Below are 72,089 nucleotides of genomic sequence, written 5' to 3' on the forward strand. Positions count from 1 at the left end.
GTCGCTGGGAAGCAGCAGAAGTTTGAGTAGGCGGAGTCCTTCCTACTGGATGCTCGAAGGAAGGTTGACATTCTCGAGTTGGCAAACAAGACTCTCCATTCTGAACGAAATAACATTCAATCAGCAGTGGAAGCTAAGGAGGCCATTCTCGAGGAGAGGATTGGGGAGTTAGGTAAGGAGAACTTCGAGCTGCTCGAGGAAGATGATGAAGAAGTTGTAGATCATCTTGCGGATACTGCTTGGTATGACTCCGCTTATGGTCGAGGCGAGGATGGAGAAGGTGTCAGAGACTAGGGTGGCGATGGCAACTAGATATTCTTCCTTTTTTTGTTTAACTTCTTGTACTTTTTGTTGATGTCTTCAAGTGCCCTTGTAAACACTTTTTATCTAAATATCAAAGTTGGTTTTTGTTTTATATGCACCTTTTATCTTTGTGTGTTTTGCTTTTGTACTTCCTTTCTTCATTTTTATCCTCTAGATTGCGATAGCCGTGGGCTCGAGTAGTCGTGGGCCGTATTGGCCTTTGTTCGAATTGATTGAATGTGCCTCTTAGTTGAGATGCGGCCAAGGGTCGATAGGTGTTTTTTTTATCCGATCGAACATACCTTTAAGTTAAGTCATGGACGAGGGATGATAGGTGTTGTTTGAGTTAGTCGAATGTACCTTTAAGTTAGGTCAAGGCCAGGGGATGATAGGTGTTGTTCAAGCTGGTCGAACGTACCTTTGGTTAAGTCGTGGCCGAGGGCCAATAGGTGTTGTTCAAACTGGTCAAATGTACCTTTGGTTAAGTCATGACCAAGGGCCGATGGTGTTGTTTGAGTTGGTCAAACGTACCTTTGATTAAGTTGTGGCTGAGGGCTGATAGGTGTTGTTTGAGCTGGTCAAACATACCTTTGATTTAGTCGTGGCTGAGGGCCGATAGGTGTTGTTCAAGCTGGTCAAACGTACCTTTGATTTTGTCCTGGTCGAGGGCTGATAGGTGTTGTTCGATCTGGTCGAACGTACCTTTGATTTAAGTCAAGGTCGAGGGTCAATAGGTAATGTTCGAACTTGTCGAATGTACCTTTGATTTAAGTCGAGGCCGAGGGCCGATAGGTAATGTTCAAATTGGTCAAAGATATATTTTGGAGAGCAATTTTGAATAGACGTGCATATTACTTATTTTAACATCGTTGTTTTGATTACATCATTTCGCCCTTAGGCAACTTTTGGAGAAAATTACAAGTTTCGGGTATCGGCTGGTGTTCCAGTCCCGGTATATCTAATCTCTTCATTGTTCGACTTAGAGATTCTTGAGGATCAAACAATGAAAAACATGTCTGCTCTCATGTACTCCAGCTTAAAGTGTCCCACTCGTCGCCTCGTTAAAAACCTCCTTGAGAAAACCCTATTGGGACAAAACTCAAGTGAGGGGGAAAAAAGCACGACTTACGGGGCATTTCCTATTTTTCAGAAGTTAAAGTACTTGAGATGGCTGATATCCAATTGTTTTGTAGGAGCTTCCTTTCCATAGTTTCCAATTAGAACGAACCCTTGTATTCTTTGCCTATAATTTTATATAGTCTGTCCCAGTTGGTTCTCAACTTGCCTTCTCGTGGGTACCTATTTTCTAGGGTTTTGACTTTGAGCACGTAGTCCCCGATCTTAAGTAGTCAAACCTTTGCCTTTTTGTTGTAGTAGCATTTTGCTTGTTGTTTCTGTGCGACCATCCTTATGTATACCATTGTCTCGCCGCTCTTTGACCTCATCGAGTCTTGTCTCCTATTTTCATCATTGTCGGTACTACTTTTATGGGAGTCTCATGTTGGGTTCTCTAACTTCTACTGATATAACCGCTTCTGTTCTAAAGACTAGAGAATAAGGCGTTTCTCCTGTACTCACCTTCGGGGTTGTTCTGTGTGCCCACAATACTTATGGGAGTACTTCTAGCCATAGTCCATTAGCCTTCTCGAGCTTTTTCTTCATGGTGTATAAGATAGAGTTGTTGGAGGCTTCTGCCTATTCAGAACCAGTCGGGTGGTAAGGAGTTGAAAGTATCCTTTTAATATTCCATATCTCGAAGAACTCAGTGGTTTTCCTCCTCGTGAACTGGGGCCATTGTCACAACTCATCTCTTTAGGCAAGCCGAATCGGCAAATGAAATTTTTCCATATGAAGATGATTACCTCTTGCTCACAAACTTGGGAGAATGCCCCTGCTTCTACCCACTTACAAAAATAGTCAGTTAAAACTAAAAGGGATTTTATGTTACCTCATCCTAGCGGAAGAGGTCCTACGATATTCATTCCCTACTTAATAAATGTCCATGGAGAGGTAACAGAGTGGAGGTGTTCGCCTGCTTGGTGGACTATTGGGGCGTATCTTTGACGTTGCTCCCATTCTTCATAATATTTGAGGCGTCTTTCTTCATGGTGAGCCAATAATACCCAGCCCATATGAGGCACCTGACGAGTGCTCGGTCACTGGAATGAGCTACGTAATGACCTTCGTGGACTTCCTCGAGAAAGCATTGGGTTTGGTTTGGGCCTAAGAATTTTTCCAAGGGGCCGTCGTACGTTCTTTTATACAAGTCATTGTGAAGGAGGATATATCTAGCAGCTTGAATTATTAGCTTTTTAGATTCCTTTTTATCGCTTGGGAGGGCGCCGTCCTGCAAATAATTAATAATATAATTGCGCGAGTCCTAAATTAAGTTTACAGATCTTACCTCGATGTGGTCTAATGCCGAGCTGAGAAGATGAACTACACTCTTGTCCCCGTCGTTATGCTTTTGGTGGCATCAACCAATTTGGCGAGACCCTTTGATTTGATGTTCTGAGTTCGTGGGATTTGGCGAGTTGTCATACGTCGAAATTGGGAAGTAACCTGTAGATCTCAATCTGATACTTCTCCAACCTCGGCTCTTTGATTTGGAAATGTCCTAGTAACTTGGTTGACTACAAGCTAAGAATCACAATGGAGCTTCAATCGCTTCGCCCTATACTTGAGCACTAGTCTCAATCATGCAATTACGACCTCATACTTGGCCTCGTTGTTAGTCATATCTGGGAACCTTATGGATTGAAGAATTATTTTTCCGGTGGGAACCTCGAGCATGAGTCCCAGTTTGGACCCGCACGCATTGGATGCGCCAACGATGTATAGGACCCAAAGGTCATGTGTTTGTAGAAAGCTTTAGTGGCTTCTTTTTTAGCCTCAGGCATTACATTTGCACTAAAGTCTGCAGCAAAGTCGGCGAGCGCTTGCGACTTTATTGTTGTGCCAGGATGATTAGTGATGTCGACTCTCTTAATTCAATGGCCCACTTGGCCAACCACCCTGATAGCTCGGGTTTGTGTTATATGCTTTTTCAAGGGGAAGTGGTGACGATCGAGATCGGGTGGCACTGAAAATAGGGTCTAAGCTTTCGTGAAGCTATGACCAATTTCTTCGGTGTATACAAGTGTTTTACTGATATAATAAATTGGAGATTGCGTACCTTTGTCTTCTCGAACCAAGTCCACATTTACCACTACTTTCAAGACAACAAGGTACACGTGGAGGCGCTCCCTAGGCTTGGGCTTTGAGAGAGGAAGGGTAGTGATGACAGGTACTCCTTCATTTCTTGCAATGCTTGTACACACTCGGCGTTTATTTGAGGTCGTTATCCTTTTTAGCACACTAAAAAACCTATGACACCTATCAGACGACCGCGAGATAAATCTAGACATAGCGGCAGTTCGACCGATCAATCTTTGGACTTGCTTCTTAGTGGTCAATTGTTCTGGTATCCCGTCGATAGACCTCATTTGATCTGGGCTAACCTCAATCCCTTGCTGTGATACCAAGAAGCCCAAACATTTCCCCGAGGCTATGCCAAACGTGCATTTTTCATATAGAGAATTATTTGCAAATGAAGAGATGTCAAAGGGGCTTCTTACTTCCCAAAAACTCGGGGTTTAATTTCATTTCGTACTTTCTTTGTCTGTCGAAGGCTTCTTTCAGGTGGTCGATGTGATCTTCCGCCCTTACGGACTTGACCAATATGTCATCAATATATACCTCCATGGTTTTGCCGAGTTGATCTTTGAACATTTTCTGACCAACCTTTGATAGGTAGCCCCTGCATTCATCAACCAGAAAGACATAACCCTATAGCAATACGTTCCCTGTGGGTGATGAACGTAGTCTTCTCCTGGTCTTCTTCCTCCATGAGTATTTGGTTGTAACTTGAGTAGGCATCCAGAAAACTTAACAGCTCGTGTCCTACTATTGCATCGATGAGTTAGTCGATGTGTGGCAACGGAAATGAATCCTTCGGGCATGCTTTGGTCAGGTTTCTGAAGTCCACACACATCCTCAATTTCCCATTTTTCTCATCACCACATTAGCAATCTATTTGGGGTACTTCGACTCCCTGATAGAGCCGTTGGCCAATAACTTTTCTACTTCTTCATGGACAGAATCATTGATTGTGGGGTTGAACTTTAGTCGGACATATCTTACTGGGGGTAAAAGGGGTTGACGTTCATCATGTGTATTGAAATTTCATAGGGATGCCTGGCATATCTGCATGGATAAAGGCAAATAAATCTGTGTCAGCTATTAATAATTGATTAAATGTACCTGGGCCTTAGAGTTTGCAGCTGATATAAGCCTTTTGTTGAGGTTACTATGATCTAGCTGGACGGGTTTGATATCTTCTATGGTTGATCCTGCGGCTTCGACCATCTTTGGATCCATAATGACTTCTTTGGCTTCGAACTATGACGACCTCGACCATGCTGATTACTATGCTTCTTTTTCCTTATCTTTCTTTTGTTGAGTTGTCGTGTCGTCCATGGCGATTCGGTAGCATTAATGGGACGTACATTGTTCCCCTCATATTCTAAATATTCCCTAAGGTGTCGGGAACTTGATCACTTGGTATAAGTTGGAGGGGGTGGCTCTCATAGGGTGCACCCATGATCATCCCATGATGGCATTGTATGCAGTTTCCTGGTCCATGATATGGAACGTTGTCTCTAGAGTCACCCTACCGATGAGAACTAGGAGTGTAATCTCTCCCTAAGTCCGCTCAACTGCATTATTAAAATCAGTTAGTGTAATGCAGCGCAACACTATCTTAACCTCAAGTCTCATCTATGCGAGGGCTCGGGGGTGGATGATGCACGCCTTACTTCTATCATCTACCATAATTCTCTTAACATCAATATCTAAAATTCATAAAGTAATGAAAACTGCATCATTGTGGGGGAAAGTCAAACTGTCGGCATCTAACTCATCGAAGATGATACTTTCTTCGAGTCTGTCATACCAATTGTGGGTGATCAATCTTTTGAGCTTGTGGGTGGTAGTGAATTTGATGTTGTTCAATTGAAGTGTCGTCACTGCTACTAATAATCATATTGATGGTGTGAGATGGTGAATGCTGTTTTGGTGTGCTTGAACGTTCTCGACCCATCACCAAAGTGTTCAGCCTTTGTCACTGAGTAGTTCCTTGAAATGCCCTTGCTACATCAAATTTGCTACCTCTAGTCTTAGAGCGATGCAATCTTCTGTTTTGTGTCTACGTTCTTAGTGGAACTCGCAGAGGGCGTCAGATTTTCTAGTGCTTGGGTCGGACCTCATCTTTGGTGGCCATTTTACCTTTGTTCTGAGCTTCTCAAGAGAGTAAACCACCTCCGTAGGTGACACACAAAAGCTGTGAGCAGATAGTAAGGGGGCATACCTCTCCCATTCTTGTGAGTGCCTTATCTTGGCCTAGATGGGTTGTCTTCGTAATGGAAGGAGGGGACAGGCGTTCTAACATAGGTTGGTGTAATTCCATGCCTGGCCACAATAATGGATGGTCTCTCCTTAGATTACCCCTGAATTCTTTCCTGGGCTCGAATTGTACCGAGGTGAGTTGTCGAGTTGGTCCATTAAGGTCGTCGTCATCTTCTTGGACCTCGACACAGTAGGCATTATGAATTTCGTCCCAAGTGGCCGTTGGGTATTTCATTAACCGACTCAGTAATTTTCTAGTCACCCTCGAACCCTCTCTGCTCCATTCAAAAAAGCTGCCACATCCATCCCTTTATAGACATTTGGCAAGGTCATCATTACCTTGTTGAATCTGGTAGGAAGCCTCTCAATCCCTCTCTTGGGATTGTTTGATGGCGAAGATATCGTTCACCCTTGTTTCATCTTTATTGTCCCCGGCATGCATCGTTATGAACTTATCGTCCATCTCTTCAAATGTTTCTATGGAATAAGCTGGCAGTTGTGAGTACCACGTCAAAGCCCCTCTAGTGAGAGTTTCACCAAACCTTTTCAGCAAGATGAAGGATACCTGCTCTTTGGTAAGGTTGTTGCCTTTCACGGCGGTGACATAGTGGGTTATATGATCTTCAAGATCAGTCATCCCATCGTAAATTTTGAGATATGGGGGCATCTTAAAGGTCTTTGGTATGGTGTGTGGAGCCGCTTCTTCCCCATACTGTTGTTCCACAAATATGTCGGTGTCTCATTTTGGTAACAATTTGGGAGCACCTGGTATTTTGTCTACCCATTCCTGGTGCTCGTTCATTTGGCCCCTAAGCACCCTATCTCGTTTATTATTTCTTCCACTCTTTTCAGTACGATGGCGAGGACATGCCTCCTGCACTATCAATAATAGTGTGAGTTTTACCTGAAGTCGGAGGGTTTGGTTAGTCGTCTTGTTCGTTCCTCTATTGTGCTGCATGAACTCTTGTAGTTCCTGTGGTCGTGCATGGGGCTTGCTTACTATTGGGTAGCCATGCTTCAAGAAGCTTTTTCATAGAGGGTGGCGCCCACTCTCCTGTGAATGTGGAGGCCCTTTCCCGTTTGATTTTATTGTATTGTAGAAAGGTGCATGCAACCTCTCTCGTCTGGGAGAGGCCGTGGGTGTTACCTCCTCATCATTGGTGCCATAGCCTTCGTTGATGGCACTCATGAGGTTGAGGGGAATATTGTTTTCTGCCTTCGTGTTGCTTCCTTGGTTACCTGCCATGGATATTTTTGTTCGCGCAGAGAAAAATGATAAGCTTTGTGGTTCGTTAAATTAACAAGTCACGCAAGTTATGGATCTAATGGAAACTAAAAAGTTGGCTGAGAATATCCCCACATACGGCACCAAACTGTATGATCCAAAATTTAGACCTAGGCTTATACAATCGAATTTTATAATAAAATTGGGTTAATCTTAGCCAATATTAATATCCAAAAGATAGACCAAATATTTTTGTAGTAAGATCTCACGTGTGCTTTTGAGCAACAACATATAACGACAATCATGGTGTAATCAATGATCCAAGAATATGGAAGAAAGAAAGAAATAGTAATAAATAATAATAAATGACATGTAAGTAAATAAATAGATGTAGGTCACCCGAAAAGGGTAAGATTCCCTAATATTTCTTCTGACAAGGATTGATAATGATAACTCTTTGAATATTTGGGTCCTCCTTGGATCATGTGAGAAAGGATAGATAAAAATATAGGGAAAAGTTGGACTTTATATGTGTATGATAAAGTAATAATCTTCAGAGAATGTCAATGTATTGTATTTTACAATGAATATCTAATCCCCTCTATAACTATATATCTTTCTATTTATAAAGGTATATGAGCCACAAAACCCTAAATAGTACAAGTGGGAGGAATATTCACTGCAGTATTCTCTAAGGGGCCATATTCCTAAAACTAGTTGTTACTGTTTTAATAAAATGAGTACTCGTTCTCATCTCCGTCCTCAGTTGAGCCACCTCGACCTCGTCGACGACATGTTCTTTTCTCATAATATCGACCTTTTGAAATTAAATTATTACATCTTGTTAACGACACGTGGTAGCCTTCGAAGGCTTTCTTAATATTGACTAGGTCCACATATAATTATGGTAATTTTAGCCCATACACATGTATTGTCATGGGTTTTAATATATTTATTTATTTAAGGTGTAAATTGTGAGAATAAAATGATAAAAAAATTACTATCGGGTAGCCATGCTTTAAGAAGCTTTTTCATAGCGGGTGGCGCCCACTCTCCTGTGGACGTGGAGGCCCCTTTCCCATTTGGTTTTATTGTGCTGCAGAAAGGTGCAAGCGACCTCTCTCGTCTGGGAGAGGTCATGGGTGTTACCTCCTCATCATGGGTGTCATAGCCTTCGTTGATGGCACTCATGAGGTTGAGGGAAATATTGTTTTTTGCCTTCGCGTTGTTTCCTTGGTTACCTGCCATGGATATTTTTGTTTCACAGAGAAAAAAGATAAGTTTTGTGGTTCGTTAGATTAACAAGGATCGATTTCCCTCACCAGTGGCATCCTCAGTTAGAGCTCATAGCGCTGGACTTGCCTAGTGCGATTTACAGCTCATGTGTGATTTGCAAGCTATTGCACAGTGAGTAGGATACTCAGGGCGCACCCGAGAGATAGCGGATGTGGATTTTCCTGAAAATTTTTCAAAATAAAATAAAATTAATAAAGATAGAAATTTCAAGAGTAGCAATACTTAGGACCCGTTTAGCCATAGATTTTGCCAAAATAAACTTGGATTTTATTTGGCAAACACATGTTTGGCCATAGATTTTACCTATATTTTGGCAAAATCCCAAATCTCAAATTCCAAAACCAGCTCATTAGTTGGTTTTGGGCCAAAATCTTTACAAACACTAATAATATACATGTTTTTCCAAAATAAATTTGAAAAATACATTTTGAAAACGTATGTCCAAACACATTTTTCATTTTCAAACCAAACTTCATTCAAATCAGATTTTTCAAAATAAATTTGAGAATCTATAACCAAACGCTAGCTTATTTTTATTCGGTAATAATTAAACATGGTTTATCTATGAACTAAAAATTTGAAAATTGAGCCGAATTAAATGAATTGAACTCAATTCACTAGCGGTAAATTTACACTAAAAGTAGTGGCACCTATAATTTTCAAATCCCGGTTCTAAGAGTCCCGGAGATAATTAATGGTTAATGACCGAATTTGAACTTTTAACCACTAGATTCACTAAACACCTACTTTCTTACACCTATTTTCTTACAATGTAGGGTGGCGATTATGCATTAAAAAAAGGAGGATAGGTTGGCTAGAAAATTTTTATTTCGTATCTATAATTGATATTAGTTGTATGAGGCAATTTTTTTGTCTCATAATTTTATGGGTCCAGATTTTTGTGGACCCAGAAGTGTAAGATTGGGTTCCACAAATTTGTAAGACAAAAGACACAAAATAAAATTTCTCCGTTGGCTACGATGATATGAAATATGAAGGAGAGGGGCGGCTGGTTTATTATTGTTTCTGATTTTGCAGGAAGGAGAAGTGATAGGTGAGCTGCAGTTGAAGATTTTGTTTCACTTAAGAGTGATGTAATATTTGTGTCCGTTGATCTTGGCTTGATGGACGGTGGAAATTTAGTCAAAAGGTTCATGTGAAATAAAATAACTCCTTGATGTATTTGTTGACAGCTTAGGATATTTGAATATTGCTTAGGATAATTTCTTAAAAAATAAAAAATTCATAATTATAATTAACCAAATTAAAAATACAAAAGGGAAAATATATCTGTGAATATTTTTAAGAAAATTAGCCAAAATATGGAAATGAATTAGCTTAACTTTTCGTTAGGGCTTGTTTGGAAAGCCATCTTGTAATTTCATTTGAGTGTAATTGGGTATAATTGTATAATTTAGCATGCTTGTTTGGAAGATGTGGAGGTCGAGTATTAGGGTTGTAGGTTAGGAGGTAGTCGAGTCTTGCCCTTACTTCGTACCTTTGTGAGACTAGTCTGATAGGGTTTTTGTCTAAGATAGATAGTGGCAATGTTGTGTCTTACTATTTCAGTTTTCAGTGCAGGACCTATTTTACTAGCTATCGCTTTTGCTTTGCATCTTTCTTCTGGATTTCATGTTCCTATTTTTCCTAAGATTTCCGTGGTGATACTGATATTGTCTCCTTTTGTCTTTTTGTTTCCTTGAGCCAAGGGTCTTTCGGAAACAGCCTCTCTACTCCTTTGGGGTAGGGGTGAGGTCTGCGTATACACTACTCTCCCCAGACCCCACTAGTGGAATTTTACTGGGTTGTTATTGTTGTTGTTGTTGCTTGTTTGGCAAAGTAATTACTTAATCGGTATGAAATTAGATGTAATTATGGGGGAATATTCAATTCTCGAAATTCATACTTGCACTAATGCACTAGATCTTATCAAAACTCCAAAGCAAAGTATGATTTAGTTAGAGTGGTACTGGGATAAGTGATCCTCTGAAAAGTCCTCGTGTTGTATCCCATATTTTATGGAAACTCTTTTTATTTTTGTTTATTTGAATTTCATATTTATTGATTAATGGTAAATTATTTTGTTTTAATCGTTTGATTCGTAGTTCTCCCGAAAAGAGATAAGCGTATAATCTACAGTGGTAGGAATGACGGATACGGTCATACCAGAGAGCTAACACACCGAATCCATCAGAACGTCAAAGTCAACCATGCTTGAGCAAGAATAGTACTTGGAAGGGTGACCTTTTGGGAGTCTTCGTGTTGCATCCTCCATTTACCGAAATTCTATTTGTTTTTTTAATTTAAATTTCTTATTTATTTACTAATGGTAGAATATATTATTTTGATAGTTTTCGAAGTTATACTAAAAAAAGATAAGTTAATAGAATTTTAATTTTAAGAATGACGGATGCGATCATACCAGCATTAATGCATCGGATCCCGTCAGAACTCCAAAGTAAAGTGTGCTTTGATTAGAACGGTACTAGGATGGGTGACCCCCTCCCTCCCCCACCCCCCACCCCTCGAAAAGTACTCATGTTATATCCCTCATTTTGCTGACTCTTCTTATTTTTGTTTATTAAGTTTCATATTTATTTATTAACAGTAAATTATTTTATTTTGGTCGTTTTGATTTGTGGTTATACTGAAAAGAGATAAGTATTAGAACACTAGGATGATTAATGTGATCATATGAGCACTAATACACCGGATCTTGTCAGAAATCCAAAGTAAAGCGTGCTTTGACTAGAGTCGTACTAGGATGCTTTACTCTCAAGAAAGTCCTCGTGTTGTATTCCTCCTTTTACCGTAACTCTTTTTATTTTTATTTATTTAAATTTTTTATTTATTTATTAACAGTAGATTATTTTGTTTTGATTATTCAAATTTATAGTTCTGCCAAAAAGAGATAAATTTAAAGAATTTAGAACGCTAGAAATCACTGATGCAATCATACCAGCACTAACGCACTAGATCGCGTCAGAATTCCAAAGTAAAGCGTGTTTCAGTTAGAGTGGTACTAGGATCAAGGATGGATGACCCCCTGAAAAGTCCTCGTGTAACATCTCTTTTTGCCAAAACTTTGTTTGCTTTTGTTATTTGAATTTCTTAATTTTTTTTATTAACAGTAGCTTATTTTCTTTTGATTGTTTCGATTCGTAGTTTTGCCGCAAAGAGATAAGCTTAAAGAAATTAGAATGCTAGGAATCACGAGTTTGACCATACTAGTACTAACACACTAGATAAATCAAAACTCCATAGTAAAACGTGCTTCGGTTAGTGTGGTACTAGGATGGGTTATCCCTGGTAAGTCCTGGTGTTGCATCGTTCCTTTTGCCGAAACTATTGTTGTTTTTATTTATTTAAATTTTATATTTATTTATTAACGATAAATTAATTTTGTTTTGATTGTTGTGATTCGTATTTCTGCCAAAAAGAGACAAAGTTTAAAGACTTTAGAATGCAACGAATGATGATGCCACCGTACCAGCACTAACACAATAGATCCTGTCAGAACTCAAAAGTAAAGCGTGCTTCGGTTATTGTGGTACTAGGAAAACTTCTCATGTTGCATCTCAACTTTTGTTGAAACTCTCTTTTGTTGTTTACTGAAATTTCTTATTTATTTATAATGGTAGATTATTTATTTTGATCGTTTTGATTCGTAGTTCTACCGAAAAAGAGATAAGTTAACAGAATTTCGAATTCTAGACGGCGGTGACACCGGCAGAGGTGGCTGAGCAGCTGATGAAGGAAGAATGGAAGATGAAGTTGATGTTTCACTTAATGGCTTGATTGAATTTCTTAACAGCAAGATTAAAGATCAAGAAAAGGTTGAAAGGTTATGGATCCACCTTTTTTTTCCTTCTATTTTCTATGATAATTTCATAGAAGTCTAGCATGCTTGTTAAAGAAAGTATATATTTCTGTCCTGGATAAGATTTAATCAAAGTCAATCACATATTCTTTTCATCTCAGATTAACTAGTTTTGATTTGATTGCTAGTTTATCTCTTCTTGAGGTGAGGAAACAAAAGATGAATAACTAGGTAGAACAACAGCTTACTCCAATAAACCAAAGAGGCAACTAATATATATGGCATTGAGAAATCAAAGTTCTACAGCCTGTTTATTCCACTCTAAACATTGCCCACCAACAAAGTCCTTGGTGATCTCTCTCACACTGATTACAAAAGCAGAATATATACATGGGATTATGAGAAGATACACAAGAAGCAGCTTTTTACGCACTGAAAGCATCGATTAAGTTTTGGCGACAGAGCAATCTACCCTGTCAGACCTCGACACCTATTCTTTGAGCAACCTGCACAGGGCCAAATGTTAGGTTCACGCAACATTTTCAGGCGAAAGATTAAAGTTAGTCGAAACTAAGAAGTTACTGTAGCTAGCAATGATAAGTATTATAGTGATTCGGGACTGATCCATTACATTGTACCAGCTAGGATGAGTCAAATTGGCACCGCTGAGTTATGAAAAGAATTCTACTTCTAGTGAATAGGGACCAATGCATTGGGTGGTATCAAGATGACTTGGAAAACATGAGAAACATCACAATGCATGCCAACTTCCAGTCTACCTCATATTTACAGATGGTCTTGGAAACTTCTTGCCATCAGAAACGGAGGCGGAGGTAGCAACCCGATAAGAGTTCGGCCGAACCCAATAACTTTCGTTCAAACAAAGTATTTGTGTTAAGGAATTCATTATATATGTACACATAAAACTTAAAACCCAATTATTAGAACTTGAAGTTGTCGTTCTAAAATTCAGAACCCATAAAGTTGAAATTCTGGCTAAGATTACAAAAGTGTTTGCCAACCATTGTATGCAGGAAATTTAAATCAAATTCATGCAAGCAGATCTTTGTTTTTTCTTCTTTTGTTAGGTAACTTAACCCAAATAAAGCAAGTTATGGCAAAAATAGCAAAAAAGAGAGGCAAATAGATAAGTTACCTCTTTAAAGGAGTTAACATCACTTCCCCACAGCCAGGCATCACAACCTGCATCTCTGGCACCCCAAATGTCATTCCTACGATCGTCGCCTACATGAACAGCATCTTCTGGATTTACTCCTAGCAACTCACAAGCTTTTAAAAATATTGTTGGATTAGGCTTCTCTGCTTCTACCTTTTAAAAGCCAAAAGAAAAATCAGCTGTTGGATCATAAAGGAAGAAAAGGAAGCAAAAGGAAAGACAACAACATATTACCTCAGCTGACACGGCTACCGCATCAAACCAGTGATCACAGTTCAGAGCCCTTAACACTGGTCTCAATCGGGTGTCAAAATTTGACACTACAGCCAACTTTACTCCTGCCGTTCTAAGAGCATTGAATACCCTCTCAGCATTTGGATCACAAAGATGCCAAGCCTATTGAAGAATGACGAATGAAAGTAAATTTATTTAAGTGTCTTCTTATAAACCAAATTGCAGTCAAGAGAAATAGCACAGTATCTCAAACTGAGCCAACCTTTTCAGTAGTATAGTAGTTATACAGCTCCTCAAAGTACTGAGAATCAGAACAGCCAGTCGAAGAACTAACTATATGTTGCCAAAATGGTCGTCCATCGTTAACATATCTGCAACATGCAACTCATATCAATAATAATTCCTGTTTTTTCTGTTGCGTACAAGAAATTCACTCAAATATCAAAGATGATTCAAAGATCATCATCAAATTATAACAATACCATGTATGATCTCAAACTAATTAGATATCAACATCTTGTCATGAAGCGTATAAAAGTTATGGTCCATGATGTGCATAGAAGAATTATTTGGTTACCACTGTGATGTCAAATAAATAAATTTAATTGTTGAACAACAACAACAAAATTTTTGAAGGGCATAGTTCTCCAGAAGTTCTAGATTATACAAGTTTAACCAGATACTTGTAATTAGCCAAGATATGCTTTTAAACTTTTTAGAATTACCAAAACTTGCATTTTTATAAAGTAATACTGTACTACATAACTAGACAAACACACAAGGGGACAGATCACAATATAAATTCGTTGAATAATCTGGACAATGAGGATTAGCACGATTCAGGATGCACAAAGGTTAAAGAGCAAGCAATTCAAACTAACTCTGAAACTAGAATCTTATCAACAAGAGAAAGACAGCGATCAAAACAAAAGATATGGATTTCTTTAGTAGGCAAGCTAAGTCAACTTCTCTCAACAATCAAAAAACCCTAATGCTGACTAAAGGAAAAATTCAGTTTAGGGTTTTAAAACCCTAATGCTGATTGCATGAAAAAGCTCAGTTTAGGGTTTAAAACCCTAATGCTGGCTGAAAGGAAAAGAAAAATTTATACCCTTTTCTCCAAACAAGCCAATATTAGACCAAGGAGAGTATCTCTTATTCTCAAGCCAGACGAAACTTCTTTTATTCTTTTTGTCCGTAAGTTTTTGTTCCAATCTCCTATGTCGCTATACCTATCCATTTTAACTTAGTTTTTAACGATTATCCATTTCAAAGCAGACAAAATGCAACAGTGAAAGAGAGAACAGCATTCCCTTTGTATCAATAAACTTTAACTTACTATGGCTTAAAACCACTAGGATTATATGGTAAACAGTAAATCCAAATAGCATTTCTCCATCCAGGAGAAAAATTATCTTTCAGCAAAAGAATTCAAGAAAAAACATATTGCATATAAACGAATAGTACTAAACAACAATGAATCTAAGCAGAGCATAATTAGCAGCAATTAATAGTGTTCTTTTCAAAGTTTTAAGAAACAAATTATTTTCAACATGGAAGCAAGTTACTGTAGATATAAATTACAACCAAAACCAGATACCTGAGCCTAGATCTAACCCAAGGCTGTTCATAAGCCCATCTGTATCTTTTCAATATCTCAGCTTCAGAATACTCCACCCCATACTTCTCACCAATTTGCCTATAAATCTGCAATATCCAAGAGGGTTAAAATATTGTGAATAAGTGCAAACTGAACATACTGAGACAAGCAGAATATACAGAGAGAAGTCCATAAAATCAACTTCAATAATAATAAAAAGACAACATGTAAGGGGGGAAAATTAGGAACTGAGGCAGAAAGACAATGAGATAATAATATCTCCGCCTGCCCATAATGAAAGAGTCAAGATAATGTAATATATATATATATATATATATATATATATATATATGTGTGTGTGTGTGTGTACACACTCATACACATACAAAGGAGCACCAAAAGATCTAAAACTTAACAAAAAATTTCAAACACAACGTCCGGGAATGAAAACACAGAGTGTGTGTGTGCATAAACAGAAAATCCACAGAAATTCTTGATTTGATAAATTTTCATATAGAGAGGGTACATTAGAGATACTACAAGCAGAAAGAAAAATAGTTACTAGCTCTTGTGGCTTTCCAACAACAACAACAACAACCCAGTATAATCCCACTTAGTGGGGTCTGGGGAGCGTAGTGTGTACCGCAGACCTTACCCCTACCCTAGGGTAGAGAGACTGTTTCCAAATAGACCCCGACATCCTTCCCTCCAAGAACTTCCCACCTTGCTCTTGGGGAGACTCGAACTCACAACCTCTCGGTTGTGGCTTTCCAATCTTCAAAATTAGATCCAGAAAAATTCATTTATTTGGTAAAGTTTTCATCAGAAGCAGAACAAATGAATATACTCCACTCTTTAACCAGAAACCAGAGATGTCGGAATCTGAGCTAGTCGGTCCCCAAATTTGGTACCAGACATCGAGTGGGAACCAAAAATGTGTACATACTGCAAGCAGAAGAAAAAATGGGTAGTAGTAATTGTAGTTTCTCAATTGGCAGCATTAGCAGATCCAAACTTTAACAAATTTTCCATCAGAAGGAGAACAACTAGAGATGCTAAAAGTAGAAAGATAAATTGCTCACTTTATTACACCAAAGCATTTGATTTGTAGTTCTCTAAAGAAAAAATACCTCATAACATGAAGACAGCAAAAAGCACTACAACTGTGGACACAAACCAGGTGAAGAAAAACAAAAACAAAAAGGTAAAATCAAGAAACTGAATATTGGTTCTACAATAGCACAGTAAATATAGCTGCAGAAAATGCACAACTTAAAACAGATGATCAAGAAATTCAAAGAAAGGCTAAAATTCTTCAATAAATGTAAGCATTACATGCATTTTTAAATTGAAAAAATATAATACTCCATGAACAAACCTGAGCCATGGGCTGAGAAGGAATAACAAGTGTACCCACAGCATCAACAAGAAGAGCTTTATGTGTAAGCCCACCATATAAAGCCCTTCTATAATCTTCATACTCTTTCACTAGCCCAAATAGCCTCGACGGCGACTCTTCTACCGGTGACTGAACAGCAGCCGACGTCGAAAATGATGACACCGAACTCCCAATTGGGTCGGCCCAAATCCCAACAGGCCCATTTCCAAGAACCACCTGCAACTTTGGTTTGTGTGTTAAATTGCATAGTGCTCGGGTAATCCTCGTCCTTGCCGCCATTAGAGACATCTTTTGAAATGAAATGGAAACTCTTTCCGTTTGATAATTATATGTAATTTTATAACTACATGGATTTTCTCAATCATTAAAAAAAAAAGAAAAAAAGAAATAGGAGTAGTATTATTTTATATATATATATAAAGAAAAAGAAATAGGAGTAGTATTATTTTATATATATTTGATTCAAATTTCTCAATGTCTCTATATGTCCATGTGTCGTATGTGATTTGGAGTAGAGAGAGACGGCGTGTAGGACTAGGAAAAGTGGAGGGGAAGCCAAGAAGAAAGAAATAGAAATTTGGAAGCGGCGAAGGTGGTTATTTAACGCCCCAGCCACTGGGTATCTCTCTCTTCTTTTTCTCGGCAACGCCCCTGGATATATATATAGCAGGAAATTACATTACTCGCGCATGAGCTATTTCTTAATAACAAAAATTATACCCTCCCATTCGTGGAATAAATTATCGGACACAAAATTTAAAAAATAAAAACTATTTTTGGAATTTATAATCTTAATTTTTAAATATATTATAATATTTATATAGTTATAACAAAGGGTAAAAAATTTAAGTTAAATTATTTTTAAGTTTAGAAATTTATTATTCTTTTTTAGACAGGAAATATTGTCAAATTAAGAGGATATTGTTAATTGATAAAATAAATCGAGAATGCATGCTATTAGATAGTAATAACTAAATAATTAGTCTTATCTCTTATGTAACAAAAGGCATATGTCATGCACCTATTTTTTGTCATGCACTTATTTTTTGGTACACGTCATGTGTTCAAGTAAGCATTTTCTTCGTAATTTTATTTAATTATCCAACAATTATTAACTTTACTAATCGGATTAATTTAAACTCGCTTGAATTCAAGGCTTTTAATTAAAAGTAAAATAATCTTGACCATCCCAACACACCATATAATTTTATTATGGTCATTTTTCCTAAAAGAAAAGATAGCAGAGCAAAATAATCTTTTTCTCTTTTAACAGTCTCCTATGGAAGAGTGAGATGCCATGATTCTTTTATTTTTCAGGCAACAAATGGCATTTAATGTTTTTTTTTTCCGAAACCAGTTACCAGCATTGAACCGTTGATTAATCACTATGAACAAGGACGGCCGGTCTTGTTTTTAATGACAATAATAATATGGTAATTGTACTCTTTTATGTCCTCGAATTAATATATACTCCATTAATAAATTAAAGATGAATAATCAATGCTTTTGTAAGATGTTTGCAATCAGTATTTGCTATATTGAGCTTTAAAGTTGTGAAACTTTCAAACTACAATTTATTACTAACCATTAAACTAGCTGTAGAACATTTAATTTTCTTTTCTGTTTTAAAACAGTTTCCTCATTTAGTTTTTAAAACAGTTTGGACGAGAAAATAGTTTGAATTTATGATGTTCGAATTTGAGGAATTTTAATTTTTTGATTATTTTGAGAAAACGATCGAAAAATAGTACTCCCTCCGTTTCAGTTTATGTGAACCTATTTCCTTTTTGGTTCGTTCCAAAAAGAATGACCCCTTTCTGAATTTAGAAACAATTTAGTTTAAACTTACAATTCTACCCTTAATGAGAAGCTTTTATAACCACACAAATACTCTGAGTCACTTTTTGACTTGTTTAGGACCACAAATATCAAAAGTCTTCATTTTTTCTTAAATTTCGTTCTTAGTCAAATAGGTTCACATAGATTGAAACAGAGGGAGTATATCTCTTCAGTCTTTTGGCGAAGGCGGAAGGGCATAGTAACGTGGCAGATGACAAATGTCTGTTACATTTAGTTGAGTCCGCGTCAGCACCACCCTTATCTTGGAGGTCCACATCTCTTACTAGGATCCACTTCTCTATATATGTTTTTCAATTTTAATTTTACTTACTTCATTAATTTAACTTATCATACAAGCTAAAGTACTCTCTTCTGAAAGAAAAATCTATTTGCACAACTCAAAGTCTGGTTAAGCATGAAAAATATTTATTGCAATCAAGGGATGTAGTAATGGTATACGGGTAAAATCGAGCTCATGATACACCCGGGTTTCCGATAAAGTAAACGAAGCAAAAAACGTAAAGACAAGAAATCAGAATCAACGCAAGGAGCCCCTCGATCCGGGGTCCAGGTGAAATGACTGCCCTCGGGAATATCGGCCATGACCCCAGGTTCGGTTCAATCCCCAAAGGCCTCGAGGAGCATTACCAGACGATCAAGCACGACCAACGGAAGCCCTAATATCCGCAACCGGTCGGGTATTATGGCATGAATTTCGGCGCGTATCAATAGAGAACTAGTGATTAGTTAAACAAAAGATTTTTTACCTTTTATGGAATTGTACCTAGAGTAGGATTTCTCTACTATATGAAGGGGAGTCTGACTATTGTAACATATATGCAAAAGCAATATACTATTTTTTCTGTCATTCAAAGCTCTTACATTGGCGGATCAGTGTTTCAATGTTATAAGCCCGAGATCGAAGACGGATACCTCATTGAGGCTGCCCTCGAGCCCAGGATCATTCACCCTTGTTTTTCAAGCGGTTTGACAATTTAACACATTTCTTATCCGTTTACTATAACAATATTTACCAATTGTATTGAATAAATCCACATATCTTAAAAAATCACTTACAAATTTAATTGTTATCCATTTTTAGGGTAAACAGTTTGGCTCCCACAGTGGGGCTAAGGATAATAGTGGCAATTTGATATAAATTTCCATAACATACCCTATTTTACACTTGTTCTTTGAAGTGTCTTTAATATCAGGTCAAAGTTTAAAATGTCGAACTCCCAATCTCCCCCTTTGAACGTGGATGCTAAGTCCGGTCACCATGGCGAGAACAACAATATGGTACCCAGAAACGAGGTGCCCCATGTCGATCCCAGCGGAGTTCCGTCCGTAGACCCGATCAACGCTAACTTACATGTGGCCATCAGTGCGAATTTTCCTACCGATCCTGAGGACAGCGTCCGGGGGAGAGTTTGATCGATAACCCAAAATACACACGATGGTGAAAAAGATGGGATCAACGTACGGGTGATCTTCGAAATGCTATAAGCTTAATAGGCAGCAATAGCCCAGCTGCAGGACCAGAGCCGCCAGCAGAGTTAAGCCCGAGCCGTCCCGGGAAATCACTCGCAGAAATGAGTGTCACGAAGAGGCTGAGTAAAGCTGAACCCGGGACAAACCTCGAGATCATAAAAATACTTGAGGAACTGACAAAACGGGTAGAGTCAGGAGAAAAGAAAATCGAAGCCAATGAGAAAGAGCTGGAAACCTATAAGGGCCTGGATTCCAAGAAGTTTGTTCAAAAACCTTTTCCTCCGAGCGTAGCTCCGAAGCCAATCCCAAAGAAGTTTCACATGCTCGAGAGTCCTAAGTACAATGGAACAACTGACCCAAATGAGCATGTGACCTCCTACACGTGCGCCATCAAGGGGAACGACTTGGAGGATGATGAGATTGAGTCGGTCATGCTAAAAACGTTTGGGGAAACTTTGTCGAAGGGAGCTATCATATGGTATCACAATTTACCCCCCCCCCCCAAATTTTATTCACTCGTTTGTTATACTTGCAGATGCCTTTGTAAAAGCGCACGCCGAAGCCATCAAGGTCGAGACCAGAAAGTCAGACCTTTTCAAGGTAAAGCAAAGAGATAACGAGATGCTCAAGGAGTTCGTGTCGAGGTTTCAAATGGAACGGATGGATCTGCCAATAACGAGATGCTCAAGGAGTTCGTGTCGAGGTTTCAAATGGAACAGATGGATCTGCCACCGGTGGCAGACAATTGGGCCGCTCAGGCCTTCACCCAAGGACTTAATGCTCGAAGCTCATTGGCTTCACAACAGTTGAAGCAGAATCTAATAGAGTATCCGGCAGTAACTTGGACCAACGTCCATAACTAGTACCAATCGAAAATCAGGGTCGAAGATGATCAGCTTGGGGCCCCTTCCGGGTCCGTTTATCCCGTTAGAGCTAGTGACCGATCCAAAAGAGTATTGATCATAAACCAAGATCAAATGGAGACCAGTATCAACCATACAATGAAGACCAAAGAGGTTATGGGTCCAAATGCAACCCTGTGAGGGGTGAGAGAAGGAGTGACCGAGGTCATAATTATCGATGGCTCATGAGCAAGAACGGTTTTGATAGATCCATCAGACCTAAGGAAGCACCAAGGTTATCGAAGTACTGTTGGATTTTGTTATTAATAACAAAAGAAGTGTAATGAAAAATGGTGGGAAAAGAAATGGAGGAAGTGAAATTTTGAATGAGTTCACTTTACTAATGCATTTTGTCCCTCATTGGTAGATGGAAAGAAAATCTTTGTGTATATATAGAGAAGCTCATCTTCTTAAAAAGAGCTAAGAAGAAGGCAAGCCTCGCGCCATAGTAGTCGTCGCTCGCTCGGCTCGGCTTTAGATTTGGATTTGGATTTGGATTTGGTCAAGATCGATTGATTGATTAATCTTTTTAGACAAAATTCTTTTTAAATATTTAATTAATTAATTAAAAGTGCCTTCTGTCGACATGCCGGACAATGAAAAGTTCATGGTTGTTGAGGCATGGAAGCAGGCAGATTTTTTTTGCAAAGGCTATATCTTAAGTGCTTTAGAGGATGAGTTGTACAATGCGTATAGTGCACTTCGAAAGAATTAAGGGACACACTTGAGAAGAAGTACAAGACAGAAGATGCATGCTTGAAGAAGTTCGTGGTTGCCAAGTTTCTAGACTATAAAATGATAGACAACAAAACTGTGGGAACCCAAGTTCAGGAGCTTCAACTTATTTTTCACGACCTTATTGCTGAAGGTATGGTCTTGAATGAAGCATTTCAAGTGGCTTCTATGATTGAAAAATTGCCTCCTTCGTGGAGAGATTTCAAGAACTATCTTAAGCACAAGTGCAAAGAAATGAAGTTGGAAGATCTTGTGATATGTCTAAAGATCGAGGAAGACAACAAAATAGCCAAGAAGAAGTCTCATGGAAATTCAACGATCATGGGAGCTAATATCGTTGAGGAGACTGCTCCAAAAAGTAAGAAGAGGAAAAGGTCTTCTGGACAAACTAAGAAGCAGAACAAAAATTCAAGGGCAGCTGCTACAATTGTGGAAAAGTTGGTCACAAAAGCCCATTGTCATCTCCCTGAAAAGGATAATAAGAAGGTACAAGCCAACATAGTAGAGAAGAATGATGACATTGATGATCTTTGTGCAATACTTTCGGAATGCAACCTAGTTGGAAATCCGAAGGAGTGGTGGATTGACTCTGGAGCCACTCGACATGTTTGTGCTGTCAAAGAAGCATTTGCGACTTACTCTACTGTTGGTCCCGAAGAAGAAATTTCCATGGGAAATAATGCAACAACCAAGATTGAAGGTTATGGGAAGATATTCCTGAAGATGACTTCCGGCAAGGTGTTAACGCTCAACAATGTTCTTCATGTTCCTACTATTAGGAAGAATTTAGTTTCCATTTCTTTACTTGTAAAGAATGGATTCAAATGTGTATTTGTTTCTGATAAAATTGTTATAAGCAAGAACAAAATGTATGTTGGAAAAGGCTACCTCACGGAGGACATTTTCAAACTCAATGTAATGGTTGTTGTCACTATGAATAAAATTTTAGTTTCTTCTTATTTATTGGAGTCAAATGATTTATGGCATATTCGTTTAGGACATGTCAATTATAAAACCTTGAGGAAGTTAATTAATTTAGAAGTATTGCCTATATTCGAGTGTAATAAATCGAAATGTCAAATATGTGTTGAATCTAAGTTTGTAAAACATTCTTATAAGTCTGTTGAAAGGAATTCAAATCCTTTAGACTTAATTCATACTAACATTTGCGATATGAAGACGACACCATCTCGAGGTGGGAAAAAGTATTTTATTACTTGTATTGACGATTGCACTCGATATTGTTATGTTTATTTGCTTAATAGTAAGGATGAAGCAATTGAAGCATTTAAGCAATACAAGAATGAGGTAGAGAATCAATTGAATAAAAAGATCAAAATGATTAGAAGTGATAGAGGTGGAGAATATGAATCTCCATTTGCAGAAATATGTTCGGAATATGGAATTATCCATCAAACTACTGCACCTTACACACCTCAATCCAACAGAATTACGGAAAGGAAAAATCGGACATTAAAGGAAATGATGAATTCTTTATTAATAAGTTCCGGATTACCGCAGAGTTTATGGGTGGGAGCTCTCTTTACAACTAACCGAATACTCAACAGAGTACCCCACAACAAAATGCAATCTATTCCATATGAAAAATGGAAAGGAAGAAAACCCAACTTGAAATATTTCAAAGCGTGGGGGTGTCTAGCAAAGGTACAAGTTCCTTTACCTAAAAGGGTTAAAATCGGACCAAAAATAGTAGATTGCGTTTTCATTGGATATGCTACAAACAGTAAAGCATGTCGGTTTTTGGTTCATAAATCCGATAATCCCGAGATTCCTGTTAATACGGTAATGGAATCAGATAATGCTAAACTCTTTGAAAGCATCTATCCATATAAAACTGAATGCGAGTCGTTAAGTGAAAGACCTAAACGACCTCGGGAAGAACCAAAGGAAAATACTCCAAGTATAGAAGATCCAAGGCGTAGCAAACGTCAAAGAACATCTACTTCCTTTGGACCAGATTTTGTGACATTCTTGCTTGAAAATGAGCCTCAAACTTTTAAAGAAGCTATGTCGTCTTCTGATTCAACATTTTGGAAAGAGGCAGTCAATAGTGAGATTCAATCAATTTTGGATAACCATACATGGGAATTGTTTGATCTTCCTCCAGAAAATAAGCCTTTAGGTTCGAAATGGATCTTTAAACGAAAAATTAAAGCTGATGGCACTATTGACAAATATAAGGCAAGACTTGTTGTCAAAGGTTATAGATAAAAGGAAGGCATTGATTACTTTGACACTTACTCGCCAGTAACAAGGATACCATCTATTAGGGTGTTAGTGGCACTAACGGCCATGTATGGTCTTGAAATCCATCAAATAGATGTTAAAACAACTTTCTTAAATGGAGAATTGGAGGAAGAGATTTTCATGGAACAACCTGAGGGTTTTGTGGTTCCTGGTAAAGAAAAAAAAGTGTGAAAACTTGTTAAGTCGCTTTATGGACTTAAACAAGCACCCAAACAATGGCATACAAAATTTGACCAAACAATGTTGGCAAATGGATTTAAAATCAACGAGTGTGACAAATGTGTATACATTCAAAACATTCCTGGTCATGAAGTCATTGTTTGTTTAAATGTTGATGACATGTTGATAATAAGCAAAAGTATGACAGATATAAATGCTACAAAATGCATGTTGGCTAGCAAAGTCGACATGAAAGACTTAGGAGTTGCTGATGTGATCTTAGGAATCAGAATTCACAAGACTCCACAAGGTCTAGCATTATTACAATCTCATTACATTGAAAAGGTACTTGACAAGTTCAAGTATTTAGATTTCAAGATTGCCAAGACTCCAATTGGCGTGAGTTATGCACTTCAAAAGAATGAAGGTGAAAGTGATTCACAATTGGACTATGCAAGAGTATTGGGAAGTTTGATGTATATCATGAATTGTACGCGACCAGATATAGCATGTGCTATTAACAAACTGAGTCAGTTTACAAGTAATCACAATCAAATACATTGGATGGAAATGAAACGAGTTTTGGGATATCTGAAACATACCCAAAATTATGCTTTGCATTATAACAAATATCCTTCCATGATCGAGGGATACAGTGATGCAAATTGGATCACTGGATCATCTGAAGTTAAATCCATGAGTGGATATATTTTCACAATTGGGGGTGGAGCAGTGTCTTGAAAATCATTCAAACAAACGTGCATCGCCCGTTCTACAATGGAATCTGAATTCATAGATTTAGATAAGGCCGGTGAAGAAGCTGAATGGCTCCGAAATTTCTTGGAAGATATTCCATTTTGGCCCAAACCTTTGGCACCTATTTGTATACATTGTGATAGTCAAGCGGCAATAGGTAGGGTAGGAAGCGTTATGTATAACGGAAAATCTCATCATATTCGACGGAGACACAATACCGTTAGACAACTACTCTCTACTGGTGTTATCATAATTGACTACGTAAAGTCAAGAGATAACGTATCAGATCCACTTACAAAGGGCCTATTTAGAAATGCAGTTGAAAGATCATCAAAGGCAATGGGGTTAAAGGCCTAGGACAAGTCATCATGGCGATAACTCTACCTAGAAGACTGGAGATCCCAAGAGTTAGGTTCAAAGAGATCAAACAAAGTTATGAATGACAGTTCAACATTATCAAATAATTCAACCCATTCCCGTGGTAAAGACAATGTTCAAAAATGAGGAAAAGCATTAAGACTTTTTGATGAGTCAATAAAGCTTAAAGCTTTTTAATGATTTGCTAAGTCTGGCAGGATATGACCAGATAGTGTGTCTTTAGGATTACACATTTAGGAATTACCTATGTGAGTGTGAAGTGTAAGTCGCTTCAAGGGAAATGAAAGTAAAGGCCTATTCTCTAAACACTCATGAAACCAAGCGGCGTTCATGGCTAAAACGAACACAACCGTGAGAACCATAGATGGTTAAGGATTGATTGTGTGACTTATGTTGTCTAGGTATACAACAAAGCTCGACTGTTCAAAGATATCAAATCTACTGATTGACCGAGTATATCCGATATAAGTTCACTACGAAAAGTTTAAAGGGAAACTTACTTATCCAGATGCAATTAATTCTTGCATATGAAACACACACACGTCCGTGCATTCCTTTAAGTTTATAGCCATTCCTCATTCATGTAGGGGATTGTTGTATTTTGTTATTAATAACAAAAGAAGTGTGAATGGAAAATGGTGGGAAAAGAAATAGAGGGAAGTGAAATTTTGAATGAGTTCACTTTACTAATGCACTTTGTCCCTCATTGGTAGAAGGAAAGAAAATCTTTGTGTATATATAGAGAAGCTCATCTTTTAGCTCTTAAAGAGCTAAGAAGAAGGCAAGCCTCGCACCGTCGTCGTCGTCGTCGCTCGCTCGCTTGGCTCGGCTTCGGTCAAACATCGATTGATTGATTAATCTTTTTGGACAAAATTCTTTTCAAATATTTAATTAATTAATTAAAATTAATTAACGAAAATTCGAATCACCCGCAACCCGGTCCGGTCCGGTCCAATTTTTTCTTTCCCGAATTATTTTAAATCCGTTTAATTTTCCCGCAATATTTCCAACAGCTATGGCTGTTCTGAAAGGTTGCAAACCTTTTCAAAAACAGTACCAAATTGGCTATAAATATTCCTTCAAATCCCAGAATATTTACTTACGAAATTTTTGATAATCTTCTTCTTCTGCACAAAAATTCCAGTGTGTTTTACAGCCTTCGAGTGGTTCGCTGTTCATTGACGTTTTTGGTACCAACACTCCGGTGAGTTAAATCGTTCTATCCTGGGAGGATATATTCCAAAACCTCGGGTACTTGAGGGAAATAGTTTCCTTAAGGACACACTGTGTATTCAGTAGGCTCGATTTGTTACTATATTATTTCTAGAATATATTTTGACGTTCTAGTTCTGCTAACTTTCTGTTTCTGTTTTTCAGAAAGTTTCTTATTTTATTTTACAGTAATATAGATTTCAATAACAAGTACAACTTCAACGTCGATGTTGCTACCATCGGACACATCAAAAAATTACTTACAAATTTAATTGTTATCCGTTTTCGAGGGTAAACAGTAATATAAAGTAATAAATATTTTTTCGCCCTAATTAGAGCTCTTGCATTTTAATTTTTGGAATGTAATCATCTTTGGTAAGAAATATTAAGGTTCTCTATCATTGATTTTCATCACACGAATTGATTCAATAAATGAAGGGAAAAAATAATTATCCCCATCACAATTTTTGAAGGCCTCACCTCACTATCAGTGACACGTGAGCTCTCGCCCATTCATGACCAAAAGGGAAGTGCCATGCCATCTCCATCTCACACTTGTTGGCCTCTCAGCGGCTGTTCTGTTCAGCCAGAGGACAACTATGGCCTCGGAATTATTGTTTTCACAATTTAATATTTATTTATATTAACGTGCAAAAAAAGTTCTAGATATTTTTTCATTTTTTATTATTTTTATTTAAGTGAACTTGACTCCTTACTGATTCATTGTTTTATTTTTGTACTTGAAGTATAAAATAAGATAAATAGGTACGAGGAAAAAGACAAAGAAAGTAGGTTCTTCAAATACTTCTTTTGTACGAGTCCGGAATCAAAATGTGGTTCTTTTGGACAAGTAACACCTTAATAGGTATAAAAAAAAAGATGATATTTTTATATATAGCGCCCAAATATTGGGCGTTATACATTAACGTTAACTGTGCCGTTAATGTATAGCGCTCAGTATTTGGGCGTTATATATAAAAAGCTGACACTAACAGTATAGCGCCCAAATACCCGGCGCTACACATAAAACTTTATGTATAGCGTCCAGTATTTGGGCGCTATATACTTTTTTCCTGGCCCCACCAATAATTCCTGACTTCAATAATTCAAAAGCGTATAGTGCCCACTTTTTGGGCGCTATATATAAAAAAAAATCCCGGCTAGTCATTTCCTATATAAAGAGGTTAGGATTGTATAGAAATTCATTCAAAAGGTGTATAGCGTAGAAATTTCCCGGCTAGCCATTTTCATACTCTTGTTGAAACGTTTATTGTTGTTAAATTCTCCAGCATTTTTTCATTATGTCTAAAGAGCGTAGAATAAGAGTTTCATTATATTGGGGGGGAGGGGGGTGAGATTGTGATGGAGAATAACTCTGTGGGTTATAGTTTACCTGCTCAATGTCATGTTAAATTGTCACTTACAATGGAATACGATAAATTGATATCGTTGGTATGCAAAAAAAAATGAGTGTGAGGAAACGTTCAATGATACTTAAAGTAACCGGAAGATATCCGTATTCCGTCATTTTGCAAGAGGTTGCTTTTTACTCGAAGTTTAACATCGACGATGATGAAACATTGAGTGATTTTCTGAGGACTCTGGATGAATGCCGGGAATTTCTTGTAATCACAATGTTGGAGATGTATGTGAAGGTCTCCAAAAAACGAGGTTGTGCGTAGTAGAGATAACCCCCAGTCATCGGGTGGTTATTCTGGAGCAGTTTTTGCCGGACAGGTTCCAGATGAAAGACTTTTCCTTGATTTAAACTTATCACTGCCGGCAAATGAGCAGCGAGAAAATAATTTATACCCTGCTTTCCATAATTCACAAGACGAGTGATAAACTTCAATTTTTATTTGTGTTAATTATGTATATTTTTGGTGTATTGAATTTGTATTAACGCTCATATATTTAATAGGGGGTACCGGCCGGATATGAATTTTACAAGTGGCCCATCCAGTAGTCATCACCTAATTGAAAACGTCTATCATGGAATTTCATCACATTACGACTTGTAAGTGAAGTGATATAGCCATATGAAAAGCATTTATTAATTCATAGCTTATATTTTTGTTGGTTGTGTAGTGAAAACGAGCAAGTTGAACCACCCGTACTCACTCAATTGCCCGAAAATGACGTATTACATTGGGATCTGGAAGATGCACAGAGTGAGGAACAGAACAGTGATTACGATAACAATGCCGATGAATCCGTAGACGAGACACCCTTTCCTCGTGAGGATGGTGATGCACAGGATGAGGAGGAAGGACCTAATTTGAAGATAGACCCCCCTAGTCGAAGAGTGTACGAGTCTGAAGTGTCATTTCATTCAAGGGATATTCCTTACATTGATAACTTGCCAACCGTGCCGGATGTGGAAGCTCTCACAAGGGATTTTGATGAAATCCGGACAGCAATGTGGGATGAGTCTAGACCAACGGTGCTTGCAAAGGGGATGCTTTTTCCTGATAAAGCGCGCGTAAGCAGGGCTTGTAAAATGCACAATGTAAAAGAGTGTCGTGAGATGCAGGTATGGGAGTCAAGTCCGATGGTATACAAGGTTGTTTGCCGCAGGTGGTTTTGGCCATGTAATTGGATGTTGCGTGCGACCAAGAAGAAGACAGGTATGTGGAAAGTGGGTAAATACATTCCCACCCACACATGCGAAATGGACACATTCAACGGGAATCACTTCAACTTGGATATTGACTTGATTTCTCTTGTACTTATTCCGCACCTCGAAGCGTCCATAAGGTATAAAATCAAAGAGTGAATTACATCAGTCCACCACCATACCATTACGAAAAGAAAGACATTTCTCGGGCCCAAACGAGCATTTGAAATTGTCTACGGTAATTGGGATAAGTCATTTGCATCTCTGCCAAAGTACATAGCTGCACTGCAGCACTTTAACCCCGGGACAGTTGTTGAATGGAAGCTTGAGCGGAGTCCGGGAACACCAGAATACATATTCAATTACGTGTTCTGGGCGTTTAAGCCAGCAGTTGATGGTTTTTCGCATTGCCGGCCCGTAATATCCATAGACGGAACTCATATCTATGGAAAGTACGATATCAAGCTATTGATAGTCGTGGCAGTGGATGCTAATGGATAGATATTTCCTCTAGCTTTTGCTATTTGTGCCAATGAAAGCACAGAGACGTGGATGCTGTTTTTGAACCACCTGAAAGAGCACGTTGTCAAACAGCGTTCAGGTATTTGTCTAATATCTGATCGGCACGGTGGTATATTAAGTTCTGTGGAGAACTTGCCTGCATGGCAAGAACCTTATGCATACCATCGTTACTATGTGAGGCACTTTAAGGCCAATTTCCAGAAGGCACATCCCAACAAGGATCTACATGATTTGATGTGGAGGCAGCAACAGACCACCAACAACATAAATTCCGGAGGCATATGGATTCTATCAGGCAAGAAGACGAGGCAACCTATTGTTGGTTAATGCGACATCACCCGAAAAAGTGGACTTTGCATGCGGATGGTGGCAGACGGTGGGGAATTCTTACTACAAACGTGTCAGAGTCCTTCAACGGGTTATTGAAGTCGGCAAGAGGATTGCCCGTTATAGCCATGGTGCGGATGTTGTTCAAACAGATGGCGGAGAGATTTGTTGAACGGTCTGCAGTTGCAACAGAATTGATGGAAAGGGGTGTTGAATTTATTCCAGTGCCGATGCATAAATTTGAGAAATACAGACGGCGAGCACATTGACATTCTTTTTTGCAGTATGATAACGAAAGAGGTGTTTTTGAAGTTCGCACCGCTATCCATAATAATCGGGGTAGTGTACCAAACTACCCATGAGTTGATATTGAAATAATTAGTTGTTATGTCTATGTTGCAAGATTTATGAAATAAAATTATGCTTGTTAATTACGATTTGTACTTTCCCATTAGATAGTACATTATGTATTTTGCGCGGTTGAACTCTACGTTATGTGTGTGTTGTCTTGTCGAACTGAAAAAACTGACCAGCTGACATAAAGTTGTCTTGTCAACATCATGATATTTAACACGCAAAATATAGCGCCATTAGATAGTACGTTATGTATTTAGCGCGGTTGAACACTACGTTATGTGTGTGTTGTCTCGCCTATAAATAACGGGATCATTGTAGTTATTTTGTATGCTTAAAATTTACTAAAAGCAAATATTTCATTAAAAGTAAGGTTTTTTTTACTAAAAACAAATATTTCACAAATGGCTCAACCTCTTCGTCCACCAAAGTGCAAGTGTGGAAAAACATGCTTGATGCAAAATTGTTGGGACGGTGGTGAAGTTGGACGCCGCTACTGGCACTGTATGAACCAGTTTTACAAGGTTCCCGGCGAACCTATTTGTGATTTTGAGGAATGGGTTGATGAACCATGTCGATGCAAGCCCGGCACATCTTCCTGTACACATATGAGATGACAACACCACCCCAGCTATAGATGGTTGTATCCTCAAACCGGCCAATATGATGCAGAAAACGGAGGCTCACTAGGTTCCCCGAAGTGTTCGGGAACAAGATCCCCCCAAGTAGAAGGAGCAACAACAACCTCGTATATCGCTGTACATCCACCTCCGCTGACTCGTCGGTGATAGTATGGTGGATCTGCTCCAGGTGGTCTCTAATGGGGACCAACTACATACGATTAGACCCAGACGCTACAGTCTCGTCCTCCGGCTTGAATCCCGTGAGCATGTGCAGCATATCCCAATAAGACTGCCGCGAATAATATCTCATGGTCGCAGGCAGTAAAACTGGCAAGCCATCAGCGGACAGGCCATATAAAATCTCAATATCCTGGAGTGTGATGGTGGCCTCGCCGATGGGCAGATGGAAAGTGTGCGTCTTCGGTCGCCACTGCTCAATCAAGGCCGTGATCAAAGCCCAGTCGAGCTGTATCCGGCCAATCCTAATAATCCTATATAATCCCATCTCCTCCAGGTAATGGACCACGCGGGGATGTAGAAATCTATGACTCAAAAACTCCCACAATAGATCCACTCTCCTAGCCCGGAAAGTCGGCGTAAGCAACTATCCGTCCCATATATACTCGGATCTATGCTGGGGCTGTAGGGCTAATAGATCCAACGTTCGAGGGCCGGGATGTATAGTCGCGTCCATGTCGTCAACTATAAATTAAAACAACATTAATTGTATTTTATTCTGTATATTAAATATTAATTTTTTGAGATACACAAGTTTTAGCATTATACAAAAATTATACCTATGGGTTCTAGGCTCGATATTTGAATCCCAGTAGCACCAAACTATCATTAATAATTATGTGTTTGTTTTATAATTTAAATTCATATTTTTTAATAACTTAATTGTACAAATTATATATATATATATATATAGGTTCCGGGCTCGATATTTTGAGGCCCAGTGACACCAAACTATCATTAATAATTATGTGTTTGTTTTATAATTTAAATTCATATTTTTTAATAATTATAATTTAAATTCACATTTTTTAATAACTTAATTGTACAAATTATATATATATATATATATATATACCTATGGGTTCCGGGCTCAATATTTTGAGGCCCAGTGATACTAAACTATCATTAATAATTATGTGTTTGTTTTATAATTTAAATTCATGTTTTTAATAACTTAATTGTACAAATTGTGTGTATATATATATATATATATATATACACCTATGGGTTCCGGGCTCAATATTTGAGGCCCAGTAGCACCAAACTATCATTAATAATTATGTGTTTGTTTTATAATTTAAATTCATATTTTTTAATAAGTTAATTGTACAATTATATATATATATATATACACACCTATGGGTTCCGGGCTCAATATTTTGAGGCCTAGTGGCACCAAACTATCATTAATAATTATGTATTTGTTTTATAATTTAAATTAATATTTTTTAATAACTTAATTGTACAAATTATATATATATATATATATATATATACCTATGGGTTCCGGGCTCGATATTTTGAGGCCCAGTGACACCAAATTAACATTAGTAATTATGTGTGTTGATATAATTATTAACTTAATTGGACAAAGTTTGCATTTTCAACTACCAGTATAAGATACTTAAACAAAAGGAATTCTAAGCTAAAATACTACACATTACTACGCTACAAGGCTCTAAATTTTACTACGCTAAAAGGGTCTACATTTTACTACGCTAAAAAGGTCTAGATTTTATTACGCTAAGAAATAATCTAAACTAAACATAAATAAAAAATAAATTTAATTGCAAATAAAACACAAAACGGCATGAAAACACATATATATAAATCAGGATATTAACAGACAAATTTATTTGACAAATTTATATTTTTTTATAAAACACTAATATTAAATCCGGATAAATTTAACTTACTAGTTTCGGAAAAAAAATAAACCGAAATAGAACACATACAAATCAAATAATATGCATTATTATAAAAGTTTCAACTTAAAATAAACCGAAATACCTCGATTTAGAATTTTCAGAAAGCAAATAGATTGAAATTTTGACTCCGGAAGTGTGAATCAACAATAATACGAAGCTCTACTCGAATGTGAGACCTACGTTCTTCACCTTTTATGTGACGGGGGACCCAATTTTTTTTTTGAAAATGGTGGGGCAGCGGGTATGGGAGTGGGGGACCAAGAAGAAGGATATGTAAAATATTGAGGAAGAAGAAGCAGAATCGTCGTCTTGAAGAAGACGACTCGATTTTTAAAAAATATGTATAGCGTCGGGTATTTGGGCGCTATACTGTTAGTATCAGCTTTTTATATATAGCGCCCAAATATTGGGCGCTATACATTAACAACACAGTTAACGTTAATGTATAGCGCCCAGTATTTGGGCGCTATATATAAAAATGTCATCTTTTATTTATACCTATTAAGGTGCTACTTGTCCAAAAAAACCACATTTTAGTTCCGGACTCTCTTTTGTACATAATAAACTTGATCTTTGTTATGAATAGTTTGTACATTGGATGCTACATTGGATGCCCATGTTGTGAATAGCTTAAAAATTAAATCTCCTACTTTATGTCCATCATCTTTTCTCTTTATGCCTATAAAAGGTTATGTAATTGCAATGGAAAGATATACACAATTGAAGAAGAAAATCTCTTCCTTCTCTCTATCTATATTTCTTGTTCATGTTTTACTAAATTGCTTTTATTTCATAACACGTTATCAGCACGAAGCTCTAATTTTTATTTCAGCCATCATCTTAAAGTACGAAGATAACCAAGTTCATCGTTGAACTACAAAATATTGAATACCTAAAATCAGAAAATAAACGCGTTGAATCAAGAAGAAACATATGTAAGTTTACAGTTTACTAATTTTTATTTATTGAACTTGAAAATTTTCCAAAGCTTTCAAGGATGTGATTCTTCTCTGTAAAATATGTGAGATATGTTTCCTTCACTTAATCTTCTTAGCCTAACAAGTATATGTGTTCCGCTTTGGAACTCTTATATCATCATTTATTAATAATATTCTTAGTTACATTGATTTTTAATAATAGCTAAGCTTTTCATATGTAAGCTTTTAAAACAGAACTTGCTTACTATGGTTTGAATATTCAGTTTTTTTAAGTACTTTAATTTTTGTTTGAATTTTTCATCAATTTGGATTTCTTTTGAACCTCTCTGATCACTTTAAACTATTTTAGTCTTTGTGTAATTGAAATAGCTTGATCAAGTGTGTTGACTTATTCAATAAATACTGAACATGCATACATTTTTAATTTGGCTACTAATATATCATGTAAACACTTAGTGATTTTTTTTATGTGTTCTATAATATTTATCAAACACTATCATAATTTATTACAAGTTATTGGATGTAAATTTGCAGCCTTTAAATATATTGATAATTTTTAAGATGTCTCTCTCTCTCTCTCTCTCTCTCTTTTAGAAAAGAGGATTTTAAGATTCATTTTATTTGGAAAGTAGTAACTGATAGATGTCAATGCTTAATTATGAGATTTAATTGTCAATGGATCATAATAATTTCTTAATCGATTTCTATATGGTTGTTACTACTTTGCTGATGGTTTATCACTACCTAAAATTTATTATATAATAGTTATTTAAAATTAAGAAAATCTTGCATTAGTAAATAAAAATTGAATTATAGCAAAGTTTCATGATATACATGACTTGTAGAAGTGATTATATACTTATAACTAATCCCGCTTCTACTGATGACCACAAGATTGATAATTGATATTTTTCATAAAGGCTCAAGGGTGAGTCATACTGCACTTTGGCATATTATGACAATGATTTTATGATCCATTTAAACTCTAATAGAATTTAGAAGAAATGTTCTGACTACAAACAATTGTATTTCATACAGATGCTACAAATAATTAATAAAGTTTTACGCTGATTTGAGATTTATACACTTATCTAAGAAAACAAATTTGATTTGCTAAGTTGCAAATTAGTTGTGTACAACTTTCTTGGCATGTTATTAAAATTAAGGCTTGAGAGTGAATCTCAATATTGTTTAGCCTATTATACCATTGATTGAGGGTAAGACATCGGGATCAAGTCTTGATGCTCCATAATAATAAGAGTTGAGTATGGATCCCAATTTATTATGGCCTAACATGCCTTTATAGAGGTAAGACATTGGGTTTTGTGTCCTATTGTACCACTCTGATGATATAATGATGAATAAAGAGAATAAATATTATTGTGTGGTTACATGAATATGTCATTGGTCGCGTACATGTGATACGCCAAATATTATTTTGTCATGCCTTATAAAAGTTATTAAAGGCAAAATTAAAGCAAGAAATGATTTTGCTTATGATGATTTTGACCATGACAATTTATTATGATATAAGTTTCTCCGTGAAGGATACATTTACCGTATGAATAGTATAATAAAATATCTTGTAGTACAAAAGTTATTAAGAGCTCCGGAAAAACTAATTTGTTACTACCCGGATGAATAAAATTATTCATGATATTGATATTGTAAAGTCTCAAAAGAAATTTTTTTTTGAGTTTCAAATGTATAAGTCAAAGTGGTTGGCATATTGAGACTATAAATGAAAGGAAGATTGAATATCTTCATATTTCTATAATCATACCGGGTAAATATGAAAGGTTACCCGATTTTCTTTCTATTTGTACTACACAAATAAAAGCATGATGATGGAATAATATGCCACAAGTAAACTAGAGGTTTACTAAAACAAATATTAGTTGGCATAACCGGTTGACCATTCTGGTTCAATTATGATGCGAAAAATTAATTGAGAATTACATTGGCATATATTGAAGAATAGAAAGATTCTTCAAGAATTATCTTGTGCTGCTTATTCTCATGATATACCAGTTAAGGTTGGGATTGAATCCCTTGATTTCTAGAACAATTAAAAGGTGATAAATATATGGGCCCAGTCACCTGCCATGTGGACCGTTTACTATTATATGATTTTAATAGATGCATCTATTATCTGGTCACATGTGCATTTTTTATCAACTTGCAGTTTGGCTTTTGCAAGATTGCTCGCTCAAGTTATTAGAGCACAGTTCCAGAATATAAATTATAACGATTTATCTTAATAATACTGGTTTAAATCCAAGTTGGTTTAACAGAAATTGTATGCCTCCAATTATAGCTAAATCATTGGTTATGAGAACAAAACTCCCAAAAAATGAATTTTGGTATGAAATGTATTATTTAATATACAACAACCTTGTACGCGTTTAGCCAAGTTATAAAAAAAAAATTCTCCCTATCACAATCGGTTCAGGGTCAGGAACCAAATAATTTCTATATAGAAATATAGATGTGCTATATGATTTAATTATGCCACAAAATGCACAAAGATGAGTTCCCAAAGAAGGTTAAAAAATGTGTTGGTGATCCCAATATTAGGGGGGGGAAATGGGCAGCTGAGAAAGTGATACGTGAAATGAATTGTTATGAATACATATAGATCCTCGTACAAGAAAATATGAACTTGAAGTTCAAGTGATAATTCATTTACAAATTATTTCCAGACGCATTTGCTGACCCAAAGCTACATGTCATATTTCAGTCGTTAATGCTCCAAATAGAATAAAGTCCATGAGGGACAGAGTCTATGGTATGCATGAAGTGTAACAAACCAATTGGTTCCAAAGATAAAACTCCTTGAAGAAGGAGAAGGGCAAATATTCAAAATGGTCATAATAAGGAGGCAAGTGCTCTAGAAGAGCACCACGACATAACACTTCGTAAAACCTCATGTGAGAGGCTCAGGTACCTGAAAAATAATGAGATAAAGAGATCTCAATAAGTTATGTCTTTATTGTGTAATAATTGAACCGATATAAAATGATCGTCGACGATATTGTTAACATAATGTAGAGCTCAATATTATTAATATTGACGAGGATCTTGAGCTCAAATCTGTCATGAAATTTGGACAGATAAATGATTGGCCAAATGAAAAATACTCAATGAAAATTGACTTCACTTGAAAAATATAAAGTTGGACGGAGTCCCAACACACCTAAAAGTATAAATCCAGTGGAGGTAAATGTGTTCTTGTGCGAAAAAGGTCAAGTCGATAGACATAAAGACAACTTGTGTCAAAAGAATATTTGTAAATATCCTGGCATTGATTATATAGAGACATGTTCTCGTGTGGTGGATGTAGTCATTTAAGATTTTAATCTGGCAATACATGAAAAACTTGATATGCGTATAATGAAAATTATTGAAGGATTTAAATTGTTCAGAAGCATATAAAAGTTTTCGAGAAACTTGTTCAATAAAGCTTCAGAAATCTTATACGGATTGAAACAATCAGGTCATATGTGGTACAATCGCCTGAGTGAATACCTGTTGAAAGAAGGGTACAAGAATGATCCAATTTGTCCCTGTGTCTTTATAAAAAGGTCTGGATTTGAATTTGTTATAATCGACGTATATGTTGATGATTTAAATATCATTGGAACTCCTAGGGAGCTTCCAAAAACAGTAGATTGTTTGAAGAAAGAATTTGAAATGAAAGATCTTGGAAAGACAAAATTTTGTCTTGGTCTACAAATTGAGTATATGAAAGATGGAATATTTGTCCATCAATCAACATATACCGAAAAGTTGTTAAAGCGATTATATATGGATAAAACATATCTATTGAGTACCCCGATGGTTGTGAGATCACTTGATATAAAGAAAGATCCATTCCGACCTCATGAAAATGATGAAGAGCTTCTTGGTGCCGAAGTACTATATCTTTGTGCAATTGGGGCATTAATGTATCTTGCCAATAATTCCCTACCAGATATATCTTTCTCAGTAAGCTTATTGGCAAGATTTAGTTCTTCGCCAACACAAAGACACTGGAATGGTATTAAACATATGTTCATATACCTCCAAGGGACTATTGATATGAATTTATTTTATTGAAATGAATCCAAGCCATCATTGATTGGTTATGCAGATGCAGGATATTTGTCTGATCCACACAAAGGTCGATCTCAGACAGGCTATTTATTTACAAGTGGAGGTACAACCATATTACGGCATTCAACAAAATAAACTATGGTTGCTACTTCTTCAAATCATGCAGAGATAATAGCCATTCACGAAGGAAGTCGAGAATGCGTTTAGTTGAGATCGATAACTCAACACATTCAGCAAACATGTGGTCTTTCTTCGAAAGAGAATATTCCAACAATATTGTATTAAGACAATGCTGCATGCATAGCTCAATTGAAAGGAGGATATATCAAATGAGATAGAACAAAACACATTTCACCGAAAATTTTTTTTCACTCATGATCTTCAGAAGAATGGTGGAATAGATGTACAACAAGTTCGTTCAAGTGATAATTTGGCTGATCTGTTCACTAAGGCATTACCAACCTCAATATTTGAAAAGCTGATATATAAGATTGAAATGCGTCGTCTTCGAGACATTAAGTGATTTTTCATCAGGGGAGTAACTACACGCTGCACTCTTTTCCTTAACCAAGGTTTTGTCCCACTGGGTTTTCCTAGTAAGGTTTTTAATGAGGCAGCAAACAATGCATATTATAAATAACTATGTACATCCCAATATTTTTTTAAGTTCTTAATGAGACACATTATCTTACATGGACATCCAAGGGGGAGTGTTATGAATAGTTTGTACATTGGATGCTACATTGGATGTCCATGTTGTGAATAGCTTAAAGATTAAATCTCCTACTTTATGTCCATCATCTTTTCTCTTTATGCCTATAAAAGGCTATGTAATTGCAATGGAAAGATATACACAATTGAAGAAGAAAATTTCTTCCTTCTCTCTATCTATATTTCTTGTTCATGTTTTACTAAATTGCTTTTATCTCGTAACAATCTTCGATTTTTTTTTTAATAAAAGAAACGGCCTGGTGCTATTTTCAATGCATTGATTGATTGGAAAAGGGAAGGTATGGAGCATTTAAAAATTGTTATCGTATTTAGCTAAAAAAAAAAAATTGTTATCGTATGACATGTCCATCTTCCCATGCCCGAAGAGTTGAAGAACCTTCTCTTTTTCTTCTTTCTTCTCTTTTTCTTTCTTTATTTATTTGTGGTTGTGGTCTTGATTTTTTGTGTTGGGGAAGAAGTGAAAATAGTATACTAAAACAACAATTATTATACCTTAATCTCATACAAATTGAGGTCAGTTCGTTGTGTTTTATTTTTAACTAAATTTGTATTAATTCCAAGAATTTATAGGTTTTTGGAGATAATTTAGGTCTACTTTATTCCCTTTTAATATCTCACTACAGTTTGATATCTACGGACTTGTGCATTTGTAAGTCGAGGCATGATATAAACAAACCATCTCGAACAACATTCTCTCGTTTTATCTTCGATACGTGCTACTTGCCCCGTTTAGTATATAAATTGAGACTTCATTAGGTAATTTAAAAATATAGAAATTTAATATGGATGGTATGAAAATTAATTTCAAAATATACGACAAAGAGAGAAGGCAAAGATTGAAGCCAGACCACAAGACTAAGTATAAAGTTGAAAAAAGTCAGATATTCAAAGGTGAATCACATATATCACTTATGGCTGAGATTATCCCTCTGATATGTTGTGGAGCAGCCGATTGCAATACCCACCATATGTAACAAAAGGTCTTGGATTCGGATTAGAATCATGAGTTTCAAAGCACAAAATTAAAAATTTGGGCCCCTGATGTTTTGAAATTGATGCTCTGGATTTGGAAAATTGATAGACTTACTTGACACGAAAATAAGGGGGACCATTCTCATTCTCTTTAAAGTTTACCACAAAAAAGATTCAGCTTTCACTTTGATAAGCTTTTTTATTAAGTAGTACTCTCTCCGGCCCACAATAAGTGACCAATTTATTTTTTATTTTGGTCCAAAATAAGTGTCCATTTATATAATCAAGACAAAATTCAATTTGTTTTTCCAAAATTATCCTTATGTATGTATCCCTAAAAAGTTTTTTACTCCTCACATTAAATTATGTTGCAACATTTAATTAAGGGTAGTATAGTCACACTAACTATTTTTGTCTAGATTTTAGTATTTCTTTAATGGGTGTGCCCAAATCAAATTGGTCACTTATTATGGACCGGAGGGAGTATTCTTTTTTTTTTTTTAGCTTTCACTTAATAAGTTTAGATCTCTAATTGATCAACAACAACAATAACAACAAACTCAGTGTAGTCTCACAAGTGTGGTTTGGGGAGGGTAGAGTGTACGCAAGCCTTATTCCTGCCTTAAAAAAGGCAGAGAGGCTGTTTCCGGTAGATCCTCGGCTCAGGAAGAAAAAGGGAAGGGGAAATCACAAGCAAACCAATCTGACAACCGAAGCGAAAATACAAAATAAAGGGAAAATAACAAGCAAATCAATCTGACAACCGAAGCGAAAATATAAAATTAACACTAAGTAATGCAATCAGAGAACCGAAACAAGACAACAACAAGTAATAACAGCAATCTAGATGATTAAAAAAAAGCACAAAGAACACTAAATGATGTATCAAAGATCTCTAATTGATCGATAAATAAAAAAGGAGATAAGAGAATTAAGATAATCAAGAGGTTTGTCTAGCATCAACGACTCATGACTTTTGAATTCTAAAAAAAACAGCTTATTCATATACATAATTTTAGCCAAAGTTACTAAATTCTACGAAATTCATAACTACATCCGCCCTTGAGTCCCTATAACATTGCCTTGTTTCATCTTGAAAATTTTTGCAACTCAATTTTGGTTAGGGAGTTCTATATTGACTTTTCTTAAAAGTAGTCTTACAATTTGATATGATATGATATGATATGGAGGCAAGTTTGGATAAGAAGGGGTGAGTAAGAGAAATGATTTAAGGAGTTGAACAATATAATCTCGTGCTATTTTAAATTACAGTGGTATTTATTATCAAACGTGCTGTAATAAAGAACACCACGACTTTGAGATATGTATGTAACTAGTGTTATATGCTTTGTTTATTTTAACCATTTAACGAAAAATATGAGGACAATTTAGTGGGTTATACTTACCTGGACCAAGTGCATGTACTAACACAATAAGTCCATATAAATTTATTACTAAACTATAGGTAATTAATTATTACGTATTTTTACTTTAATTTTATCACTTAACCATGATAAATTAATATGATTTGCTGCTTGTACTAGGTCCATATAAGTTTTTTTCTTCAATTGGGTAGATTAATTTGTCTTTCCGAAAGAAAAGATATTTTAAAAAGTAAAAAACCTATTTAAGAATATTCATTTAATTAATACTCAATTACTCCAATTTAATATAGCTCCGAAAAGCATCTTATGTTTGGCGTGAAAGCAAATTAGGAAAAGGGAAAGCTCACTCTTTTTTCCTTCTTATTTAACTTTTTCAGTGGATCTAAGAAGAAAGAGTTCTCCCTCACTTTGGTTTTGATTCCATTCATGTGTCCAATTAAATCAAAACAGGTCTGCCTTTTGAATTGCCTTTTACTCCTTTAGCCTCATCTTTTATTACACTATTCAATATTAAATTGGAACGTTATATTCGTACTCTTCTCCCAATATAAAATAATCAAAGAGTTATAGTAATGTTTATAATTCAACTTTATATTTAGTCAGAACGTTAACAAAAATTGTTCTTACTTCATAAGATAGAGAAATCGATAAATGTAACTTTACTGGCTTACAATCCATTAAAGCAGCCGTGACAAAAATTAACACTTCTTTAACGTATTATTACTCTATTTTTAAATTATCATATCAGACTTATTATGATAAATTGCATAGATTATTTTTGGTCAACTTACCTAATAAAAAAAATAAAAAATATAATGTAAATGCACGTAACCTAAACTAAATTCTGCTGCTGAGGAGGCTAAAGCTTGGAAGTTTCTTAGGGAAGCTCCTATTTGTGTTCCCAAGAATGTGGATATATATGATCATAACCCACAAGATATATTAAAGTGTTATGAATAGTTTTGTATATTGGATGTTACATTGGATGTCAATGTTGTGAATAACTTAAAGATTAAATCTTCTACTTTATGTTCATCATCTTTACTTTTTATATCTATAAAAGGCCATGTAATTGCAATGGAAAGATACACCAAAATAAAATAAGAAAAGACTTATTCCTTCTTTCTATCTCTTCTTATTTACATTTTACTGCATTACTTTTATTTTATAACACGTTATCAGCACGAAGCTCTAATTTTATTCTTAACTCCCGCTAAGTTGAGCCATATTTTATTAAGGTGTGTATCATTATAATCATTTTATTTATGGCAGTACATATCATAACATATCTTTATTTAAAGATCAAAACATATCTTTAAGGCATTTTGAAGAACTGTGAGAAATGAATTGATAAGCAATAATTTTATAGTTTAATTACTTTATATTTATTGGAACATATAAATAATGTTAGTCACGTTCAATTCTATTAACACATATATATCAATAGTATAAAGTGAAATGAAACAAGTATGTAATTTCTACTTTATGGCAAGAATAAAATAAAATAGTAGATTGTTAACATGATATAGCTCTATTTTCATTTCTTTTACCTTAATCGTTTTGTTTTCATTAATTGTTTATTATTATAATTATTTTTCTAACTTATTCATCTTTTATGATAGCTTTCACTATGTCAAATTTATCAAAACTTGAATTTGTGACACTTGACATCACCGGGAGGAACTATTTATCATGGGTCCTTGATGCTGAAATGCACCTTGACGCTAAAGGTATTGGAAATACTATTATACAAGGAAATGAAGCATCAAATCAGGATAAAGCGAAGGCCATGATTTTCCTTCGTCATCATCTACATGAAGGGTTAAAAACTGAATATTTAACTGTAAAAGATCCACTTGAATTATGGATTAATTTGAAGGATCGATATGAACACCTAAAACTTTTGGTATTACCGAAAGCTCGGTATAAGTGGATACATTTAAGGTTGCAAGACTTTAAAACCGTAAGTGAGTATAATTCTGCTATTTTTAAAGTAAGTTCTCTATTAGAATTATGTGGAGATACTATCACAGATGAGGACTTATTGGAAAAAACATTTTCTATTTTCACGCTTCAAATGTGGTGCTACAACAACAATACCGTGAAAAAGGTTTTAAGAAATATTCTGAGTTAATCACATGCCTACTTGTGGCAGAGCAGAATAATACTCTATTAATGAAAAATCATGAAGCCCGTCCCACTAGGTCAACTCCATTTCCGGAAGAGAATGTTGCAGCAGCATATGATAAGTTTGAAAGAAAACAAAATAATTACCGTGGTCGTGGACATGGTCGTAAACGTGGACGTGGCAGAGGGCGAAACAATTATCGTCATTATGGTAGAAATAAATTGGAGAACAATAATGTTACAACCCATATCCACATGTGTTAGTTCATGCCATATATTAGTTAACATAAATCCAAGAAAGAATTATCTTTGAGATGATAAGAAGTCAATCCTATTGGTCTTAAGTGATACAAGAGTGTATAAGGGTGATTAACAAGTATTAGAAGTTAAATGAATCAAGGATGTTGTAACTCGTATTTTCAGGTAAATCTAGTGGTGCTTAATACACTCAAGAGGTCATGTATTAAGGTATTTTAATCATATAATATCCGTATCATAAGTCTTGAAGTCAAACGAGTTATGAAACAAAAGTCGACAAAAGTTGTATCAACTTAGGTTCATAATTTTACTTAAACATTAGGTCAAATGTTTCTAAACTTTTCTCCTAATTTACAGGGAATTACGGAGTGATCTACCAACCAAATTAAATATCTATGAGTCTAGTTTCCAACGCATTAAACCGTTCATCGATACGATCTTGGAGTAGAGAGATATTCGCATTTTCGCGAGACTGCGCCAAGCACCTCTCTATGGGGCCCACTAAGGCGGTTTAAGATATTTGGACCTATATAGGATGCCTCCAACCCGTTTTAAGTCATTTCTTCTCACTATTTTCAGACCTTAGAACCCTAGGAACATCCTCTCAAGGTTCTCTCAAGATTCAAGACCCAAAAAAGGGCAAACAACACAAATCAAGTGTCGGGAATTCCGTGGCGCTAGTAAGTCTCTTGTTCTTCTTGTTGTTGCTCATTTTTGTGTCGTTCCAGCTCGTGTGGGAGGTTGTTTTAAAGGGTTTATGTTCTGTAAATACTCCCTCATGTTCTTAATATCAATCCTAGGTGATTTCAAGCCTTCTAAAGTGATTCTAGTGCCGAAAAATACTAATTGATCGCTAGTTTCGCTTTTTTGTTGTTGTGGCAGCATTGGAGGGATATTTCATGGAAATTTAAGGTCAGATTGGAGTTTTTATTTCTGTATAAAGGTAAGGAACCTCTTACTTTATATGTATTTAAGATTATCCAAGTTGCGGCTAAGCCATTGAAGCTAGAACTTGTGAAATATATATCGAAAGGCTTGGTAGTAATGTTATTGTTTTGTGGACTGTTTTGCATTGTTGTTGGGCTGCGTATTTTACTACTATTTTGTGGAGTTTTGGAGAAGGAAGGGTGTGGAGAAACTCCATATATATGTAGGGTTGTGGGATGATAGTTATTCGTAACATTTCCGGGTCGTTTGTCACGACTACAGTGCTCGTCGTATGTATGGAGTGATTAGGCTGTGCGTGGACTATTTTGGGAGGCTCAATATGTTTATTATTGATGTTGTTTGGGCTGTTTGGTGACTGTTTTGAATGGTGTGAGGTCATATATATAGGGGAGGTGCTGTCCGTTTCATCGTAAAATAGGTTGTGGTCGATACATAATAGTTATGACGCTTAAATGATAACGATAGTATCGTTTCTCTTATTGTAGACTAAGGAGTTTTGACAATTGCATAGCTTGAGATTGGGGCAGTATATACAAGGTATGTGAGGCTATCCCTTTCCTTCTTTTGCACGACTCCGATTGTACATAATGTAATGAACGAGCTTCCAAGATACTCTACTCTTAGAAGCTAGCAGTACTTACATTGTTTTCCCTCTTATGGAACGATTGATGTTAATGTTGCTTCTCTTATTCTTATGTTATCAATGTTGTTGGTACTTCCTGATTCTTATAAGGTTCATAGTGAAGAGTTAGTCCTAATAACGTGTACAGAGGATACCGACCTTACGTCACTCCGAAAGGTTTAGAATGTGATTCCATGAGTCGAGCATGCATTATATATATGTATCTATTTTACTCTACCGAGCCACGCTATAGTTGGCCGGGTACGGCACCTATTGTGCAACCACTGATCAGTTGGGTTTTACCGAGCTCCACGTGGCCGGGTACGATTCTACCGAGCCTTATGATGGCCGAGTACGTTTTTACCGAGCCTATTATGGCCGGGTACGATATGATGATGATGATGACCACAGAGGCGAATGTTTTAAAGGTTTATGTATTTATACATATGTATCATGCATTTCATGTCAGTAGCCCTCAGAGGTACTAAGATGTTACAGGTTGTATATTCTCTATCCTTGCTTACATTACTGATCGTATTTATGGTTCCCTGCCTTACATACTCAGTTCTTTATTCGTACTGACGTCCTTTTATTTGTGGACGCTGCATGTCGTGCTACAGGTCCTGATAGACTGGCAGGTGCAGCTCTCCCACGATAGTAGGCTGTCCAGTTCAGCGGTGATTGGCGAGATCCCTTCTCCGGACTTGCCTTGGTCTTGGTATGCATTTTTGTTATAGACATTATGGGTATGTCGGGGCCCTGTTCCGGCTATGTTGCAGCACTTATGTTCCTTTAGAGGCTCATAGACAGGTGTCGACTCATGTATAGTTTGGTATGCCTTGTCGGCTAGTTTTTGTTGTATAGTCTTTCATAGTAGCGTGGTAGCTCATACCTTATATGTAGTTTCTTGATTGTCTGGTCATCCCCTGCTATGTATGTTCATGCCGTCATATTTTATTGCTGGTTGTCCATGATCCAGGTCTACCATTTATATTGATCTCGTCAGCCCTAAAAGATAATAATGAAGGTTAGATGAAATGTACGTTGGTGCTCGGCAAGTATGGTCGGGTGCTAGTCATGTCCCTCCAGTTTGGGTTGTGACAAACTTGGTATCAGAGCAAGTCTGTCCTAGGGATTGTCTATGAGCCATGTCTAGTAGAGTCTTGATTATGGATGTGTAGCGTGCCACATTTATAATCAGGAGGCTACATGACATCTAGGGTTGTTACCTTCTTCCTGAATCTAGATCGTGCGTAGAGTTGAGTCGTAAGTATTTGTCTCTAATATTCACCTTGTTTTCTTTCAGCGATGCCTTCGACTAAGAAGCAAACAATTAGTAGAAGGCTTGATACATCTGCGGGAGAGGGTACCAGTCAGGTGACCCAAGCCAGAGCAGGCCAAAGTGAGGCTCAGAGTGAGATGTCGTCTCATACCTCATCTACCCCGTCTCCTCCAGAGGATATTAGGAGGCACCCAGCACCTCCAGTTCCTCCGTCTGGCACTACAGACCAGGATATGCGGAGTGTTTTGCAGTTATTGACTAGCTTGGTAGCTGCTCAGGCTCAGAGGAAGAATACAGGTGCTTCTGAGAAATCAGTTAGTACGAGAGTTCGTGATTTTATTAATTTAGACCCTCCAGTGTTTACCGGATCAGACCCCAAGGAGGACCCGCAAACTTTTATTGACCAGGTTCATCCTACACTTCGGGTTATGCATGTTAGTGATACAGAGGCAGTAGAGTTGGCTTCTTATCGGCTACGGGATTTAGCGGTTCTCTGGTATGATATTTGGGAGAGATCCAGGGGTCCGAACGCTCCTCCAGCTGTGTGGAAGGAATTTTCTGAGGCCTTTCTTCGTCACTACTTGCCAGTTGAGATACGACGAGCTAGAGCTGATAAGTTCTTGAACCTTAGACAAGGTAATATGAGTGTGCGAGAGTACAGTATGCAGTTTGATTCTTTGGCAAGGTATGCTCCCCATATGGTGGCCGAGATGAGTGATAGGGTGCATATGTTCGTGAATGGGTTGGGACCACATCTGATAAATGAGTGTACGACAGCCTCCTTGGTGGAGGGCATGGATATTTCCCGTATTCAAGCTTATGCCCAGACCCTAGAGGATCGTAAGCGCCAGCAGAGGGCAGTTAGGGAGCAGGATAGGGGCCAGCATAAGAGGGCGAGATTTGCAGGGTATTCTGATGACTTCAGAGGCCGCGTCAGGCCACAGTTTTCGAGGAGTTCGGCGCCACCTGTAGCTAGTGCTCCTCCACAGTTTCAGAGGCCTCGATATGATCGATCCTATTCTGGTCCAGGTCAGAGTTCGCGGGCATCTGGCTCGCAACATCACAGGGATACTAGTCAGATGAGACCCCCAACACCACATTGTGATCAGTGCGGCAAGGCCCACTTTGGACTGTGTCGTCGAGGTTCTGATGCATGCTATTCGTGCGGGCAGCCTGGCCATATGATGCGGGATTGTCCTAATAGAGGAGGTGATGGTATGGCTCAGCCGACTGGATCTGTGTCTGGTTCTTCCTCATCAGTTCGACCTCCAGCACGGGGTTTTCAGCAGTCGACAGGTCGTGGTAGGGGTAGAGGTGCAGTGCCGAGTTCGAGTGGTGCTCAAAATCGAACCTATGCTCTAGTAGGTCGACAGGATCTCGAGTCGTCTCCAGATGTTGTTACAGGTATTATATCTGTGTTTTCTTATGATGTATATGCGTTGATTGATCCGGGATCTACATTATCATATGTTACACCCTTTGTGGCTAATAAGTTTGGCATTGAACCTGAATTGATAAGTAAACCCCTCGCGGTATCTACTCCGATAGGAGATTCTGTGATTGCTAGAAGGGTATATAAAGGTTGCACTATGATGATTTGTAGTCGTCAAACCTCAGCAAATTTATTTGAGTTAGAAATGGTTGATTTTGATGTGATAATGGGAATGGACTGGTTGGCCTCATGCTATGCAAATGTTGACTGTCGTACGAAGATGGTTAGGTTCCAATTTCTGGGTGAACCCGTCATTGAATGGAAAGGGAACATTGCTACACCGAAAGGTAGGTTTATTTCCTATCTTAAGGCAAGGAAAATGATCTCAAAAGGTTACATTTATCATCTCGTTCGCGTTAGGGATGCGGAGGCGAAACCGCCTACTTTACAATCAATCCCTGTGGTCAACGAATTCCCAGATGTTTTCCCAGATGAACTCCCAGGCCTTCCTCCTGAAAGGGAGATTGAGTTTAGCATTGATGTGTTGCCTGACACTCAACCGATCTCTATTCCTCCATACAGAATGGCCCCGGCAGAGTTGCGAGAGTTGAAGGTGCAGTTGAAGGACTTGCTGGATAAGGGCTTTATTAGGCCTAGCACTTCACCTTGGGGTGCACCAGTCCTATTCGTGCGGAAGAAAGACGGGTCGTTACGGATGTGTATCGACTATCGACAGTTGAATAAGTCTACTATAAAGAACAAGTATCCACTTCCAAGAATTGATGACCTATTTGACCAACTCCAGGGTGCCAAGTATTTCTCCAAGATTGATTTACGTTCAGGGTATCATCAGGTGAGGGTTAAGGAGAAGGATATTCCAAAGACGGCCTTCCGGACAAGATACGGGCACTTTGAGTTCTTGGTGATGTCGTTCGGGCTAACAAATGCCCCAGCAGCTTTTATGGATCTCATGAATACTATATTTAGGCCCTATCTTGATGTGCTCGTGATTGTATTCATTGACGACATTCTAGTATATTCTCGTTCGGAGGCAGAACATGCGGGCCACTTGCGGATAGTATTACAGACGCTTCAGGATCGTAAGTTATATGCTAAGCTCTCCAAATGTGAATTTTGGCTGAACTCAGTAGCGTTCCTTGGCCATGTGATATCTGACGAGGGTATTAGTGTCGACACTCAGAAGATCGATGCAGTAAAGAATTGGCCGAGACCTACAACACCATCAGAAGTCCGCAGCTTCCTAGGGCTAGCAGGATATTATAGGCGGTTTGTGGAAGGGTTTTCCTCTATATCATCACCATTGACTAAGTTAACACAGAAAGCTACCAAGTTCCAGTGGTCTGACACTTGTGAACGTAGTTTTCAGGAGCTGAAGAATCGATTGACATCCGCACCAGTGCTCACTCTTCCTGAAGGAACAGAAGGTTATGTGGTATATTGTGATGCCTCAGGTATAGGTTTGGGGTGCGTATTGATGCAGCGTGGGAAGGTGATTGCTTATGCATCAAGACAATTGAAGAAGTATGAAAAGAATTATCCAACCCATGATTTGGAATTGGCTGCAGTAATATATGCTTTGAAGATATGGCGGCACTACTTATACGGCGTCCATGTTGACATCTACACAGATCACAAGAGTTTACAATACATCTTCAAGTAGAAAGAGTTGAATTTGAGGCAGCGTAGGTGGCTTGAATTATTGAAAGACTACGACGTCGAGATATTGTATCATCCCGGTAAAGCCAATGTTGTGGCAGACGCTCTCAGCCGTATATCAATGGGAAGCTTAGTACATATTGAGGCAGGTAGATGGGGGTTGACTAAAGAGCTTCATCAGCTAGCCAATATGAGAATCAAATTGTTAGACTCTGATGACGGAGGTGTTACTGTACAGAATACATCAGAATCATCTTTGGTAGCCGAGGTAAAAACACGACAATATGAAGATCCTATCTTAGTACGATTAAGAAAGAGCATTCAACAGTGTAAAAATATGGCTTTTGAGATCGGAAGAGATGGGGCACTGAGATACCTGGGCCGATTATGTGTGCCTAATGTGGCAGGGTTGCGAGAGAAGATTATGAATGAGATTCATCAATCCCGATATTCCATCCATCCCGGCTCGACAAAGATGTATCATGATGTCAAGGAGCAGTATTGGTGGGATAACATGAAGAAGTCTATTGCAGAATTTGTAGCCCAGTGTCCCAATTGTCAACAAGTAAAGATAGAACATCAGAAACCCGGTGGATTGCTTCAGAATATAGAGATTCCGACCTGGAAATGGGAGGTGATTAATATGGACTTCATTATTGGATTACCTCGCTCTTATCATAAGTTTGACTCCATCTGGGTGATAATTGATCGACTTACAAAATGTGCCCATTTTCTGCCAGTTAAGACAACTTACACGGCTGAAGATTATGCGAAGTTGTATATCAAGGAGATTGTTAGGCTTCATGGTGTGCCGGTATCTATTATATCAGACCGAGGAGCTCAATTTACAGCTAACTTTTGGAGGTCTTTTCAGAAGGGTTTAGGCACACAAGTGAATCTCAGCACTGCATTTCATCCGCAGACTGACGGACAGGCTGAACGTACCATTTAGACATTGGAAGATATGCTACGAGCATGTGTTCTAGATTTTAAGGGAAATTGGGATGACCATCTTCCACTCATAGAATTCGCCTACAATAATAGCTACCATTCCAGTATTAAAATGGCCCCATACGAGGCACTATACGGGAGAAGATGTAGATCACCAGTTGGATGGTTTGAAGTCGGTGAAACAGAATTATATGGGCCAGATTTGATTCACCAAGCTATTGAGAAGGTGAAAGTGATACAGGAGCGATTGAGGACGGCACAAAGCAGGCAAAAATCTTATTCCGATGTCCGACGTCGTGATCTGGAGTTTGAGGTTGGTGATTGGGTTTTCCTGAGGATCTCACCAATGAAGGGTATTATGCGTTTTGGGAAGAAAGGTAAGCTAAGTCCAAGGTATATCGGGCCATATAAAATTCTTCGACGGATTGGACAGGTTGCTTATGAGTTAGAATTGCCATCCGAATTGGAATTTGTCCACCCGGTATTCCATGTATCTATGTTGAGGAAATGTATTGGAGACCCTTCTCGAGTCGTCCCTATCAAAGATGTACAAGTTACAGAGGACCTATCATATGAAGAAGTGCCAGTGGCGATATTAGATCGGCAAGTCCGCAAGCTGAGAACAAAAGATGTAGCTTCCGTCAAAGTATTGTGGAGGAACAAAAATATGGAAGAAATGACATGGGAAGCAGAAGAGGAGATGAAGTCTAAATACCCTTACCTATTCCAGAATGAAGATAACAAGGATGCTGGTGGAAGACAGGATACATTGGAAGGTGAAACGGCTCTATGAGGTAAGCAATAATTTGAGAATACTCCTCCTTAATACAAAATGGTGATATGTAGATAATGTAAATATGCATAATGCTTTGTGTAGCCTTGTGAAGCCATATGTTGGGCTTAATTACTTGCAAGTTTTGCTAGTGACCATTTTATAGGGGAAAATTGATCGGAAATTTCCATTGGAATCCACGATGATTTAAACTCCCCATGAACCCTTACATTCGAGGACGAATGTTCCTAAGGGGGGAGGGTGTTACAACCCATATCCACATGTGTTAGTTCATGCCATATATTAGTTAACATAAATCCAAGAAGGAATTATCTTTGAGATGATAAGAAGTCAATCCTATTGGTCTTAAGTGATACAAGAGTGTATAAGGGTGATTAACAAGTATTAGAAGTTAAATGAATCAAGGATGTTGTAACTCGTATTTTCAGGTAAATCTAGCGGTGCTTAATACACTCAAGAGGTCATGTATTAAGGTATTTTAATCATATAATATCCGTATCATAAGTCTTGAAGTCAAACGAGTTATGAAACAAAAGTCGACAAAAGTTGTCGCAACTTAGGTTCATAATTTTACTTAAACATTAGGTCAAATGTTTCTAATCTTTTCTCATAATTTACAAGGAATTACGGGGTGATCTACCAACCAAATTAAATATCTATGAGTCTAGTTTCCAACGCATTAAACCGTTCATCGATACGATCTTCGGAGTAGAGAGATATTCGCGTTTTCGCGAGACTGCGCCAAGCACCTCTCTATGGGGCCCACTAAGGCGGTTTAAGATATTTGGACCTATATAGGATGCCTCCAACCCGTTTTAAGTCATTTCTTCTCACTATTTTCAGACCTTAGAACCCTAGGAACATCCTCTCAAGGTTCTCTCAAGATTCAAGACCCAAAAAAGGGCAAACAACACAAATCAAGTGTCGGGAATTCCGTGGCGCTAGTAAGTCTCTTGTTCTTCTTGTTGTTGCTCATTTTTGTGTCGTTCCAGCTCGTGTGGGAGGTTGTTTTAAAGGGTTTATGTTCTGTAAATACTCCCTCATGTTCTTAATATCAATCCTAGGTGATTTCAAGCCTTCTAAAGTGATTCTAGTGCCGAAAAACACTAATTGATCGCTAGTTTCACTTTTTTGTTGTTGTGGCAGCATTGGAGGGATATTTCATGGAAATTTAAGGTCAAATTGGAGTTGTTATTTCTGTATAAAGGTAAGGAACCTCTTACTTTATATGTATTTAAGATTATCCAAGTTGCGGCTAAGCCATTGAAGCTAGAACTTGTGAGATATATATCGAAAGGCTTGGTAGTAATGTTATTGTTTTGTGGACTGTTTTGCGTTGTTGTTGGGCTGCGTATTTTACTACTATCTTGTGGAGTTTTGGAGGAGGAAGGGTGTGGAGAAACACCATATATATGTAGGGTTATGGGCTGATAGTTATTCGTAACATTTCCAGGTTGTTTGACACGACTACGGTGGTCGTCGTATGTATGGAGTGATTAGGCTGTGTGTGGACTATTTTGGGAGGCTCAATATGTTTATTATTGATGTTGTTTGGGCTGTTTGGTGACTGTTTTGAATGGTGTGAGGTCATATATATAGGGGAGGTGCTGTCCGTTTCATCGTAAAATAGGTTGTGGTCGATACATAATAGTTATGACGCTTAAATGATAATGATAGTATCGTTTCTCTTATTGTAGACTAAGGAGTTTTGACAATTGCATAGCTTGAGATTGGGGCAGTATATACAAGGTATGTGAGGCTATCCCTTTCCTTCTTTTGCACGACTCCGATTGTACATAATGTAATGAACGAGCTTCCAAGATACTCTACTCTTAGAAGCTAGCAGTACTTACATTGTTTTCCCTCTTATGGAACGATTGATGTTAATGTTGCTTCTCTTATTCTTATGTTATCAATGTTGTTGGTACTTCCTGATTCTTATAAGGTTCATAGTGAAGAGTTAGTCCTAATAACGTGTACAGAGGATACCGACCTTACGTCACTCCGAAAGGTTTAGAATGTGATTCCATGAGTCGAGCATGCATTATATATATGTATCTATTTTACTCTACCGAGCCACGCTATAGTTGGCCGGGTACGGCACCTATTGTGCAACCACTGATCAGTTGGGTTTTACCGAGCTCCACGTGGCCGGGTACGATTCTACCGAGCCTATTATGGCCGGGTACGATATGATGATGATGATGCCCACAGAGGCGAATGCTTTAAAGGTTTATGTATTTATACATATGTATCATGCATTTCATGTAAGTAGCCCTCAGAGGTACTAAGATGTTACAGGTTGTATATTCTCTATCCTTGCTTACATTACTGATCGTATTTATGGTTCCTTGCCTTACATACTCAGTACTTTATTCGTACTGACGTCCTTTTATTTGTGGACGCTGCATATCGTGCTGCAGGTCCTGATAGACAGGCAGGTGCAGCTCCCCCACGATAGTAGGTTGTCCAGTTCAGCGGTGATTGGCGAGATCCCTTCTCCGGACTTGCCTTGGTCTTGGTATGCATTTTTGTTATAGACATTATGGGTATGTCGGGGCCCTGTTCCGGCTATGTTGCAGCACTTATGTTCATTTAGAGGCTCATAGACAAGTGTCGACTCATGTATAGTTTGGTATGCCTTGTCGGCTGGTTTTTGTTATATAGTCTTTCATGGTAGCGTGGTAGCTCATACCTTATATGTAGTTTCTTGATTGTCTGGTCATCCCCTGCTATGTATGTTCATGCCGTCATATTTTATTGTTGGTTGTCCATGATCCAGGTCTACCATTTATATTGATCTCGTCAGCCCTAAAAGATAATAATGAAGGTTAGATGAAATGTACGTTGGTGCTCGGCAAGTGTGGTCGGGTGCTAGTCATGGCCCTCCAATTTGGGTCGTGGCAAATAAGGGTTCTCAAATTAATCATTCAAAAGGTAAAACTAGTATGTGTCACCGATGTGGTATGAGAGGTCATTGGGCACGCATTTGTCGTACGCCAGAACATTTTGTCAAACTTTATCAAGCCTCCCTCAGGAAAAAAGAAAATAATGTGGAGGCACACTTGACCTTTCAAAATAATGATGATGAAGCAGGTCCCTCAAACAAATATGATTCTAAGGCACATCTTGCATATAAAGATGATGATTTTGAAGGCCTAACAAATATTACTCATTTAGAAGCTGGAGACTTCTTTGAGGATATTGACTGAAGAACTAATCATCTTACTGGGGAATGAAGCTATAAAAGTTGTTATTTTTATGTTTGCAACTAGTTTATTTTTCTTGAGTGTATTTTCCTAATGCATCATGTGTTGCTAGCTTCTACATTCCTAATGTCTTTCTTAATATTTTTTTTTCTGCTTGTCTTTCATATTTCTTATGATGTATTATTTGTCTTTTTTTTAATGAAGAATATGAAAATTTCCCAGTCTTCAATTGGACTCAAGATTAATAAAGATGATATATGTCTTCTGGATAGTGCTACAACACACACTATTTTAAAAGATAAGAGATATTTCTCTTATTTGGTAATGAAAGAAGCGAATGTTAATACAATATCCGGTAGTACAAGATTAATTGAAGGTTCTGGAAGAGCCAATTTATTACTACCAGGAGGAACAAATTTGGCTATTGATGAAGCACTATATTGTAGTAAATCTCAAAGAAACTTATTAAGTTTCAAAGATATTCGCCAAAATGGCTATCATATTGAGACTACAAATGATGAAAAGATTGAATATCTTTATATTACTACAATAATGTCCGGTAAGAAATATGTGCTTGAAATGTTACCTGCTCTTTCCTCCGGCTTATACTACACAAGTATTAGCAGGATTGAAACATATGTCGTAGTAAACGAGAAGTTTACTAATCAAGATAATTTTATTATTTGGCATGACCGGTTGGGCCATCCTGGTTCTAATATGATGCATAAAATAATTGAGAATTCACATGGACATGCAATGAAGAATCAGAAGATTCTTCAATTTAAGGAATTCTCTTGTGCTGCATGTTCTGTTAGGATGGAATCCCCTGCATTTCTGGAACGTATACAGGGTGATATATGTGGGCCCATTCACCCTCCATATGGACCATTCAAATATTATATGGTTTTGGTAGATGCATCTACAAGATGGTCACATGTATGCTTACTATCAACTCGCAATATGGCATTTGTGAGATTGTTGGCTCAAATAATAAAGCTAAGAGCACAATTTCCAGATTATGCAATTAAGACAATTCGTCTTGATAATGCTGTTGAGTTTACATCCCAAGCCTTTAATGATTATTTTATTTCAACTAGGATAACAAGTGAGCATCCGGTTGCTCATGTTCATACACAAAATGGTCTAGCAGAATCATTGATCAAACGCCTCCAATTAATTGCTAGAACAATACTTATGAGAATAAAACTTCCCATTTTAGTATGGGGTCATGCTATTTTGCACGCAGCAGCACTTGTGCAGATACAACCCACAAGTTATCATAAAGTCTCCCCATTTCAATTGGTTTTTGGTCAGGAGCCAAATATTTCTCATCTTAGGATCTTTGATTGTGCGATATATGTTCCAATTGCTCCACCACAACGCACAAAGATGGGTCCTCAAAGAAGTTTGGGGATATATATTGGATATGAATCTCATTCTATTATAAAATATCTAGAGCCGATGACTGGAGATTTATTTACGGCAAGATTTTCTGATTGCCATTTTGATAAATCAGTATATCCAACATTAGGGGGAGAAAATAAGCAACTGAAAAAGAAGATAGATTGGAATGCATTATCACTATCTCATTTAGATCCTCGAACAAATCAATGTGAACAAGAGGTTCAAAAGATTATTCATTTGCAAAATATTGCAAATCAATTGCCAGATGCATTCACTGACCTACCAAGGGTGACTAAGTCATATATTCCAGCTGCTAATGCTCCAATTCGAGTTGATATCCCAGTCGGACAATTAATTAAAGCAAATGAGTCTAAGCCATGCTTGAAACGTGGTAGACCAATCGGTTCTAAAGATAAAAATCCTCGAAGAAGAAAAGGAGCAAGTGATCAAAGTGAACATAACACAGAGGTAGTGGCTCAAGAAGAGCCCCAAGACGTAACAAATGATAAGACCTTAGGGGAGGTCCAGGTACCTGAAAATAATGAGAATAAAGAGATATCAATAAGTTACGTCTCAATCGGGAAAAGATGGAACCGAAATAATATTTTTATCGATAACATTTTTGCTTATAATGTTGCTGTTGAAATAATGCAACAAGATGAGGATCTTGAACCAAAATCTGTCAATGAATGTAGACAGAGAAATGATTGGCCAAAATGGAAAGACGCTATCCAGGCAGAGTTAACTTCACTTGGAAAACGTGAAGTCTTCGGACCCATAGTTCGAACACCTGAAGGCATAAAGCCAGTAGGGTATAAATGGGTTTTTGTGCGAAAACGAAATGATAAAAATGAAGTCGTTAGATATAAAGCACGACTTGTGGCACAAGGGTTTTCCCAAAGGCCTGGAATTGATTATATGGAGACATATTCTCCTGTAGTGGATGCTATCACCTTCAGGTATCTCATAAATATGGCAGTGCAAGAAAAACTTGATATGCATCTAATGGATGTTGTTACAGCCTATTTGTATGGATCATTAGACAACGAAATTTTTATGAAAGTACCTGAGGGATTTAAAGTGCCAGAAGCATATAAAAGTTTTCGAGAAACTTGTTCAATAAAGCTTCAGAAATCTTTATACGGATTGAAACAATCAGGTCGTATGTGGTACAATCGCCTGAGTGAATACCTGTTGAAAGAAGGGTACAAGAATGATCCAATTTGTCCTTGTGTCTTTATAAAAAGGTCTGGATCTGAATTTGTTATAATCGCCGTGTATGTTGATGATTTAAATATCATTGGAACTCCTGGGGAGCTTCCAAAAACAGTAGACTGTTTGAAGAAAGAATTTGAAATGAAAGATCTTGGAAAGACAAAATTTTGTCTTGGTCTACAAATTGAGTATATGAAAGATGGAATATTTGTCCATCAATCAACATACACCAAAAATATTTTAAACTGATTCTATATGGATAAAGCACATCCATTGAGTGCCTCGATGGTTGTCAGATCACTTGATATAAAGAAAGATCCATTCCGACCTCATGAAAATGATGAAGAGCTTTTTGGTGCCGAAGTACCATATCTTAGTGCAATTGGGGCATTAATGTATCTTGCCAATAATTTCCGACCAGATATAGCTTTCTCAGTAAGCTTATTGGCAAGATTTAGTTCTTCGCCAACACAAAGACACTGGAATGGTATTAAACATATATTCAGATACCTCCAAGGGACCATTGATATAGGTTTACTTTATTCAAATGAATCCAAGCCATCATTAATTGGTTATGCAGATGCAGGATATTTGTCTGATCCACACAAAGGTCGATCTCAGACATGCTATTTATTTACAAGTGGAGGTACAACCATATTATGACGTTCGACAAAACAAACTATTGTTGCTACTTCTTCAAATCATGCAGAGATAATAGCCATTCACGAAGCAAGTCGAGAATGTGTTTGGTTGAGATCTATAACTTAACACATTCAGCAAACATGTGGTCTTTCTTCGAAAGAAAATATTCCAACAATATTGTATGAAGACAATGCTGCATGCATAACTCAATTGAAAGGAGGATATATCAAAGGAGATAGAACAAAACACATTTCATCGAAATTCTTTTTCACTCATGATCTTCAGAAGAATGGTAAAATAGATGTACAACAAGTTCGTTCAAGTGATAATTTGGCTGATCTATTCACTAAGGCATTACCAACCTTAATATTTAAAAAGGTGATATATAAGATTGAAATGCGTCGTCTTCGAGATTGTCACGACCCGGATTTCCCACCCTCGGGAGTCGTGATGGCGCATACTAATGAGAGCTAGGCAAGCCAACCCTTAACTATCTAATTCCTTACCAAATTACTTCCTTTTAACAATTACGAGCAATAACATAAAAACAACAGAACTTTAAATAATTAAGTGGAAGATAACCACGAAATGTCTGAAGGCTACGTCTATTACAACTTTTAAAACCTCAAATACCCCAAAACCTGGTGTCACAGTATCACAGACTGTCTAAGATTTTCTACATACAAGGTCTGAAGAAATGCAATACATTGTTTCTGAACAAAGGAAATGAAACAGGAAATAGAGATAGAGGGAGACGCTAGGGCCTGCGGACGCCTACAGGTCTACCTTGGGTCTCCGAGTGGACTGAAGGAAGCCCTCTAACTACTGTCCAAAAGCTGCTCCGAGATCTGCACACAGTGTAGAGTGTAGTATCAGCACAACCGACCCCATGTGCTGGTAAGTGCCTGGCCTAACCCCAGCGAGGTAGTGACGAGGCTAGGACCAGACTCCAGATAAACTTGCCTCAGGGATAAGTAAACAGATAATAATTAATTAAAGCTGGGAAAGGGAACATGCCTCAGGGATAGCTGATAAAGCAAAATAGCAAGGAATAAATAAGGAAGCTGAAAATATAACTTCTAACACAGATAAGGAAAAGTAAAGACAACTTTCACTTTCAGTTTCCATCTTGTTGCAGGCATGCAACCCGATCCCATTTCTCATATCTTGTGGTAGGCATACCACTCGCTCCCATTTCATAATATCTTGTGGTAGGCATACCACCCGCTCCCATTTCATAATATCTTGTGGTAGGCGTACCCTCCGCTCCCATTTCATAATATATTGTGATAGGCGTACCACCCGCTCCCATTTCATAATATCTTGTGGTAGGCGTACCACCTGCTCCCATTTCATAATATCTTGTGGTAGGCGTACCACCTGCCCCCATTTCATAATATCTTGTGGTAGGCGTACCACCCGCTCCCATTTCATAATATCTTGTGGTAGGCGTACCACCCGCTCCCATTTCATAATATCTTGTGGTAGGCGTACCCCCGCTCCCATTTCATAATATCTTGTGGTAGGCGTACCACCCGCTCCCATTTCATAATATCTTGTGGTAGGCATACCACCCGCTCCCATTTCATAATATCTCACAATTTCAAGGAATCCCGGTAAGGAAAAATAATCAATATAATAACTTCCCGGCAAGGGAACACAACAATGTAATAATTTTTCTGATAAAGGAACAACAATATTGAAATAGTCATTCCGGTAAGGGAGAATCAGCTATAACCAATCTCAACTTATCTTGTACTCAGTTTAATTATTGAAAATGCTCAATCATAGAAGGTCATTAAGTAAAGCACCCAAGTGTCATTTAAGACACACCAACTTTCAATTTAAGACTCACGGTCATGCTTGACACCAACGTATAGATACTCGTCACCATGCTTATACGTCATACTCAACAAGAAGCAAGTAGCAAATATGACTCAACTCCTAATCCCTCAAGCTAGGGTTAGACCAAATACTTACCTCGATACCTTGAACACCACTCAAGTCTCAATTATAGCTTTACCCTTCGATTCCACCACTAATCCGCTCAAATCTAGTCACAAGTTACTTAATTACATCAATAAGTGCTAAATGAATCAACCCCAATGCATGAAAATGAGTTTTACAAAGTTTTACCCAAAAAGTCAAAAATCACCCCCGGGCCCACGTGGTCGAAACCAGAGGTTCGGACCAAAACCCGATTACCCATTCCCCCACGAATCCAATTAAATAATTTATTTTGAAATCGGACCTCAAATTGAGGTCTAAATCCCCAATTTTAGAAAAAACCTAGGTTCTACCCAAAACACCCAATTTTCCCCATGAAAATCTTTGATTTGAAGTTGAAATCATGTTAAAAGATGTTAAGGAGTGAAGAAAATGAGTTAGAAATCACTTACCAACGTTTTTGGAGAAGAAAGGTTGTTTGAAAAATCGCCTCTTATGTTTTTGGGGTTTTGAAAAGTGAAAAATAACTGAAATTCTCATTTATTTATACCCCTCTCAGACCCCCTGTGCGACCGCGGCCGCACAAGTCTCCCTTATGACCTGCAGTTCAGCACCCTGTGCGGATCACACGAAGGCGACTGCGGCCGAACAGCCTCCACCGCGGACCTCACAAAGGCGACCGCGACCGTGCTGGCCCCTCCGCGGTCGCACGCGATTTCTCGCGGACCGCACTAGAGGGTTCAGAGACTGCAACTTCCTGAACCTGCAACATCTGACTTTCTAAGCCTAAGGCATCCCGGAACCCACTCGAAACTCATCCGAGCCCTCGAAACTCCAACCCAAGTATACACACAACCTCAAAAATATCCTACGAACGTATTCGTGTAATCCAATTACCAAAAAAACATCACGAGCATCGAATTAAACCTCGAGATCAATAAATTTCTCAAAACTCTTTTAAACATCAAACTTCTCAATAAAAGTCCGGATCACGTCAAACGACGTTCGTTTTTAACCAAATTTCACAGGAATGACTCAAGTCATATATAAGACCTGTACCGGGCGCCAGAACCAAAATACAGGCCCAATACCATTGTTGTCTAATCAGTTTTCATTTCAAATTTCCTTAAACAATTTCAAAAAAACAATTTCACTTAAAAAATTCATTTCTCGGGCTTGGAATCTCAAAATTCGATTCCAGGCATACGCCCAAGTCCCATATTTTCCTACGGACCCTCCGGGACCATCGAATCACGGATTCGGGTCCGTTTACCCAAAAGGTTGACCGAAGTCAAATTTACTCATTTTAAAGTCAAGACTTAACATTTTTCACAGAATTTCATATTTAAGCTTTCCGGCTATGCGCCCGGACTGCGCACGCAAATCGAGGCTACTCTAAATGAGGTTTCCAGGACCTCGGAGGCACAGAGTTCAATTAAAAACAGGTGATGGCCCTTTGGGTCGTCATATTCTCCACCTCTAAAACAACCGTTCGTCCTTGAACGGACAGAAGAAGGAAGTACCTGAGTCGGGGAAAAGATGAGAATAACGGCTACGCATGTCGGACTCGAACTCCCAGGTCGACGCCTCAGGAGGCTAACCTCTCCACTAAACATGAACCGAAGGAAAACTCTTCGATCTCAACTAACGGACCTGCCAGTCTAGAATAGCCACCGGCTCCTTCTCATAAGACAAGTCCTTGTCCAACTGGACAGTACTAAAATCTAACACGCGGGATGGATCACCGTAATACTTCCGAAACATGGAGACATGAAATACTGGATGCACGACTGATAAGCTAGGCGACAATGCAAGTCTATAAGCCACCTCTCCCACTCGATCAAGAATCTCAAATGGACCAATGAACCTAGGTCTAAGCTTGCCCTTCTTCTCGAATCTCATCACGTCCTTCATAGGCGACACTCGGAGCAATACCCGCTCACCAACCATAAAAGCCACATCTCGAACTTTGCGATCTGCATAACGATTTTGCATGGACTGAGCCGTACGAAGCCTCTCCTGAATGATCCTGACCTTGTCCAAGACCTCCTGAACCAGATCCGTACCCAACAACCGAGCCTCCTCCAGCTTAAACCATCCAACCAAAGATTGATATCGCCTACCATACAAAGCCTCATAAGGAGCCATCTGGATACTCGACTGGTAACTGTTGTTGTAGGCAAACTCTGCTAAAGGCAAAAACTGATCCCACGAGCCTCCAAAGTCAATGACACAGGCTCGAAGCATATCTTCCAAAATTTGAATAGTCCGCTCGGACTGCCCGTCCGTCTGAGGATGAAATGTTGTACTCTACTCAATCTGAGTGCCCAACTCTCGCTGAACTGCTCTCCAGAAACGCGAGGTAGACTGTGTACCTCGGTCCGAAATGATAGTTACAGGCACGCCATGAAGACGAACAATCTCTCGGATATAGATCTCAGCTAACCTCTCGGATGAATAGGAGACTGCCACAGGAATGAAATGCGCTAATTTGGTCAGCCTATCAACAATGACCCAAACTGCGTCGAACTTCTTCCGAGTCAGCGGAAGTCCAGTAACGAAGTCCATAGTGATCCGCTCCCACTTCCATTCGGGAAGCTAATCCTCTGAAACAATCCACCAGGCCTCTGATGCTCATACTTAACCTATTGACAATTCAAACATCAAGCCACATATGCAATAATATCCTTCTTCATTCTACGCCACCAATAATGCTGCCGCAAATCCTGATACATCTTTGCGGCGCCTGGATGAATAGAGTACCGAGAACTGTGGGCCTCCTCTAAAATCAACTCTCGAAGCCCATCCACATTAGGCACACAAACTCGCCCCTGCAATCTCAAAACTCCATTATCACCTAAGGTAACCTGCTTGGCACCTCCACCCTGCACCGTGTCTCTAAGGACACACAAATGGGGATCATCAAACTGTCGATCACGGATACGCTTCAATAATGAAGATCGAGCGACCGTGCAAGCTAATACTCGGCTAGGCTCAGAGATATCCAATCTCACAAATCGATTGGCCAAAGCCTGAACATCCAACGCAAGCGACCTCTCACCGACCGGAATATAAGCAAGACTGCCCATGCTGTCCATGCGGAATATATATATATATATATATATATATATATATATATATATATGGAAATTTCTTCTACTCTTCAAGTTATTATAGTGTGCTAGTTGTTGTTATTGCTTTCTCCATAACTAGGGACGTGCATAATATGGTAAGTATGGAATTATCGTTATCAAAAATTAAAAATTTTGGTATATGATATTCGGTATTTTGGTATTTGGTATGATATTTTGTTTAAGTTTTTAAATTATTTGGCATTAGGTATGGTATTTACTATTTTAAAAAATAATATCGATACCATACCGAAATTTATACTAAATTATACATTACAAATATTATTGATTAATATACCAAGTTACACAATACTTTTCTTTGGCATTTATGTTGAGGTTGGCAGTCAAACCCATGTACTTGTTTAGGAAAATAGAGGAACAGGGTAGGATGTAGTTCTAATTCTTCCTATATCTAGGTTGTCAAGCAGTTTAATGTAATATTTCAACGATTTCAGGGTGTTTCTTACTCCTTTACTCTTGTATTGTTGTTACATATATTGGATTAATCCTTGTTGTATTCTCTAATTTTAACAATTAACCCTAATCAAGTAAAATAATATTTCTAATGAGCATATGTATTCCTTTACGTACTTTTTTCTCTTAGTTGGTACTTGATGGTTTGGACAAAGATGTTGTCAATAGGGTGAGCTTAGAATCTGATCATTGAGTACTTTAATTAAGAATATTATAGTTTATGATTTTATGCACTAGTTATTATCAAGTCGAATAAATCGAAATCAAAAGAAAAAAAATGAACCATACCGAATATAATTAGGTATAGTATTAATATATATTTTAAGAAACTGAATACCAAAAACCTTGCCCGTGACGCACACATCTTGATAAGGCGGAAACTCTTTTGGTACTATTATCCATCTAGAAGACTAGAATCATTATCCATTTAGATATTCTTTCTTTTCTCTTTTGGCTAAACTTCTCTATGCTAACCTTTCACTTTTGAGAAAAGTATTATTCTCTCTTGTTTATCTCATTTACTTTGTTGTTTCTTTTTTGTTTTTCGTCGTCCTTCTGAATATAGTCATAATAAGGTAATTTTTTTTCTTTAATTTTTAGATTATGTACTTTCTTAAATTGCAAACTACTATCATACGAAAACTCTTAATAACACACAGCAAAATGTGAATTCCCTAAATATGTGCTCCATGAACACCGTAAAGGATTGCGTCAAGGAAACATTTGGGTGAAATTAAAAAATAGCCAGATTTACAAGTGATAATTGGAAAATAGCAATATTTTCAAAAGTAATCGAAATTTAGCCACTTTTCATATAAAGATAAATTCGAACGAAAACATTATTCAAATCCGGGAAATATTCCTTCACAATATACTGGAGTTCGAATTTTTTACATTTGAACTTCCTGCATAACGTACTGGAGTTCCAGCATAATATACTGAAAGTTCATACACAGGTGCTCCAATCTCCAGTTTATTATGCTGGAATTTTCTGTATGCTGGAGTTCCAACATAATATACTGGAAGTTCATACACAGGTGCACCACTCTCTAGTATATTATGATGGAACTTTTCGTGTTGCAGCAAAATAGTAACTATTTTTTCATGACTTTGCAAACGCTAATTATTTTTTAATTATCAATCCGAAAACTGGCTAGCCGGTGCTATTTGTCATACCAAAGAGGGCTAATATTATATTGATAAAGGAAGACAATGTGATAACCCAAGGGGTCATATTATGAATTAAGACTCCGTTCTAGACTTATTAACTATAAAAAGACTAATTTTAATTATCTCGATTTGCGTGCATAGTCCGAGCATGAATCCGGAAAGCTTTTATATGAAAATATTTGAAATAGTAATTTTTGAGAGTTAAATTTGATTTTAGTTGACTTTGGTCAACGTTTTGAGTAAACGGATCCGAACCCGTGTTCCGACGGTCTTAGGAGCTCTGTAATAAAATACAGGACTTGGGCGTATGCCCGAAATCGAATTCCGAGGTCCCTAACTCGAGAAATGAATTTTTGACGAAAGTTGTTAAACTGAAATTTAAATGAATTACAGAAATTGATTAATGTTTGAACTCGTTGTTATCGGGTCCGTACTTTGGTTCCGGGTCCCGGTACAAGTTTATTATAACGTTTAAGTCAAATACTAAGCTAGTAGAATAAATTATTAGAATATATATAATTGTGTACCAGTTAATTACTAGCGGGCCACATTTATACTACATGTAATTGTTGGTAAATTAATAACTTGATTGGGTCGTTTTAACAAAAGAAATGGGCCAGGCCTATTCTCCTTTGCTGCCAGGTTGCAAGTCACGTGTGGTAAGTAAATAAGTGAAGGTGATTAATTCTAACTTCTATGCTAGAAACAAAACCTAGAATAGCAGATAGGTGTTGGCGTTGTGACAGAGTCGACGACTATCGGGCCTGATATAGCTATTGACTGTATAAAATTTTGTAGAAGCAGTCCAAGTAATCAGGTACACATATCTTTCCATTACTTACGGTGGTGTAGTTAATTAAATAAATTGGAATTTATGCCTTTTCAATAGCTAGACAATAATTGGGTTCCTAATGATGGAGTAATAATTAAAAACTTGTAAAGATTTGATATAAGGTTAGAATGCAAAAACGAGGTATCAGTTTATGTTGCACTACCAATTATAAATCTCTAATATTAAGTATACTAGATATAGAATTAATCAGCTAATGATTGGGTAATTATTATTGAATGTGAAATAGTATAATGAAATAATGTAGTCAATTTTGTAGCATGAGAAGTCATATTTTTTTGAGCTGCTGGGTAATATGTGAGGCTACAGTTCGACAACTTTGTTTTTCACTATTGAATCTGCCGCATTTGATATTCGGGTTCGGGCGTGAATGGGTAAACGGATTTTGGTCCGAATCTCGAGTTTGGACCAAGCGAGCCTGAAGTCGTTTTTTAATTTTTTTTTGAGAAAACATAGGAAAAATTATAATTTTCAGTAAAGTTAGTTCCTTTAGCATTAATTAATGATATTAACCTAATTATGATTAGATTCGAGCGGATTAGAGCAAGATTCTAAAGGAAAAGCTGTAATTGAGCAGTGAGTGGCCTGGGAATTTGAGGTAAGTGGTTGGTCTAACTTTGACTTGAGGGAATAAGAATCCCCACTTGTTTTCTATGTGAAATGCATGTGTGTGGTGTATAGGTGAGGTGACAAGTATCTATGCACCACCAAATGGTCTGTTAAACATGATCCCTTTCCCGTTTCCAATTTAATGGATTCCTGTCTTAATAGTTCTATGTTCATTATTATTTTTGTGACTATTGGCCTTGTTATTTGGGTGTTAAATATTGTTGTGGTTATTTTGGAAAGAGAATTGGTTGTTTATTTGGTTCCCTTGTGGTACAAAACGGTGGAGCAGTTGGCATTATTTTTACGTATATATATATATATATATATATATATATATATATATATATATATATATATATATATATATATATGTATGTTCCTGTTGGTTTCATGGTTGAGAGGATATTGATGAAGTTTATGAGAAAACATAGTTTCTTATTTGTAATTGTTGAAACTAAAATATTGTGAAAGGCTTGGCCTGAATTGTGAAAGTTTTTGATGAATAAACAAAATTGATTGTGATAAGGGGGCGAAATAGATTGTGATAAGGGTGAATAATTATGTTTTACTGTTTTTAATTATAAAGATTTGGGACAGTCTTTCTCATATTTTGTACATGTGGGTATTTTAAGGTAAAGTTGGGAAATGGAAAATTTATTGGAGTATTGGTCCTAGCTGAGACATGGAAAGGGTGACTGAATTAATTCAAATGGTTGTTGCAGCTATTATTATTTAATTGTTTTAGTTTTTTTTCTTGCTTTATTATTTATTATTGTCATAGGTTATATTGTTAATGACCCGCCGTAGCCTCGTCACTACTTCGTCGAGGTTAGGCTCAGTACTTATTTAGTACATGAGTTCGGTTGTACTGATACTACACTCTATGCTCTTTTGCATAGATCCAGGTACTGGCCAATAGTAGAGGTTGTTAGAGCAACTATCCATTCCTTCGGAGACACGAGGTATATCTGCCGGCGTCCGCGGATCTCAAGAGTCTTCTCTATATTATTTAGACTACTGTTTTATTTGATTCAAAACAGTTATACATTATTTCTTCCAGCCCATTATTTGTAGTATTCTTTAGTAGTTCGTGAGTTGTAACACCAGACCCTGGGGTAGTTTTAAGTTATTTATATAATTAGTCTCGTGGCTCATTTTATTTAATTAATTATTCGTTTATATTTGGATTTAATCGTTCAAAGTCATTGGATCAAGTTTAATTTAAAATTGTTCTATCCTGTTTAAATGATTAGTTAGCGAAAATAGTTGAGCGAACTGTAACATTGGCTTGCCTAGCAAGTGTTGTGTTAGGCGTCATCACGATCCCTAAGGTTGAGAATTTGGGTCGTGATAGAAAACCATTGATGTAAAATAATGTAACAAATATCCTTTTACTAACTCCTTTATGGCATTGTATTGGGCTATAAAATCAGCTCACATAAAGCATCAATTGGGTTTTAGAGCCCGTTTGGATTGGCTTAAAAAAATGGCTTCTATGCACAAGTGCTTAAAAGTAAATTTTAAGTATTGGAGCTTGTTTTATAAATAAGCAGTTACCTGTTTGGATAAAAGTGCTGAAACTTAAAAAAAATTATTGAAGTGTTTGGTAAATAAGTGCTGGTAAACACTTTTTTCTGTTAAAAAGACAAGGATATCGCATAAAATAAATCAAGAACCTACATCTTCCTCTTGCTTATTATGTAACAATCTGCCAAACCTCGATTTCTATAAGCTGATCATGACCAAACATAAAACTTGCAAAAAGATTGTTACCATATTTTTTTTAAATGTAAAGCCTTAAAACCATGTTTGGGAGTAGTTGGATGTTTTAGGATGAAGAACAAGGAAAACTTGGGAGCAGTTTGGGAAAGAAGAACAGAAAGTGTCGAAGATGAAGGAGAAGAACAAACTTACCGTCGAAGATGAAGGAGAAGAAGAGGAAAGAAGATGAACAGAAAGTGAGAGTAGTTGAATGTTTTAGGATTTATTTGACGAGGGTAGTTTTGGGATTAGTAAAAGTTATAAGGGACAAGTAAGTAATTTCGTTAGTCAAAATAAGATGGATTTTAAGCCAAAAACGGAGAAGTTAGGATATCCTAACTTGTGGCTTTTTAGCTTTTTTAAGCCTTTTTAAACTTTTTTTAAACTGTTTTCTTTTTTGCCAAACACTCCAAACATCTAAAAATAACTTAAAAGCTAGTTTGACCGGCTTTTAAGCCAATCCAAACAGGCTCTGAATCTCTTTTCAGTTATAAAGGGCCAAAATTTAGTTCGACCCAATTCTATCTATGAGCAGTAATAGGCAAATTGATACAGTTCCTTTATCCTAAAGGGATTTTTTATTGGAATTTTTGCATTCCTATGCCACATATGAAACCTTATTACCCTCAATGTTCAAGGTTTGACTTAATTACACTTAGTATACCAAATTAACAATTCTATACCATAATTAATTAAGGATATAATTAATTGTACGTTTTTTACTCCTTAATTAAAGGAATCTGTATATCCAAGTATCCCCACTCATCCTACATTTCTCTCTCCTAACCTCTCAGCCCCACCCATGTTTTACCCATACCCACGTTCTTTTTACCATTTTTCATCTTCTGAAACCAAATTCTCCCTCTAAATTCACAGAAAATTGAAGAAACCCTTCAACAAAATTGAAGAAACTCTTCAACAAAATTGGTTCCCCATTTTACTCCAGTTGAAGTTCATCAATGAGGAACAACAAAGCTTCAAAACAAAGTCCTAAAAAATCAGCAGTAGCTGATATACCCTCATTTGATTTGGGTGTTTTATCACCAAAATCACCCAAAAAGCTAGCCAAATCTCCACATGTAATTGTAGAGACTACTCATAGCTCCTCTCCCCGACAAATCAGAGCCGAGATGAGAACCAAACAAAAACATGATGTAGATGCTGGAGAAACTTCTACACGAGGCAAACAAGTAGGCAAACAAGTCAAACGAAAAGGAAAAGAGCTTTTGGTAGAAGACGACTTTGAAGAAGAGGTCCCTAATCTTCGAACAGAAAAGAAAGCAAATGTGTCTCCTTGTTCGGAAAATCCAAAAATGAAGAAACATTCAAAAAAAACCCTAAAATTGTTCGCAACCAATTATTGGTGAAGGTAAACATTTATTAGTTTCGTTTCTAATTGTTTAATTTGGCTTATGATGGTAAAATCTGTGTTATACGTGTTTTAGACAAGTGTAGAGTAATTTTCTTAATTTTGAAGATTATTTGTAGTTGTGATGTTCTGCCTTTATAGTTGTAGATATTTTGTAATTTTTTTTTGTAGTTATATTGTTAGGCAACTTGTACTATTTGAAGCAGAATTGTAGTTATCTTTTGTTGCTGCCTTTTTGTAGAAAATGCTTTAAATTGTAGATATTATGTAATCATTTGTAGTTATGTTGTAGATAAAATTTAGATGAATGTATCCTTTTTATGCATTTTATTAATGTGAATTTATTGTAGGAGTCAGCCGGATTACCTCTCAAAACTGTAAAGCCTTTTCATTTGCTCTCCATGCTTGCATGTAGCTTAGGTTCACTCCGTGTTGGGACAACATGTCAGTTTGTATGTCCTTTGGTGTGTAAATTGTCTTAGGATCACAATACTTTGGAATGATCATGCTACCAACTACAACTGCAGTACGTTTGCGCTGTATGAATGTATCGTCCATTAAGGTGCATGTGTGTTGTCAGTTGAAACTCCTGACCTTGAACATTGCAGAATCATTAATTGATGTTGCCTTGAAGTGCCAATTACAGTTTTCTCCAAGGCATATAAGTCAGTAGCTACAAAAAAATACATTTATAATATAGGTTATCAATGTAGATGTAACAAAAAGGACTGTTTTAAGATAAAGTAACACACTATACAATATAACTACTTTTCGTCTACAATATTTGAAAAACACATATCACAAGGAAAATACTGTTTATAATAATCTTTTCACCATTAATATATTCAAACCTTCTGTGGCTAGATCTTTTAACCCCGAATTGGTATTTGTGCATGACAGAATAGTGCTTCATTGCAGTTGCAATTGTTTGCTTGTCTTGATACAGTTGTCCTTCTTCGATAACACTTTGTGTACCTTCAGTTATTATTTCACTCTGATATTCCTCTATGACGGGAGATGCTGACATATCAAGTAACTTTATTGTCCCAGACGAACCTGCATGAAAATAAAGATAAACAATGTCATTACAATTTTTTTAGAATCTTTGTAGATAAATTGTAGATGAGAGAAAATTTTATAGTCAACATTTTTTTTCACATAGATTGTAGTTTAATTGTAGTATAAATGTAGTAATTATGTAGATACCCTTACATATAATACTACTTTATACATATTTAAATTGATTTGTAGTATATTTGTATAATTTTTGTAGAAAATTTGTAGATAAAGAGAAAAATTTTGTAGTCAACATTTTAGAAACATAGATTGTAGTTTAATTGTAGTATACATGTAGTAATTTTGTAGATAATCATGAAAACAATATTGCTTTTATACATCCTAAAACAGATGTGTAGTTTATTTGTAGATAAATGTAGGAATTATATAGATATTACAGTAAAATCAGACTTCCATAGAATTTGAAACATAACAAACCTGCACTTGTGTTCTCATTGGTAATAGTCAATTCCATATTGAAATCTCGTATACTTATACATAACGGATACGATCATAAGTTTTTATTCTCCTTTTTTGTCTCCATATACACACGAACCCCCATATCGTTCCTAATGTCCATTGGAGGACAATTCTCATTCACAATGTATTTGATTTCTACAATTTTTTCCAAAGTATCAATCATTAATTGCTCTGCAATTGTAGAAATCAACATACTGTAACTTGGATCCTCATCGAGCACAATGCCATCAACTTGAAAATCTCTAAATTTGCCATAGCTATCCCAATTCCCATTTAATTGTAGCATGATTAGGATTTTGGACATGATTGCGCATCGTTGCTGAGGTATTGTTCAATATTTTGTCGTTTTTTTGATTTGTTGGATTAAGAAAAAAAGACGAAGAACAGAGTATCGGCATAATTGAATTCTACAATTTGACTTGAATTTGTTGAATATTTTGTCGCTTTTTTGATCAGTGGATTGAGGAAAAAAGTCGACGAACTGAGCTTTTGCAGAACTGATTTCTACAATTTGATTCGAATTTGTTGACGATTTTGATTTGTGGTTTAAGGAAAAATATCGAAGAACATAGTTTTTGCAGAAAAGAGTCTATGTAATTTGATTTTAAATTGAAGATAAAGGATTTTCGTTTCAAATTTGATCTGAAAGTCGCTAAATCAATTAGAATATTCTGTTCCTGATTTATAGCGCGCCTAATTAGGAAGATTCAGCTACTAATAATTAGTATTTAATGAATGATATAATATTTGTAGAAAAAGTGTAAACATGACGGGTAAATTAGAAACTATGCACATATTTGGTAATAAAGTTTCATATATGGTATAGGAAGGAAAAAATCCCTTTTTCATTCCTATACACTATTTGAAACTCTATTACCCTTAATGTCTATATTTAGCTAATTATCCAGCATAAACAAGCTTTGTTTACAAAATATATAGAATCCACATTAAAAGGCTACCAAATCCATTATTTTTGCCTTCAATCAAGGGATTTAGTTACAATCTTTTTCTTTTTTTTTCTCCTCTTCTTCTGCTTATTTTTCTTCTGCCTTATTTTTCTTCCGCCAGGAATCTTGGAACTATTGCTTTCACCAAAATGTACAACGTAAATATAGAGCCTTGCATATAACATCATTAGGCAATTAGAAAATTAGAAAAGATGGAGATTTCTATCATCTAAATTGTCAGGTAATAATACTTGCACTGATTTTCCATGTCCAGAAAATCAATAAATTATTTAATCAGTTTATTGTATATTTGGATGTGGACGATGTAGAGATACTTCAGTAATAGAGATACTTCAGTCGAGTCATGTCTTCCAAACAAAATTTTATCAGTAACGGGCTATTTAATTATTTACAACAAATCAATAAAAACTTTATCGCTCCTAACTAATAAATGATTCATGACGTGTCTTGCAAATAAACTTTTATTGTTTAACGGTTATGTGATATGTAATCGCACTTCAAATTGTAATTCCTAAAGTTAAATTGATTAGTTCACTACAAAAGCCAAATGCAGTACTTTCTGCAGGTAGAATTGTGTCGAGGTAAAGTACTCTTAATAACAATATCTGCTGCTTCCTCTTTATTTTGGTTTTCTGTACAAAGCCATCTATTGATTGACAAAAGAAACACTACATCCATCTATTAATAGTAGTATTATATCTAGAGAATTTCCCACTCAGATTCAGAATGATCATTAGCTGACAAGTTCTTTATGTTCGTGTTCGTGGCGTGAACCTACATCTTTTATACATTATTTCTACACAGTTAAATACAACTACAATATCATATAGCTTAAATACAATTGTTATACAATATATCTTTTGTATATTTTGTATCCGATTTATACATAGTAAAAATAAATTTCATACAACTAATTATATATTATACAACTTATCTACAATTTTCATACATTATTTCTACCTAG

The 72,089-nt window shown here is 37.0% G+C and overlaps 1 protein-coding gene across 1 annotated transcript; it reads right to left on the minus strand.

The window, feature by feature from the left end:
* Positions 1-12,342: 12,342 nt before the first annotated feature.
* On the minus strand, positions 12,343-17,130 carry LOC104243844 (uncharacterized). The gene is made up of 6 exons (XM_009799107.2): positions 16,479-17,130; positions 15,101-15,207; positions 13,763-13,871; positions 13,501-13,662; positions 13,246-13,419; positions 12,343-12,595 (listed from the first exon to the last, which is right to left on the minus strand). Exons 1-6 carry the CDS (start codon positions 16,785-16,787, stop codon positions 12,566-12,568), a joined length of 891 nt encoding a protein of 296 aa, XP_009797409.1. The 5' UTR covers positions 16,788-17,130; the 3' UTR covers positions 12,343-12,565.
* Between the last annotated feature and the right edge of the window lie 54,959 nt (positions 17,131-72,089).

Source organism: Nicotiana sylvestris, chromosome 12, assembly GCF_000393655.2.
Source record: "Nicotiana sylvestris chromosome 12, ASM39365v2, whole genome shotgun sequence".
NCBI classification, from domain to species: domain Eukaryota; kingdom Viridiplantae; phylum Streptophyta; class Magnoliopsida; order Solanales; family Solanaceae; genus Nicotiana; species Nicotiana sylvestris.

What these genes read in the sequence shown, in the direction of transcription:
- LOC104243844 (XM_009799107.2), bottom strand. Translation starts at nt 16,787, where the DNA reads ATGTCTCTAATGGCGGCAAGGACGAGGATTACCCGAGCACTATGCAAT. An exon ending in TGGGTTAGATCTAGGCTCAG is followed by an intron (nt 13,872 to 15,100) that starts GTATCTGGTTTT and finishes TGCATGTTGCAG; the next exon opens with ATATGTTAACGATGGACGAC. An exon ending in ATGTTAACTCCTTTAAAGAG is followed by an intron (nt 12,596 to 13,245) that starts GTAACTTATCTA and finishes GGCCCTGTGCAG; the next exon opens with GTTGCTCAAAGAATAGGTGT.